The sequence below is a fragment of the Gossypium hirsutum genome, chromosome D11, assembly GCF_007990345.1.
Source record: "Gossypium hirsutum isolate 1008001.06 chromosome D11, Gossypium_hirsutum_v2.1, whole genome shotgun sequence".
Lineage (NCBI taxonomy): Eukaryota > Viridiplantae > Streptophyta > Magnoliopsida > Malvales > Malvaceae > Gossypium > Gossypium hirsutum.
This window is the reverse complement of record NC_053447.1, coordinates 24371617-24443705: the sequence shown is the minus strand read 5'-3', so window position 1 is coordinate 24443705 and position 72089 is coordinate 24371617. Positions and strand designations below refer to the sequence as shown.

At 32.5% G+C, this 72089-nt stretch overlaps 3 protein-coding genes across 7 annotated transcripts; 1 reads left to right on the top strand and 2 right to left on the bottom strand.

Moving 5' to 3' along the window:
- Positions 1-24740: 24740 nt before the first annotated feature.
- On the top strand, positions 24741-26815 carry LOC107913205 (3-oxoacyl-[acyl-carrier-protein] reductase FabG). Its single transcript, XM_016841717.2, has 5 exons — positions 24741-25407; positions 25491-25750; positions 25919-26012; positions 26116-26227; positions 26419-26815. The coding sequence occupies exons 1-5, from the start codon at positions 25272-25274 to the stop codon at positions 26609-26611; spliced, it is 795 nt and encodes a 264-aa protein (XP_016697206.2). The 5' UTR covers positions 24741-25271; the 3' UTR covers positions 26612-26815.
- Positions 26816-48141: 21326 nt separating this feature from the next.
- Positions 48142-53092, bottom strand: LOC107913204 (CDPK-related kinase 5). Of its 2 annotated transcripts, XM_041103920.1 has the most exons (12): positions 52201-53078; positions 51694-51824; positions 51541-51582; positions 51311-51419; positions 50922-51000; positions 50736-50831; positions 50535-50630; positions 50348-50460; positions 49734-49841; positions 49590-49652; positions 49331-49498; positions 48142-48706 (listed from the first exon to the last, which is right to left on the bottom strand). In XM_041103920.1, exons 1-12 carry the CDS (start codon positions 52828-52830, stop codon positions 48566-48568), a joined length of 1776 nt encoding a protein of 591 aa, XP_040959854.1. In that variant the 5' UTR covers positions 52831-53078; the 3' UTR covers positions 48142-48565. The 2 variants fall into 2 exon arrangements, with proteins under 2 accessions (XP_040959854.1, XP_016697205.2); XM_016841716.2 differs by having other exon boundaries at positions 50535-50831; positions 52201-53092.
- Positions 53093-65730: 12638 nt separating this feature from the next.
- LOC107913202 (phosphoglycerate mutase-like protein 4) lies at positions 65731-68609 on the bottom strand. Of its 4 annotated transcripts, none has more exons than XM_016841714.2 (8): positions 68359-68476; positions 68230-68235; positions 68057-68135; positions 67474-67524; positions 67266-67376; positions 66947-67078; positions 66446-66545; positions 65731-66197 (listed from the first exon to the last, which is right to left on the bottom strand). In XM_016841714.2, the coding sequence occupies exons 1-8, from the start codon at positions 68421-68423 to the stop codon at positions 65977-65979; spliced, it is 765 nt and encodes a 254-aa protein (XP_016697203.2). In that variant the 5' UTR covers positions 68424-68476; the 3' UTR covers positions 65731-65976. The 4 variants fall into 4 exon arrangements, with proteins under 4 accessions (XP_016697203.2, XP_016697204.2, XP_016697201.2 ...); XM_016841715.2 differs by having other exon boundaries at positions 66470-66545; XM_016841712.2 differs by having other exon boundaries at positions 68230-68609.
- Positions 68610-72089: the final 3480 nt, after the last annotated feature.

Here is a 72089-nt window from a genome sequence, read left to right as displayed (position 1 = left end):
TAAGAAATTGACCATGGCAATGAAGCAAAAAATTATCCTAGAACATTTTCATAAGCCATAAGTTGTAGAGAATCTAAATTGTGGTACAATGTCATAACAAAAAAAAAGATGAATTCCATTATATATAAGGACATATGGGATCTTGTTGAATTGACTCAAGGTGAAAATGCTATTGGATGTAAATGGGTCATTAAAACTAAAAGAGATTCTTCAGGCAATATTGATAAATATAAAGTAAGACTCATTGCTAAAGGATACACTCCAAAAGAAGGAATAAATTACACGAGGACCTTTTCTCCTATATTTATGAAAGATTCAATTTGTGTCATTATGGTGTTAAGTACCCATTTTGACTTGGAACTACATCAAATGGATATGAAAATGATGTTTCTTAATGAAGATCACGAGGATGAGGTTTATATGTAACAACTAGAAAGATTCTTCTCAAGTAATGGTGATTAATTGGTATGCAAGCTTAAGAAATCCATATATGGGTTGAGGCAAACCTTTTGCCAATGGTATTTAAAATTCCATGATATCATTTATTTATTCAATTTTATAAATAAATAAAAACATCATGGACCGACGCATATGCTAGAAGGTTAGTGGGAGTAAATTTTGTTTTCTTATTTTGTATGTGGATGACATTTTTCTTACTACCAAAGATAAGGGTTTGTTATATAAAGTGAAACAATTTCTCTCTAAGAATTTTGATATAACAGATATAACTGAGGCGCCTTATGTAATTAGCATTAAGATTCATAAACGTATGGTGAAAATAAACATATTGACACAAGTATTTGAGCATACGATAACGTTAAAGAGAATTAAATAGTATTTGAACACATTAGAACTAAATTAAGGATTATTGATCCTTTAAAAAAAGGCATACCATCAACAAGCTTTAATGATCTTGTAGCACGAATGGAACTTGGTCCCATCCTACGATTTCATCTTATAGAATATTATCATTAGAAATTTTTATTTATTTGGGCTTTGTTTTCTTTTTCTTTTTTTTTTGTGTGTACACATTTATGTTGAGAATAGCAATCATTATTGGATTCAAAATAAATATATGATTTATTCATAAATATGTATAATGGGCAATTAATTGTTGAAGAGGTAGAATGTATATTGATACATGGAAGATAATATTCATTTTTAGAGTACTTATCCTCATGATTCATGTGCTCTATTTCTTTTCTCAAAAATAAATTTAAAAGGATTTTAAGATTATTGCAATTATATACTATTTAGGTAAGAGAACATAAATTTCGTCCCTTAAAATGATTAGGTTTTTTGTGTGTTTACTTAAAATCTTAAAATTTCCTTATTGATTATGCGTTTAGCCAAGTCTTTAAAGTAAATATATATATTCACTTAATTTATGTCTTTAATTAAGGAATTTTGAGTGCATCAAGAGAGTTTAAGAACAACGACAAAGTAGTTTTTTGTCTTTAATAGGACATGTTTACATAACTATCAATACCCATTGATGCTACATAAGTTGCTTCAACAAATTATATATTAATATCTCATTTGAATTGAAAGAAGCATCATAAATTGTTTTGTAATTTATGTCTATTTTTAGTGCTTCAATTCAATAGAAAGGAACCGGTAAATATATTATTGTGAAAAGTTACTTTTGATGGAAAGTTTTTATCGCTATATATACGAAACTCTGTTAAATGTTTTTATGCTCAGCAACTTGTAAAATATACATTATTTAAAGCATATTTTATGTAAAAAATTACTTAGAGATATACAATGCTTAACAATATCAACCTCCATAACCTGGGAAAATTTCCTATGCCTCCTTCAATCAGCTTCCGCCTCATCAGGTGCTAGATTGAAGAATACAATCACTAGCCTATATGTCTTGGTCAATTGTTCCATTTACGTTGTTTTCCTTATGTTATTTTCCCCTTGTAAAAGTAGTATCTATCCAAAGGTTGGGACACCCAACTTTTGCACGATGAAGTTCTCTAAATGAATCAAGGATCTCATCTACTTCCAAAGAATGATTGAATGAAAATGAAAGAAAAGGGCCTTTCTTTGAGATATTTTCATGCAACTTTATTGTACACCAATCATTAGAGGCTTTTCTAAAAAAATAAACTCAACTTTGGCTGTGAAAGAGAAAAAAAAATACACCAGTTGACGTCGAGGCCAATGATGTCGTTGTATACTGCTAATCATCATAAAACCTTATTAACCATCCCGAGAATGAAGCTTTTTATCCGAAGCCACAAATTTAAGGCTCATTTAAGACTGAAGGGTTGCCTTCTATATACCAAATTTAGCCACAGATGACTAGTTTCTGATGGTAGGGTGACGGCTGAATACAAATACATTAATAGCATTTGAAAGGTGTATTTAAAGCTGCATTTGTCTTCATTAGAAAGCTCAATCCAAATTCGCCATCACTTTGGATTTGTTGGACAATAATGAGGAATACAACACCTCCAATAAAGCAGAATGTTGGTGGAATGGAATTTAATGAAATTGACCAGACGCTCTATCCCCCATTCTTTTATTGTTATTATTATTATTGTTTTTCTTCTTTTTCTTTCCTTTTTCTTCTTCAAGGGGGGAAAAAGCATCCAAGTTGGTTATTCGGTCATGAAAATGACCACTTAATTCCCATCTTTCGGTGGATTAATCTTTTCAATCATACGAGTATTCATAACCTGTTCGATTAAGCATGTCATCAACAATGATAAGCAATCAAACCCTAACGAAAACAAAAGAGAGCTGGGAAACATAACCCGTGTACTTAAGACTGCTTCATGATCTGTCGGGAAAGGATTGGAAGGTCTTCGTTTGAAAGAATATAATACTTTAAATGAGCTTCAGCTAAATGGATAGACTTAAAACTCATGGGCCATTGATGACCAAAGGTCCCTTACAGGACTCAAAAAGTTTGAGATAGGACTTACGTCCACTTGCTTCTGGTCCCATACTTAATGATTGAATTTGAGTATATATTGGAGGGAGTATAATATATATCTTTCCTTTTCACTTGTGCAACAACCATATATACAGTCTAGCTGGCATCCTTATCCAAGCATATGAACTACCTCACTACTTCGGGAAAGAAAAATAAAAAGGAGTGAAAGAAATTTCCTAGTGTGTACATAAAATATGTAGATTTTACAGGACGAGATTCTTCCATACATTATAGGAATCCTGGTCTCAAAAAAGAGTCATATATAAGGGGAAAGTTTCTGGTAGCTTCCTTTATTATTAAGATTTCGTTTAAATAGATTTTTATTATTAAATAATTTAACTTAGCTTTTATGCTGTTAAAAAATAAAATAATGTCAAATTTTAAGAAAGGTATCACTATACTAAACACTCCTTCAAATCTGTAACCTTCAATGACATATGCATTTAGCTTATTATAAATAATTATTTTTTTTATAATTTCATCACACTCAAAACTTGAATTTCGAACTTTAAACTTTAAAATCCGAAATCCTAAACTTAAACTCTTGAACCATACATGACTCCTTGAAACCTAAATCTCAAAATTCAAAAACCCTAATAAAAACTCTTATACTCATACCCCAAATCAGCCCTTTAAAATTCAAATCCCACAAGTCAAAAACTCAAACTCAAATTTATGAATATAGAGCTTAAAACTTTAAATATTAAAGTCTAAATTTTAATATTTTTAATGGTATTAACACTACACCAAAATAGGGTTTTAGAGGTGTTTTTAGCGGCATTTGGACAAAAAACGCCACAAAAAATCAAGCATTAGCGGCGAATTATGTAAAACGCTGCCAAAAAACAAGCATTAGCGGCGCTATTTGTAAAACACCGCTAAAAACAAGCATTAGCGGTGTTTTCAAATAACAAAAAATGAAAGCCGAACGACACCGTTTTCATATTTTTTGGGGCCCTTAGCGGCGCTTTTTAAAACACGCCACTAATGCTCCTGTCTTTAGCGGCGTTTTTGAATAATCGCCGCTAATGCTCCGATCTTTAGCGGCATTTTCTAAGATGCGCCGCTAATGCTCAGGTCTTTAGCGGCGTTTATTAGAAAGCGCCGCTAATGCTCCGGTTTTTAGCGGCGTTTCTTAAAAAGCACCGCTAAATACCTGAGCATTAGCGGCGCATCTTAGAAAACGCCGCTAAAGACCAGAGCATTAGCGGCGTTAGCGGCGTTTTGTAGCTAGCGCCGCTAATAATAAAATCTAAAACCAGTAATATTATCTCATTCTTTGATATATTCTCAAGTAATGTTTGAATTATATTTTTATATTATAAGTTGAAAATTTTGTATTTATTATATATTGGTAAAATTTACATTTAAATGATAATAAATAATATTGTTTAATACAAATTGTTTTTATTAAAGAGAAGTCCTAACTCCTAATTAACTATATATATTATTATTTTTCAATCCTAGTTTATTTAAAATACTTTATTAGAAAATTTTATTAAATTATGATTAAAATAAAATATCACACTACACCAAAAATTTATTAAATTTAAAATACTTAAATTGTTGTGTTGTAAAGAATAAAAAATAGAATAAAATTTTATAAGAACAATAGATTAATTTTGATAGTTAGACTAAATAAATCGATCAAAGAAAGTAATATATATAAAACAGTACCAAATATCGTGATAAATAATATTATATATATTGATAAATTTATAACCAAAAATAATTTTATATTTAGTTAATCAAACATGAACACAACAATGACTTAATAGTACCTACTCAAGATCAGTAAGAACTGAAAATGAATGAAAAGGGACAAATATTGAGGTTGTTACTTGGTCTAATACGTACCCCCTAGAAATTAATATTAGCTAAGTTTACATTTTAGTGTTAATGTGAGGTTAGTGTTTACGGCTTATAAGATAATGATCAAATTTACTGTTTTAGGGCTTGATGTTTATGGTTTATGGTTTAGGGTTAATGATTTGAATGTTACAATGCATGGTTTTTGCGTTTCGGAGTTGCATGAAGAATACGAGTTAGGGTTTAGGCTTTAATTTTAAAATTTACGGGTTTTAGGGATTAATAGCTTTGGGTTTTAGGGTTTAATTAATTACCTATCTAAAACAAAAGCAAAAAAAAATTATTTGTATTTTTTACTTCTTATTATGTCATTAATTAATTAGTATATAGGATTATAAGGGACAGGGTTATAGAATATATGCCACGATCGATATATATATATGTTATATATTATGAAACATATTAATATTGTGTTAGTTACTTACATTCGTTTGTTAGCTTAAAAATAGAGCATATATTGGGATCTAAATTAAAATTGTTATACATTATTAATTTGAATAATTTCAATAATTTATAAATTATAATGTTGATTATATTTAAATTATACATACTGTATAAAATTAAAATAATTTTATAAATTCAGATTAATGTATCAATTTAAAATAATGTCATAACAATTATCAAAATTAAAAATCTATTAAAAATCATTAAACTTATTTATAAATAAAGAGAAATAAAATAAATTGAATAATTGAATAATTAGCGGCGTTTTCACAGCGTTTTCTGTGAAAACGCCGCAAAAGATAGGCCTTTAGCGGCGCTTATACAGAAAATGCCACTATAGAACACGAAGTTGCGGCATTTATTGTAAACACGCCGTAAAAAGTTTAACCAAAACGACTTCGTTTTTTATACTGTTTATTGGTATTAGCGGCGTTTCTGGTACAAACGCCGCAAATGATAGTTATGTATTTTAGGGTATCGGGATTAATATTTAATTTTGTCGTATACGGTTTGGGATTTTAGGGTTCAATACATAATGTTTATTAATTTAGGATTACTGTTTTGAGTTCATGGTTTTGGGTTTAGGTTTACGGCTTGGGGATTGGGGTTTAGGGTTTGAGTTTACATGTTAGTTTTAATGTGAGGTTAGTGTTTACGGCTTATAAGATAATGATCAAATTTACTATTTTATGGCTTGATGTTTATGGTTTATGGTTTAACCTTATTGATTTGAATGTTACAATGCATGGTTTTTGCATTTCAGATTTACATGAAGAATATGAGTTAGGGTTTAAGCTTTAATTTTAAAATTTACGGGTTATAGGGATTAATAACTTTCGGTTTTAGGGTTTAATTACCTATCTAAAAAAAAAGAAAAATAAATAAATAAAATTATTTGTGTTTTTTACTTCTTATTATATCATTAATTAGTATATAGGATTATAAGGGACAGGGTTATAAAATATCTGCCACGATATATATATACATATCTATATATATATGTTATATTTTATGAAACATATTAATATTGTGTTAGTTACATTTGTTTGTTAGCTTAAAAATAGAGCATATATATATATATAAATTAAAATTGTTATACATTATTTGAATAAATTCAATAATTTATAAATTATAATGTTGATTATATTAAAATTATACATACTGCATAAAATTAAAATAATTTAATAAATTCATATTAATGTATCAATTTAGAATAATGTCATAACAATTATCAAAATTAAAAATCTATTAAAAAGCATTAAACTTATAAATAAAGACAAATAAAATAAATTTGGAATACATTATTTTAATAATTTCAATAATTTATAAATTTTAATGTTGCTAATATTTAATTTATTCGTACTATATAAAATTTAAAAAATTTAATAAATTTTATCAATTTAAAATAATGTATTAAGTCAGAAATATATTAAAAATAAAAATTATAAATAAAAAGAAATAAAATATTATAACAACTGAATTATTAGTGGCGTTTCTATGCAAAACGCCACAAGGATCCAATTAAAAATAAAAAAACGGCGTTGTTTCGTTGACAATTTAATTATCAATGGCGTTTTATCTCAAAACGCCGCAAAAGATATAAGATTAGTGGCATTTTCTTGTAAGCGCCACAAATATATTTAAATGAAACGGCATCGTTTTAATGATAGATCAGTTTTGGGGTATACCCCCGCTCCCAACCCCAATTCCATTTTTTCTGTTCTGAAATCCCTAAGTACTGAAATCCCTAACTCGTTTCAGTGTTTTTGCTATCTCCCATTTCTAAAAATCAATTCTTCCTCTCTTTCAAATTTCATTGTTTGGGTGTTTCCATTTCTTGCAAAACAACAAAATATCTGGTTCGTACATTCGGTAAACACACACAGTTGACGGAGAACGTCGAGGAGCATCATTGGAATCGGTGGTCGGGGGATTAAGTATTCAAGGTTCACTTTCCCCATTCTGCCTCCGTATACATTGGGTTTTCCCCTATTGTTAATTTTATTTTTGGTTTGTTATTGTTTGTTGATCCTGAAATTAAAAAAAGTGTATTCTCTGTTTATAGGGTTTTCGGTCTTCCTCTTCAATTTTTGTTCCTCGTCCTGAAGGTAATGTAATGCTTGGAATGTGAATTTATTTTGTGAATGGTTTCATTGGTTAGGAACTGATTTTATTTTGTTTGTGTTTAGGGTTTCATTCCATTCCATTTCATTGCTTCCTTTTCTGTTTTCTGCATCGTTCAGCAGGTACACAACTCATGCTTTCATTTCATTCCATTGCTTTCTTTACCAGTGTAAAGTGTTAAGGGTTTGGACTAAATGTTAAGATTTCACTGCTGTCGATGGAATCATCTGCTACTGTCTTTTTAGTGAATTTATTTTGATGTGTAGTTTAGGGTATAATTTATTAATTCATAACAATGTGCTGTTACAAGTATTTTTCATTGCTACTGTTTTAATTTGCACTATTTTGTTTTCTTTCTGTGTTCGTTTGAATGTTGTTTTATACAATATTTTATAATACATACATTGCCAATGACGCATTAGTTCAGTTGACAAAGGTAAAGACCTTGAACTGCAAAGATTCGAATTCAAGTTTTATTATTAACAATTTCTATGTATATATGAGTCTCAATCCCACCATTTTGACTTTTATCTATTATCGGATACATGTTTATACTTGTAAAACTTATAAAAAATTTTAATGATTACCAATAAGCTTTATGTTGATTATAATGACATCTGACATCTGACATCAGATCATAAACCTTTAGCTAGCTAATTAGGGTTCATTTATATATGATCTTCCTAATTTATTTCTCAAATCCAAATTAAATACTGAAGTTTTTTATTAAGAAAATAACATTATTTGTTTTTTTTTAATGATTTATTCGTAAGTGTACTATTTATGATTGTACATGTAACTTCTAAAAGATACAATATTAAATCTGCTCTAATTATTAGCTTAAATTTGATTGACTATAATCTTAATTACTAATTATTTTACATTAATTCTTTATGTTTGTCCAGTAGTGATGACTTTTTGACTGCTTACCACTATACATAAAGTTTCCAACTTTAATATGCAGTGTAAAGACTATGAATATAACCCTAGAAAACACAGCTATGTTAAATATGTTAATCAAAAGCTTTATAATTAGTCTTCAATTTAATCGAAAAGCTTGCGTAACATATTACTTCTGGCATAATAAACTTTTTGAATACATCATCATACATAAGCTAAGATGGAACATAATCAGCTCAAACAACACAAATCATTAGTATTAGTCTTTTCTTTTTCCACCACCAATTTGTTTTCATTTCTACTGTTTTCATTTCTACTTTTTCCTTTTATTAAAATTCTGGTGTGGTGTTTTTTGGGTACTAATTTAGTTGTGTTTTTTGTTTGGCAGCCGTCTGCTCTGATATTTGGGAAATTTGAGGTATTTATTCATATATTTCCATAGATTGTTTTATTTAAAAAAACACCTCCAAATGTTTAAATTTCGTATTTGGTTATATGTTTGCTTTTATAGTTTACTTATTATTTTCGAGTTTTCAAATGGGTTTTGATTAAGATTTTTATTTTTAAACATGTGGTATCGGTTTTACATGACCAATTTTTACGTTATATATTTGTATCTCAATTTACGCGTAATGCAGCCTATTACATAATTTAATAATTCTAAATCATAATTTTATTTTCTCCCCGTATTATGTACCCAAGCAAAAGCAATTACACAAATTGATCGATTAGTTTATTCGATTTAATGTGAATTATTTATGGGTTTACGATTTTATGACAATGAATTATCAATTTTACTTCTAATTTAATAAATTATCGCCGTTAGATGTGACTTGCATAATTTAATGTATGTGTTTAATTATCTTTTAAATACAATAAAGTCATCGATTAATTGATTGAATGTCAATGAATTACCCATTTATAATACATATATTACATAACTTATTAATATATATATTTTAAAATGATACATAACTTACATAACTTATTAATACATAACTTATATAATACATAACTTACATAATACGACATAATACATAAATATATATCATATGATAACTTACATAGTGAAATAATACTTATAAGTGAACAACTTACCCTTGTAATTTCTGCTGAAAATCAGACTTGCAAGAATTAAGAAATGGATCGGTCTTGGATGAATTTGTCAAGGGTAAGCAACGAATATAGAAATGGAGTACAAACTTTTTTGAATTTTGCATTTCAATATGCAAGCCAAGAGAACATGATTCTTTGCCCCTGTAACAAGTGTGTCAACATAAATTGGCATTATCGTGAAGTTGTATACGAGCATCTAATTGTTGATGGGTTTGTTTGGGGTTATAAAAAATGGTTTTTCCATAGAGAATGCCCGCTAAGTACTTCTTCTTCAACGATGGACGTATCTTATCCTGGTCCTGCTTACCATCAGTCCGTTGGAGGGGATGACATGGAAGGTATGTTGCGGGATGCATTTAATATGCACAGTCATGGTTTTCAGTCGTTCCCAGCTGACTTTGTAGCATCTGATGATTGTAATGTTGGTACAAATGTTTTTACCGAACCGGGAACAAGTGTACCTCATGAAGAGCCGAATGGAGAAGCGGCGAAGTTCTATGCGCTACTTAATAAGATGAACGAAGAACTATATGAGGGATTAAAATTCTCCAAAATGGCTTTCTGCGTTAGTCTTTTCCAGTTAAAATGTTTGGAAGTGTGGACCGGGAACTCTTTGACAATGCTGTTAGAGTTTTTGAGAGAAATGTTTCCATTTGCAAAAATTCCTCAGTCATGCAAAGACATGAAGAAAATGATAAAAGACTTAGGTCTTGGGTACAACAAAATCCATAGTTGCCCGAATGACTGCATGTTGTATTGGGGCGATCGGAGAAACCAACAGAGCTGTCATGTATGCAGCGAATCCCGTTGGATAAATACAAAACACAGAAGATGGGAACGACGATGAAAATGATACACAACCAAGAAAGAAGCCGGTCAAGATTTTACGGTATTTTCCGTTGATACCAAGGCTTCAAAGGCTTTTCATGTCATCGAAGACAGCAGAGTCAATGACGTGGCACCATGATGGACGAACCGATGATGGATTATTAAGGCATCCGGCAGATTCTTTAGCTTGGAAATCATTTGAAAATAAATTTCCAAGCTTTGCAAGCGATCCTAGGAGTGTGAGGCTTGGCCTAGCATCTGATGGATTTAATCCTTACAAGATCATGAGAACTACGTACAGTACTTGGCCAGTAGTGTTTGTTCTTTACAATCTGCCTCTGTGGATTTGCATGAAGCAATCTTCCCTTATCTTATCTATGATTATCCCTGGAGAGAAAGGGCCCGGGAATGATATCAAAATTTATTTACAACCACTTATTGAAGAGTTAAAAGAATTATGGGCTGGTGTCGAGACGTACGATGTGCTAAGAAAAGAGAACTTTAATTTACGTGCAGCTTTGATGTAGACCATTAATGACTTCCCCGCTTATGCCAATTTATCCGGTTGGAGTACCAAGGGTCGTTATGCGTGTCCTTGTTGTGCTGCACAAACATGTTCGCAATGGTTATACAATGGGAAGAAGTTCTCTTACATAGGGCATCGTCGATGGTTACCAGAAAATCATAGATTTAGATTTCAGAGTTCAGCATTTGACGGTACTGAAGAGTTCAGAGAAGCTCCTTTGCAGACAAGTGGATCTAAAATCTTGTTAATGTTGGAAGATATGAATTTCAGTTATGGGAAGATGAACCAATCGGCAAACACGCAAAGAAATAGAAGATCAAATGATGAAGTTGATGATGACTCCGATGAAGAGGATGATCCTAATGAGGCGGACTTGTGGCAAAAAAAAGTATTTTTTTTTAGTTGCCTTCTTGGCAGCACCACCTTTTACGACACAATCTTGATGTTATGCATATTGAGAAAAATGTCTGCGAGAATATTGTCAGTACAATTTTAAATGCTGACAGAAAATCAAAAGACAATCTTCAGAGTCGACTTGATTTAGTTCAGATGGGAATTCAACCTGATCTTCATCCGAATCCACTTCCAAATGGGAAATATCGGTTGTTGCCTTCTATTTTCTCAATGTCCAAGACGGAGAAAGAAGTGTTCTGTATGGTGTTAAAGGATATAAAGGTTCCAGATGCGTATGCATCAAATATATCTCGATGTGTTAGTGTTAAAGATCAAAGACTGTATTCTCTAAAATCACATGACTATCACATATTGATGAAAGATTTACTGCCAGTTGCTCTACGATGTTGTATGTCGAAGAATGTGACGTCTTGTATAATTGAACTATCCAATATAATGAAAGCCATTTGTGGAAAATTTTTGGATGTTCAAGAAATATAAAAGGTACAGGATCGAGCCGCTTTGACTTTATGCAACATGGAGAAAATCTTTCCACCTTCCTTCTTCACTATTATGGTTCACTTGATAATCCATCTCACGCATGAAGCAATTCTTGGCGGACCCGTTTTCTACCGATGGATGTATCCCATAGAAAGGTGTTATTTTATTTTTAAAATTTTCCTTCATTCACCTAAATGCCTTTAAGTACAACCTTTCATAATGTTGCATATCATGTTTAGGTTCCTATCCAAATTAAAGTCTTATTGCCGCAACAAGCATTATCCAGAAGGATCGATTGCTGAAGGCTACTTGGCAGAGGAATGTATGACCTTCTGTTCGCGATATTTGGAAGATGTTGAAACAAGGTTGAATAGACCAAATAGAAATTCTGGACTCACGGATCATAACTTGGCCGATACTTATTTGTTCCAAAGTTTTGGAGAACCAATCGGCAAAGCTGAAACTGTAGAATTAGATGATTTATCGTGGGTACAAGCACATCGATATGTTCTGTTTCACCACGAATCAATGGAACCTTTACGCAAGTAAGTTCTAGAAATTTGATAACTATTCATCAATTAAAAATTGTTTATCTTCTAACAAGATGAATATATTTTTAACATAGTAAGTACAAACAAATATTGAGATCTCGTTCGCGCTCCCAAAAAACACAACATCAAGATATCAATAAGTTGTTCACAGAATCTTTTCATGAATGGTTAAGCCAAACGGTATGCAATTGGAGCTTTCATCGACAGATAATAATAATTTTTTCTCATAACATTTTTAATTACTCAGTTTACTTTCCATACAATAGGTTTGGAGTGGGAAGAACGTCACCGACGAAGTTAAATGGCTTTCCCAAGGTCCAAATCGGATGGTTAAAAGATATAGTGCGTTCCTCATCAACGGATTCAGATTTCATACAAAATATCGTGAGAGATTGAGGAGAATGCAAAATTGTGGAATAGTTGTTAATTCCTCAATTACAAGTTATGCTAGTGCTAGGGACAACAATCCTGTCGAGGGAAATGTGGAATATTTCGGACTTCTTATTGACATAATTGAGTTGGATTACTACGGCAAATGGAAAGTTGTCTTATTTCGAGATGATTGGGATGATGTTAATACTGCTCGTGGAATCAAGCAAGATCAATTTGGTTTCACAATGGTGAGCTTCACTCGATTGATTCACACAAGACAACAATTGATTGATGAGCCGTATGTATTTCCTTCTCAAGTCAAACAAGTTTTTTACTCAAAAGATCCAACTGATGAGGGTTGGTACGTTGTACTACGTAACATCCCTAGAGACTTGTTTGACATGGGCAGTGGAAGCAGAGATGACATTGACGACAGAACACAAACTTTGCCATTTCCAGAACAGAACTTAAACGAAAACATCCCTAGTACTAGTACACAATTTCAATGGGTCCGCCAGGATACGGATGAAGATATTTACGAATTATAATGTAGTAAGTTTTTACGATTATTTAATTATATGTAATATCATAATATAAATATTGGTCTTTTATATATTTCAACTATTTTATATGTGCTATTATTGTTGTAATTGTATACTAAGTTTTCAACTAATTTATTTGTATTGCAGATAAAATGCCTAGAAGAAAAGTGCGAGAGCACCGCATTGTTCAAGGTACTCCAAACTCGGCGGAAACAAATAGCACTGAACAACAGACTGCTATTGGATCTTCGAATGTTCCGGTTACACCTGAGGAACCTATAGAAGTTCAAAGTAATTTAACATTTAATTTACATGTGTGTTGACTTATTGTTTTTTTTTTAAATTTATTATATTACAATACTTTTATTTTTCAGCTGAAACTGGTGGGACGCGAAGAGTTCGCAGACGTACGCTTTGAGGGATTTATACGAGCTAGATCCAGTCGAGCGTGTCCAAGTATCCAGTAATAGCTTTGGTCAGCCTGTTGGATCAGAAGCTCGCCTTTTAGCAGGATACATGGGCATTCTAGCACGGAATGCAAATATGTTGCCAATTAACTTCGAGTCATGGCATAAAGTGCCCGAGAGTAACAAGAACCAAGCTCTCGATAACATTAAGGTAACAAAACGTGTATGTCATTTATAATACTTGGGTTTAAGTTTCGTTTACATTTACTTTCTTAAGTTGTGTTTTTTGTAGGCGAGATTTGCTCTAGAGGTCTCCGATGCTTATGTAAAGAAGGCATTGGGAAAAAAAGATGGAGAGACCATAAGAGCACTTTAAAGAAAGACTATTTTAATACAAAAGCAACACTCGACTAGAAATTACAAAATGTCCTGCCGAGAATGCTGAGGTACCAGTGGGAAGAGGTCGTTAGATTTTGGACTTCGAAGAAAGAAGAGGTATGTGTAACTTGTAAAATATTGTAATTATTTTGGTGTATAGTATTTACCAATTAACATACTAATAATTTCATAACGTAAGATCATGAACGAGTTGGAAAAAGTAGTAGGCAGAAAAAAAATTCACTCACACAGTTGGGTCGAAAAGTTTTGTGTGTGTAGCTCAGGCCGAGGTATTTTGAATTTTTTAATACTGGCAGATATTTATTACTTTCTATCAAATAATATTTTTACTATTGTACTGTAGGAACCGTCGTCTGGTCAAAAAGTTGGACGCCTTCAACTTTTTGACATTACACATAGGAAGAAAGATGAAAACCCTATGACTCCTGAAGCTGCAGAAATTATGGTACATTTGCTTAATACAATTTGACTTGTTTTAATTATTTATAATGTTTATTTTCTAATAGTTTATTTCATTTCTTGTAATGCAAATATTGTTAAGTTATGTTGCATTTGTTTTTTTAATATATATTGCGTTCCTAACTATGTAATTTATTTTTTAGGAAAAACTAAAGGATAAAAAGGCGGAGTACGAAGCGATTGCTTCCAGTGATAGTTCTGTTCATATTGACGACATTGATAACTGGATTATCACTGAATTTTTGGATCCTGAAAGGTATGGTCGGGTTCGATTTCAAGGATCTTTTGTTAACGCATCCCAATATTTTGGAACCAGCTCGCAACAATACATGCCTTCGGGGAGTCAGGCTCAAGCTGAAGTTCAGAGGTTAAGAGACCAGATGGCTCAGATGCAAGCGACAACAAATGAGCAAATTACAAAACTTAAAGCGGAGGCAACATCGAGAGAAGCTGAGGTTCAAAAAAGATATGAAGAACTCCAGCTACAACTTAAAGCAGATGCAGCAGCAAGAGAAGCTGAGGTTCAACGAAAGTATGAAGAACTCTAGCAGCAGCTTAAAGTAGATGCGGCAGCGAGAGAAGCAGAGGCTGCAGCGAAGGAAACAGAGCAGCGTAAAAATTACGATGAACTCCAACAGCAGCTTCAGAGTATGATGACGATGTTTCAGCAGTTGAAACAGCCGCCGTCTTAGACTATCGTGTAAATATACTTCAATTTTGACTTTTAATTATCATTTTAACTTTTAACATTTTTATAAGAATAATACGAATTTTATTTTATTTATTGATATTTATTGATATTTATTATATATTATAGATTTATTGCTTTCGGTTGGTTTAGATTTGGTTTCTTCTGATTTGTTTTTACAAGAGGGATGAAAATATAAAAAAATTTCTTTTACAAATCTGCCAAAATTAGTGGCATTTTTAAAAAACGCCACTAAAGGTAATGGTCTTTAGTGGCGTTTGTGGGAAAAGCGCCACTAAAGATCATGGTCTTCAACGGCGTTTTCGAGAGAAGCGCCGCTAAATATCAGGGTTTTTAGCGGCGTTTGTTTGGTAAGCGTCGCTAAAGTCCATGACCTTTAGCGGCGTTTGTTTGGTAAGCGCCGCTAAAGACCATGACCTTTAGCGGCGTTTGTATGGTAAGCGCCGCTAAAGACCATGACCTTTAGCGGATTTTGTGGTGAAAGCATCGCTAAAGCTTTTGGTCTTTAGCGGCGTTTTTAGAAATAAACGCCGCTAAAGTTAGCGACGCAGTCATTAGCGGCGTTTTTTGCGGCGCTTCTCAAAGCGCCGCTAAAAGTATTTGCGGCGCTAAAAAGCGCCGCTAAATGCCTAAAAAAGCACCGCTAAAAGCCTGTTTTGGTGTAGTGTAACCTTTAGTATTTAACCAAATTAATACTTTTAAGACTTTTACGTTCTACAAATAAAATCCTTTAATTGAAATTGAACTATTACTTAAAATAAAATCATATCATTTCTTTAATGGTAAATATGTTAACTTTATTCTATTCTTTTTACTATTATATAGTTAAATTAATTAATTTAATAGTAAAAGGTTAATTTAAACCTGACGTACCGGATATTTTTTTATATATACTAATCGATGATCCATAAAAAGAAGTGATCGGTGGGGTTGTCGGCAGAAGAAAGATGGCCAAAGGCTAAAAGTTCACTCTTAGATCACTTTTCAGATTTCAACCTTTGCCTGCAATCGTCAACATTCAAGAAATGCTACACTTAAAAAATAAAAATAAAAATAAAACAACAAATAAAGTGCCTTTCAAATTAGAAAAAAATTAATACGGATATATGAATATTTAAAGTTAATAGAAAATGTTATAGAAAAATTAATAAAACAATAGTAATAAATAAAAGATGGATGAAAAATTCAGTGGGACAAAATCTTAGTTAAATGAAAAGAGTACAACATGTTTTAGACTCCTTCTAATGGCAACATCACATTATATTTTTGAGTCGACACATTCCAATCTTGTCTCGTAATCTTTCAAATGTTAAAGTTGGCAATGTCTTGGTAAAGAGATCTGTTAAATTATCACTAGAATGAATTTGTTGAACTTTTATGTCACGTTTCTTCTCAAGATCATGAGTGAAGAATAATTTTGGTGAAATATGTTTCATTCTGTCACCTTTGATGTAACCACCCTTCAATTAAGCTATACATGATGCATTATATTTGTATAAGATAGTTGGCATCTTTTCCTTTAAAGGCAAATTACATATCTTCTAAATATGTTGGGTTAATAACCTTAGTCAAACACACTCTCGGATTGCCTCATGCATTGCAATTATTTCAGCATGATTTGAAGAGGCAGTAGCTAATGTCTACTTTGTTGAACGTCATGACATGGCACTACCTCCACATGTAAATAAATATCCCATTTGAGATCAACCTTTATGTGGATCCGATAAATATCCAGCATCAGCATAGCCGACTAATAAGGACTTTGAATCATTTGAATAAAATAACCACATATCAATAGTCTCTCTGAGATATCTAAATACATGTTTAATTCCATTCCAATGTCTATGTGTTGGAGAAGAACTAAATCTTGCTAATAAGTTTACAGCAAAAGCTATACCAGGTCTTGTGTTGTTTGCAAGATGCATCAATGCCCCTACGACACTTAGATATGGTACTTCAGGATCAAGAAATTCTTCATCATTCTCGCAAAGACAAAATTGGTCTTTATTCACATCTAACGATCGTGCAACCATCGAGGTACTCATTGGATGTGCTTTATCCATGTAAATTTTCTTTAAGATCTTTTCCGTATAAGTTGACTGATAGACATGAATTTTATTTTTTAAATGCTCGATCTGCAGGCCAAGATAAAACTTTGTTTTCCCAATATCTTTCATCTGAAGTTATTTCTTTAAAAAATTTACTATATTTTGAATTTGTCCAGGAGTTCCAATAATATTTAGATCATCAACATAAATAGAAATTATCATAAAATTTTATCCAGACCTTTTTATAAAAACACATGGACAGATTGGATTGTTTTTATAACCTTCTTTTAACAAATATTCACTAAGACGATTATACCACATATATCTAGATTGTTTTAATCCATATAAACTTTTCTTTAATCTGATTGAGCAATTTTCCCGAGAAACTCTAATCCTTCTATGATTTTAAATCCTTCAGGGATTTTCATATAAATTTCACTATCAAGTGTACCATACAAATAGGCTATAACAACATCCATTCGACGCATGTCAAGTTTTTAACGTATTGCCAAGCTAATAAGGTATCTAAACGTGTTTGCATCCACCATAGGAGAATATGTCTCTTCGTAATCAATGTTGGGCCTTTGCGAAAATCATTGTGCTACAAGTCGTGTTTTATATGTTACGACTTCATTTTTCTCATTTCATTTTTGCACAAATATCCATTTATATCCTATCGGCTTTACATATTTAGGGGTTTAGACTATAGGTTCAAAAACCTCATGTTTAGAAAGTGAATTTAATTATGCTTGAATTGTGTTTTTCCATTTTGGCCAATCTTTTCTATTTCTACATTCCTCAATAGATTTAGGCTTAAGATCCTCATTTTCTTTTGACATTTCAATAGAAACATTATAAGCAAAATTATTGTCGACAACCATATTTTTCCGGTTCCATCTTTTTCCTGAAGTAACATAACTTATTGAGATCTCTTTGCTGACACCATTTTTAGGTACCTGAACCTCTTCTAAGGTTTTTTGATTAGTTATATCTTTGGTCTCTTCTTAGACACTTGCCTCCACAATATAATCATATTGAATATTTGTTCATTTCCTTTTACGAGAAGTTTTATCCTTGGAACCAACTGGTTTTCTATGCTTTAGGCGTAGATTACTTTCTTTTGCACTAACAGTTTGCCCTATTGGGGTATCAATTCATATTAGAGCATTTTCAACTGGTATGTGAGATTTTGTAGTTCTCTTTAGGTCAGTAAATGAATCTGGCAGTTGATTGGCAATGTTTTGCAAATGTGTGATCCTTTGAACTTCTTATTCATATTGACTTGTACGAGGATCTAATTGAGATAATGATGATCCATTCCATGTAATTTCTTTAACCAGATGTATTTTCTCTCCCTCTAATGTTGGGAATGTTGTTTCATCAAAATGACAATCAATAAATCGTGTAGTAAATAAATCTCCAGTTAATGGTTCAACATACTTAATTATAGAAGGAGATTCATAACCAACATATATTCCCAACCTTCTTTGAGGACCCATCTTTGTGCATTGTGGTGGAGCAATTAGAACATATACTACACATCCAAAAATTCTAAGATGAGAAATGTTTGGCTCCTGACCAAAATCCAATTGTAATTGGGAGTATTTATTATAACTTGTTGGCCTGAAGCGCATAAGTGCTGGTGCATGCAAAATATCATATCTCCAAGCTGTAATAGGGAGTTTTGTTCTCATAAGCAATGGCCTAGCTATTAGTTGGAAGCGTTTGATAAATGGTTCAGCTAAATCGTTTTGTGTGTGAACATGAGCTACAAGATGTTCAACTTTTATCCTAATTGACATACAATAATCATTAAAACCTTGGGATGTAAACTCACCAGCATTATCAAGACGAATAGTTTTGATTGCATAATCTAGAAATTATACTTTTAACCGAATTATTTGACCAAGTAGTCCCGCAAACGCCAAGTTGCGAATCGATAATAAACACACATGTGACCACCTACTAGATGTATCTATCAATATCATAGAATATTTGAATGGTCCACATGGAGGATGAATGAGCCTACATATATCACCTTGAATACGTTCTAGAAATGCGAGAGATTCAATCCCAACTTTAGTTGGTGATGATCTAATAATCAATTTTCCTTGAGAACAAGCAACATAAGACAAATCCTTGAATTCAAGAATCTTTTGGTTCTTTAATGGGTGTCCAATTGAATTCTCGATTATTCTTTGCATCATAATATATCCGGGATGGCCTAATCGGTCATGCCACCAAATAGTAAAAGTATGTGGTTCTACTTCAAGTTTGTAGTAACATGTGTCTTAATTGCACTAATATGTGTATAATGTAAACCTGATGAAAAAGCAAGTAGTCTTTCCAAAACATACTTCTTTCCACATTTAACATTTGTAATATATAGATATTCAATATTTTTCTCATTCATAGTCTCAATATGATATCCATTAAGACGAATATCTTTAAAACTCAATAAATTTCTTTGAAACTTAGTGGAATATAAAGCATCATCAATGACAAATTTTGGACCTTTAGGTAATAATATAATAGCTCTTCCGGAGCCTTCAATAAGTTTTGAACTACCCGATATTGTATTAACATGGGCATCACTTATTGTCAAATGAGAAAAATATTTTTTATCTTTAAGTATCGTATGTGTTGTAGCATTATCTACAAGACACATGTCTCCATTGATTTTTGGTCAAACAAAATTTTGTTGAATATTCATATTCTTCACAAAAATAAATAAAATATAATATGAGAAGCGTTGCAAATATTTATTAAATATATAAATTATTCTTTATGCAAGAAAATAAAGCATACTTAAAACAACATAAAAATGTCAAAATAACATAAACTTTTCTAATGATACTCAAATAAATCTGCCACATCTAAGTAAGTTATATTATTAAGGTCATGAAATTTATCACCGTCATAGGCATGGTCAGTTTTAGTATCATAGTGAATATTTTCATTTTTTTTGCCTCCATTTTATCATTTTGGGATATAAAATTTGTCTCCATATTCTTTCCCTTCTTTTTAATGGATGCTTGATAAAGTTTCACTAAATGCTTAAATGTACAACAGGCACGTAGCCAATGCCCCTTCATACCACATCGGTAGCATAAATTCTCAATAATCTTTGAAGGATTATTTTGACCACCTCTTTCTTATCCTTCATTGTTATTCTTTTTGTGGTGGTTATAAGTACTATTGTTATGACCACCATGATAACGATTACTAGTACATCCTCGACCATGTCCCCCATTATGTCCACGACCACGGTCACGACCGCGACCTCTATATTTTCCATTTTCATAATTATTGTGTACTGTTACATTCACTTCAAGAAATAGTGCAAAACCAGTGGGACGAATTCCATGATTTTTCGTTAACAACTCATTATTTTGTTCAGCCACCAAAAGGTATGAAATCAATTCAAAATATATTTTAAAACCTTTTTCACAGTATTGCTGCTGCAGGAGCTCATTAGTAGCATGAAAGGTTGAAAATATTTTCTCTAACAAGTCCTCATTAGTTATGTTTTATCCACATAATTTTAATTAAGAACTAATTTTGAAAAGTTCCAAATTGTATTCACTTACAGTCTTAAAATCTTGCAACCGTAAGTGCATCCAATTATAACGAGCGTATAACCGTTTTCTAATGGTCAAATCATTCGTTCAAATTATTCCACAACACAAAAGGGTCTTTCACAGTGAAGTATTCCACTTTTAATCCTTCATGTAGATGATGACGGATGAAAATCATTGCTTTTTCTTGTCTTGATTAGATGCTTCTTCATCTGCTAACATAGTATTTTCTAGACCTTTAGCATCTAGGTGAATTTTTGGATCTAACACCCATGACAAAAATTCTTGCCTAAGATGTCTAAAGTCACAAATTCAAGTTTGGCAAGATTTGACATTATAATCACTTGAATCAAAATAAAAAATTAGTAAAATAATAAGCATTCTCAAACGTAAATAATCCAATTACATATACCAAATTTGCGAAATAATAGTATGTATGTCAAATATTGGCATAGAGATGAATAGTCATAATAATAACTTCAAACAAATTGCATTACTTGAAATTTCTTTTAGTAAAAAAATATATATAATTATCATTATAACATTTGAGTTGTAAAAATAAATGTGTAAATGTTACCCAAAGCAAATATTTTATCTAGAAAATAAAATAAAATAATGATGAAAATATGTATACCATATAGTTTAACGGGAGTTATACGGGTAAATTACATAAAGTCGAATTGACATGAACTTCACTATTAACTTGTAGAAGCTCGTGAAGATAACGTGTTATAAAAAACTTAATAAAACAATAATAATAAGTAAAAGGTGGCTGAAAAATACGAGAGAATTTTAATTATTTAATTTTCACTTATATGTGCTATTTATAAGCTCCTTTACATTCAATTAATAAATGTATTACATTCAATCAATAAATGTGAATTAAGTTTTCTTAATTATTCCATTTAATCATCTCATGGTTATAAATAAAATAAAGAGTTTTATCTCATTACTTTAATAAATGTTTAAACGAGATATAAACATTCATTTAATGTATTTACAACATAAAATAAATTATTAACTATTAAAATTTACATAATAATATAACATTCTAAACACAATTATCATATAAAAAATAATATTCTTTTTGTCTCCATTTAAATATCGTAGATGACTTATATTTGGTCTATTTTTAAAAATTTTATATAAATATTTTTGATTAAATATATTTTACCAAATATATATATAAACTATTTCCCTTAAAGTTTTTAATATATTTTCCATATTTTTATCCAAAATAAATTTTAAAAATTAAAAAATTTTACCACCAAAATTCAAAATGAGACAAAACAAGTACAAAAATTGTGGGTTTTGGGAAATGATTTAAAAACTAAGAAAACTACATAATTAATGAGCGAATGCTGTTTGGGGTGTTGCAACTCTATAAATAACACATTAGAGAGATGTGTAAAACGTGAAATACAAGACCACACGGAGATTACTTACACAATTCAATAATTACGTACTTACATCTATTCATGCTCACATGAATTATTACACTACCTTTTTAAAAAATATATTTAGGGTAAGTTTAGATGGGCGGTACATTTATCTACAGTTAGTGTAAAAATGTGCGATGGCAATGACATTAAATACTATAATGATACTGTAACATGAGACAAAAAATCAATTAAATACACCGTACCATACCCTATTTCCCTTCCAAACTCACCCTTAATCAATCAAATTAAGATCTCTTTGATTATGACAGCGTTGATGGTTACGTATAAGATCCCCTTACACGAAGTAAAGCTTCCTCTCAAAGGCAATGAAGAGTCAAACGCACCAAACAAGAAAACTCCTCTTCAACCATATTCACACTACATGTATCTTCATGGAAGATCACCATCCTTTCTTTTTAAAATACTCCATTATTAACTAATCAACTTATCAAAGTTTGTACCGACTTGTCTAAATATTCATCCTTTAAATTACAATAATCCTCTATTTAAATTAGACATGTTTAAAGATTAGACTATTCGCTTAAACTCGAAAATTCGTTTCAAATTAGGGAAAGTTTAGATATAAAGTATTAAGCTCAAAAAATAAGCTCGTTTAAAATATGGACCAAGCTTGGGCTCCATTATTCAAAACCTAGTCTGACTCATTTTTAACTTTATAATATGTTATTTTTTATATAAAAAATTGTATATACTCTACTATAATGTAAATATTAAGAAATATATTAAATTTTTTATGTTTAAAAATTTAATAAAAGATAAATATAAATGGATAGTAAAAAATATATAATTATAAATATTAAATAAAATAATTATATTTTTAAAAATATAAAAAACAATATGAGCATATCTAAATGGGATTGGGTTGATGATTTACAAATACTAGCAAATTTGGACAAATTTTGAAACTCAAATTTTAATCTGGTTGAGCTTAAACAACTATATATAATATTGATGTTTTGCACAAACTTTTTCAAAACTTAACCCGACCTAACTAATAAACACCTCTATATTAAACAACTCAATCTTTTATCTTCCATAAAAACAATTAAACTTAATTAGGACTTTCATAATATCCATAATTTTAGAATAATCTCTACATTTACTGCAACAAAAAACTCATAAATTATTTATTATTTCAATTATCAACTAAAAGATTACCAATCAACAAGTACAAAAGAGTGGAATGGTTGGGGCATATTTCAGTAATAATGGTGGTATATATAAAAACAGTGGATGCCCAAGGCATCTCTCTTAAGATTCCTAAATGCAAAGCATAGAAAAAGGAACGTTTGCCATCTGCTAACAGGCTGTCAGAAAGACAACAACTACTTCCTCTTCATCATTATTTTCCTAATTTAGTAGTTAAGACAGATGCATGGGAAAGGCAAGTCTCAAGTGGCTCTTTGCCTTTTTGGGAAGCTGTAAAGACATACGGTGGAAAACCAAAGTACACCTTCGAAACATTCAGCCTCGTTTATCAGGTTTTCCTTTTTCAACTGCTTTTTTAATTCAATAAATCTCACCCAAAAAAAAAAAACCTGTTCCAAACATTGATTAAACATGTTATCTGACTTGCCTTGTCTACTTGTCTTATCATCATGCCCCCGTCTCTTGCATGATTGGAAGCCTTCATTTACTCAAAAGCAATTTCTTTCAACTACATTTTTTTTTAACTTTTTGTTTTGTAACGTGGTATCCAAGGTACACTTTCAAAGCTAGGTGACTATGGTGACTTCACACACACCACTGTGAAAATTGCATAGATTTTAATTTTTTCTTTAAACCCAAAAAGAAATTCCGAGAAACATAACTTGAAGAATGATTCGAAAATTTGAAGAGAATAAAGAAATTGTCCAAAATCTTTGACTTTTTAAACTTGGTGTCAACTTAAATTTTTTAAAAATTGATTAGATAAATTAATGTGAATAAGAATAGAATCAATGCTTGTTCTTATTGCACTTGGTAAGAGAAAGAGCAACTAGGTGTTTGAGTTTTCTTGTTTTTTCAAGTTACGAGCATTAAACTGATTAAATAATTTAATAAGCAATTCAAATTAAATTAATTAATTAATTAGAATAAATTTACTCAACTTCGATCAAAATTTTGGGTAGAACTTTCCATGTGCCAAAGTCATGGAAAAGCCCAATAGGACCGTCCAAGCACAATTTTTTCCTGGTTTTTTTTTTTTTGGGTGAACAAATATTCTAAATTCTGATGAAAAGATGAAAGCAAAGCAAAACTTAGTGATGCTATATTCCTTCATCAAAAGACGAATGGCAAGAACTTAGTGGCCAGAAATCAGGAGAATGGTGCACATGTGATGTCCCCATAGGTCCCATGATCCCAAACAAATTGCAAGAGGCAGTATAAAAAATCTTATGGATATTGTATCAGGACCAAGAAAAGCACAACGGGTCCTACACACCGTTACCATTTAAATATATAATTACCACATTCATTATTTTCGTGCTTTTATCACCCTCAATAAATGTCAAAAAAGGAACTAGAAATCGCAAGGAAACTATATTTGCAAAACGGGATTGGCCTTCCTATTAACCTGTTGGAGCTTGGAAGACCAAAAATTAGCACAGTGGATATGGGAGCTGGCATTCGCTACCCCTACACGCCCTGTTTACTATTAGGTAAAGGGCTTTAACTGGCTAACCCCTACACTCCTTAGACATATGGACCAATGAGAATTGATGTTAATATAACAAGGGCTACTTCCTTGAAAAGCTTGGAAAATGACATGTTACCAACCAAGCAAAGTTTTTCAGACATAGTCATCATGATTCTGGATTTAACCCACTAGAATTCATGCAGAGATTCATCAATTTCAATATATGATGATTGAGTGAGAGAAGAAATTAATGATAGTGGGGCTATATAAATGGGAGGCAAGCCTCATGTGACGGAAGTTTTAAGGCAAAGTGCCTCTCACTCACTAAGGACGCAAATGATTTTAGACAGCTGAAAGGAGCAGCGGCTTCTATACCACACTCCCATCTGCTGCTATTCCATTTTGCTTTCAACTAACCTCTCTTCATTCTACTGCTTATCTGTCTTCTTTTGGCTTCTTTGGTCCCCATAAGATGCGTAGCATGGTAAGCTCTACCTCTGCCAAAGGCATCGCCGCCATTGTAGGCGTCGGACCGAAGCTTGGGCGATCCATTGCCCGCAAGTTTGCTCATGAAGGATACACCGTTGCCATCCTGGCCAGGGACTTGGGTACTTCCTGTTTTTTTTCCCTCAAAATGTCTTTTTGTTTTACCCTTTTATTCATTATCACGTTTTTCTTATATGGTTTACAGGGAGATTGTCAAGATTTGCAGATGAGATAGCGAGGGAAGAGAAAGCGCAAGTGTTTGCAATCAGAATAGACTGCTCGGATCCTAGAAGCGTTAGGGAAGCATTTGAAGGGGTTCTCTCACTAGGATTTGTTGAGGTTCTGGTATATAATGCATACCAATCAGTTTCATGGCACCCCACAAACTTTACTGACATTAAAATCGATTCCTTTGAGAGATCTCTCGCTGTGTCCTCCATTGGTGCTTTCCTTTGCGTTCAAAAGGTACCCTCTTCTGACTTCCCCCACCCAGTCCTCCTCCAAATGGAAAATATCCCATCCATTTTTGTAACTAGCTTTGTTTCACTGGTTTTCATCAATTACCTTTTTTTCTCCCCTTTTTTTGGAGGAATTTACGCTTTTTGTTGTAATATGCTAATGAATGAATGAAAGGTACTCCCCGGGATGGTGGAAAGAGGAAAAGGAACCATTCTCTTCACTGGCTGCTCAGCTTCACTCAATGGCATTGCTGGTTTCTCTGAACTATGTAAATTTTCAAGTTTCACCCATTGAAGCTTATATACCAACCCCAAGTTTAAAATTACAAATGAGAATAATTCAGCAGTATACTTTGGTTTTAAATGAAACAGGCTGTGGAAAGTTTGCCCTAAGAGCATTATCCCAATGCCTGGCAAGAGAATTCCAGCCTCTCGGTGTTCATGTTGCCCATGTTATCATTGACGGAGTCATTGGTTCACCAAGGTAAAAGAAATTCACAAAAACAAAAGAATCTTGATCCAATGAATCGTATCCCATTTTCATGGACCAGAAGAAAGCTCCAATTACAGTAAAAGCACTGCAATGTCATATACTCGTATATAATTAAATATACATAAGAAAAAGTGTATGTAGTGGAATGAACAACAAAAGTATATAACGATGGAAAAATGCAGGGGGGCATCGGCATCGCAGAGAGGGTTGGTTGGGGAACAACAGCAAAGCGGCGGAGTAGGAGGGGAGGTCGGGGCGGTGATGATGATGGACCCAGACGCCTTGGCTCAAACCTACTGGCACTTGCACGTTCAAGACCGGACCGCTTGGACCCAGGAGATTGATCTCCGTCCCTCCATCACCACATTCTATTAGCCCTTCAATATCCCCTCTCTTTCTTTCTTTCACCATTTGCTCAACTTGCTCCCTTTGCCTTTCAATCATTTCCAAGTCTCTACTGCCCTTATCATATCATTCTATACTTTCCCTTTCTACACTTTATATTTGCTTTACAGATGTTTGTTGGGTTTTCAAGTCTCATTAAGATTTGCTATGTAAATTCACTCTAGGGTTCTTTTATCTTCTTCTCCTTCTTTTGTTTTGATTATGTATAAATATAAATATGTTTACAATTTCATCCTCTAAATTAATATCAGCGCTTTACTGTTACTTCTTAAAGAAAAATGCTTGAGGGACAATGCCAGAATTTCATTTTAAGTTAATTATTCTAGAATAATTAAAGTAAATTTGTTTTCTCAAAATCCATTAATTAATTATTAGAAGTGAAAAGGTCAAATACGGCATCCCAAACTTTGTAAACTATAATAACTAATTACATATACAAACAAACAAATAAAAAGAAAGATTTGAAGTTTGAGAATAGGAACCCAAGATTTCTACCTTTAGACGTAAGCAATTTTTATTACGAAACCCTGGAAATTCTTTGTCGGCTTTTGGGTAATAGTATTAATTAAGTGGAAGACAGGTCCCTCCACGTACCAAAGTTTGATAGGAGAGTTGCATGGATAAAATTACGACTTCGTGTTCTAATTTAGGACACACACCCTTTAATTTTTTTATAAAAAAAAAAACCTTTTTTCAGCTTTGAATCTCAAACTTTTGCCCAATTCATCAATAAAATGTGAAAAAGTAAATGTCCAAATGTGAAAAAGAAACTCTAATGGAAGAGAAGTCAAACACACGTTCGATTTTCTATTTAATGTCTTTTAAAATCGTGAACTTATTAAATTTAATAAAAAAACAATTTTATTCTTGTCTATTAATAAATATTATTAAATAAAATTAATCTATTAACAATAATTAAGGGCATTTGGACATCACAAAATAATGGGGTGAAAGTGTAATTATTAGAGTAATAATTACAAAAAATTATATGGTAGTACGCGATTATATAATTGATTTATTTTAATATTAATTATAAAATTTTATCAATAATACTTTAGAAAATTTTCTAAATAAGTGACAAAAATTGAAGTCAAATCATCATATGTGATGTTAGTCCAAGAAAGTAATCAATCATATGATTACTAATAAAAATAATAAGAAAAATAAACATAATATGTAATTTTATCTAATTCTTTTAGCATTTCATATTTGTTGAGCTATTCCCCTTACAACATTTAGCATATATCCCTTATCCTCATATGTTGGCCCTTGACCAATTTTTTCAACATTTGAATTTGTATCCTCATCTAATTCTTCCATGTATTCTTCAAAGTATAGAGCGTCTTAATTCCATCTACGACTGAAGTTATGAAATATCCAACATGCTAATACGACCTAACATTTTTTTAGACTATACTAAGGTGGTGGCATTAATATGAGATTATTTTTTTAACAACAAATGTCCTTTTAATCACATTTTGAAATTTTAAATAGTTCACAAACCATCTTTAGTGCTTCTATTTAGTTTCGTTCTCTTAAATAGCATCATACCTTACAATATAGCTCAAGAAAACTTTTTGTATTTGCATAACCAACATTTTCTACATAATATTTTTCTACAAAAATAATATGTAACAATTTAAATAAATTATAATTAAGAAAATAAAATAAAATAACAAAAAGGTGATGACGATGGCGAATTACAGTATGCAATTTTTAACCCATCTTGGAATGTCTCCCAAACAACATTTCATGTCACTCTTTGAATTTAAGATGCATACCAACTTTGTTGTTTGATTATAATAGCTTTTATAAACTTAATTTGCAATTAACTTGTGCAAGAGTGTCCAATAGCAAACCAACTTTATAACCCTATTATATAACCTTTCAATTACTATTATTCTACGCAAATTAGATCAAAATTAATATAACATTTATAAAAAAAAATTGTATAGTGTTGGATAGATTTTATAAGACTTATGCAAGGTGATTAAATACATGTCCATGCAAGAATAATATATAATCTATAATATAACATTGATAAACCTAATTTGCTATTAACTCAAAAATTATGTAAAATATTTGGATTTTATGTGTCCAATAGTAAAGCATTTCTATCCAATAATAAATACATAATTATATCTTTAAAAATAATATATATCCTAAGATTAAAATATATAATTATATCTTTTTTAAAATATATTATTTTATAAAAATAACTTTTGTAAATTTGCACAAAAATATTTTCCTATACATATATTAATTCTCAGCTCCTTAAGAATTTCTTATTTAAGTATAATGTATGGCTACTATAAATGTGTGCATTACAACATTATTCACCGACTAGTGTCACGAGCCAAAGTGCAAAGCCCGTGACCATGGCACAAAAAGCGCCCCATGGAGGTCTATCGATTAGATGGGGAACATTTAACCCACGAAACTGGCCCGATTCAGAGAGCTGTTGGAGAAGCCTGTCAGATTGAAGCCTGGTTGGCCCGATGATGAAGACATGGCAACTTAGGCTAATTTTAGTAACTAATCTGAGAAGATAGAGGGAATCATATCTTATAAAAGATTAGATTTGAATTGATATGGCATATCTTGTAAATCCCTAAAATAAAGGGATATGGCTAATCTCGCTCGTCGATGTAAACGTATCTTGACCGTCGGTTTTGGGGGAGCTCAACTATAAATAGAGAGCCTCCCCCTCAGTTGTACTCACTCCATTCATTGTTTCATTATTCTTTGTGAATAAGAGAATTGAGAGCATTTACTCAAACACTTTGCGAGCGTTTTTTCTGTTGTTCTTTGTTGTTCTTCTTTTGGCATAAATCGCTTCCGCTCTTCAATTTGGTGCCTTGGAAGAGTTCTTAAGGAATCCTCACTTGAGTTAAGGCTGACTTAGGCGAGTTTGGATGAACGGATCACCTAAGGCCGCACGAATCGCAAGAGAAAACTCTAACCCCGTGACATTAGCCCTACGGTGGTGAGTTTTTATTTCTACTAGCGAATAAAGACTGAGGTGATAAAAATGTAGTCTAACCTCACAGTGGTAGAATCCCACACATACCATTGAGGCATGGAGTGTGGAACATATACACCCGATGCCACCAATTATTATATAGATTTTTCTTTCTTATTTGTTTAATTAGATCAACTTTATGCCATTATTTTGTAATTAGATTTTATCTAATTTAAAATTTTAATTCAACTAATTTTATGTAATTTATTTTTAATTGCATTTTATGTAATTTATTTGTTTAATTGAATTAACTTTTATTTTATTCAACTCGTAATATTAAATATTATAAAAAATACTAAAAATTTATTAATATAGAGTTTAAATTATATAACTTTAAATTAAAAAATAGACCATCACATCAACATTCTAACCACTACACTAAAACAGCTAATCCTCGATTTAGCCAAGGATTATAGATTGAATAGGTTTGAGGGACACAATTTAACAAATATTTATCACATGTTTTTGTCTAGGTTTTAGGTTGTAAGGTAATGGGTCAGTGAGGTTTGGGTTTTGAGTAACAACAAATGACAAAAACTCACATAAAGAAACAAATCATTTTCTTATCTTGATTAGCACAAGTCATTAGCACCCTTTTATACAACATTGAGTAGTAACAATCATAACAGAGTAATGACTACCTAGCTAACAATCAATTGACTTCAACTAACTACTAACTGACTAACTAACTTGACAAACCAGCTAACTGCTAGTTATTATCTAACATCCTCCCTACTTTCTTTTTCAAAATCAGTAAGAGTTATAACACTTAATTGATCTCTAAAGCATTGAAAGCTCCTAGTAGACAAAGGCTTAGTAAGAATATCTGCAACCTAATCATTCCCTAGTACAAAGGTAACCTGTAGTTGACCACGTAACACTCTACCATGAACAAACTGCAAGTCAATCTCAATATGTTTGGCTCGAGCATGAATAAATGGATTTGCTACAAGTGAGACAACACTCACATTATCACACCAAATTATTGGCACTCCAGTGGACATAACTCCAGTTTCTGTAAGCAAATATTGAAACCAAGCAAGCTCAGAAGTGGCATTGGCTAGACTTCGATATTCTACCTCTATTGTAGAATGAGACACAACAGTCTACTTTTTAGAAGACCAACCAACAAGATTAGCTCCAAGATACACATAGTAACCAGATGTTGATTTCCTATCCTCCAATGAACTTGCCCAATCTGCATCAAAGAAGCCTGTCAAGGTAACTGCAAATGGTTGAAACTTCTTATAATAGCCCATTTTTCAATGGTGACGGAATAGTGGTTTCGGGACCACAAATTTCTGTCATGTAGACTCATAAATATTTTTTATAGAATATTTATGGAGTCATTAGAGTCGTATTAAAATTTGGTTAAGAAATTTTAGCGTTTCGATAACTAGTTAAAGAAAAAAGACTAAAGTGTAAAAGGTGCAAAACTTAGCAATTATTGCATTTAGATGATTTAATAGCCTAATTAATAAACAAGAAAGGATTTAAGTAGAAATTATGCCCTATATATTATGGCGGGACGGCAACTTGGTTGAAATTGATAAAATATTATATGATCAATGGCAATTTTGTAATTTAAACAAAATTAAAACAAAATTAAAGAATGAATAAAACAATTTCACTTTCATTTCTTCTTCAAATTGTCGAAAGCTATAGCTAGAGAGACGATCTTCGGTTTTCTTGATTTCTTTGCATGTAATTGAAATTCATACTCGTTTCTTGTAATTTGTATGTATTTAGATCGTTACAACTAGGTCTAGCTAGCCCGTACCTTCGTTTTTGAATCTGTAAAATATTTTAGAAGTGGCCATTGATAAATATTGAATGTTTTTTTTATTATAAACATGTGTTTGAAGCTTTGATTGTGTTATTTGGTAATTTTGTGAAGTGATTTTTGTTAGATTTTGATTTAAGGATTAAAATGTGAAAATGTCAAAATTTTAGGGTTTGATAGTAAATTTGATGTCTGTTTAAGGGCCTATTATAATCGAATAAAATTTTGACTTGATAAAAATGGTTAATTTGATTATTTTCGAGTTAATGGACTAAATTGCAAAAGTTATAAAAGTTAGGGGTAATTGTGTAATTTTGAAAAATAAAAGGGCATAAAATGTAAAGTGAATTGGAATGTGAAATGTAAGCTAATAATTGAGAAATTTTACATTTTAGATCAATACCCTGTTGATATACGTGGAAAAGGAAAAATCACAAATTAGTCTCTAAACTTCTGCAACTACTATAATTAAGTCCATGTAAGTTCGTACAGATTATAATTTAACATCTATATGAAATGTTTGATGATATAATATGATATAATAGATATATTTGATTATAAATGATGCAAAGTTATTGAAATTCAATATTTGGATCGAATTGAACTCGAAATAGAGTACAATTGAGATATGTCGTGTTATGGGGGATCGGAATGGAGATTGTTGTGGAGTGATATATATGCATTTTCCCGAGTAGGCCGAGGTTCAGCATTTGTTGCAAACTCTCGTGTTATATTCCCTGTTTTTGCGTGTTTTCGGTTGGACTAGCACTTAGGAGCAATTGGCGTGTTATTGGGTGAATTGGCTCTTATGAGCATCTGGCATGTTATCAAGTGGATTAGCTCTTATGAGCATCTAGTATATTTCGATTGGAATATCGATGTACTCATATCCATTAGTCGTTCATCAAATTGTAAATCTCTGTAATGTAACTTGTTTAGTTATTTTGATGATTATGACATGTATTTGAACTTTGAATTGAATTTTGCAATTCACCTGGTTGAGATTGTGGATGACAGGGAACACATATGGTTGTAATATTATTGAATGATTTGTTATACTTATTTTGGTAAGATTTATCGTTTTAGTACGTCGAACTTACTAAGCTTCAATGAGCTTACTTGTGTTATTTTCTATTCTTATAGATACTTTGAAGGTTGGATGATCGGATCGGCATTCCAGCCACACTATCTGTCCATTTTCGGTAGTTTTGGGGACGTTCATTTTGGATTATATGGTATCTAATAGGCTTGTATGTCATTATTATGGTTTTGATATGAATAATGTTAAAGTATGATCTTAAGTGTAAGTAGTTAACCTAATATGATATGGGAACTAAGAAAGATGTTTTAGTCCAAATATATATAGTATGTGTTAATGGAATGTTGTGATTGAGGTGTCTATGTTAGACATATTGGTTGAATGTTAAATGGTGTGATTTAACTATGTTAAGCATATTGGTTGAACGTTAGATGGTGTGATTTAACATACTTTGAATGATAGTTCTTTTTGTTATGAAATTGTATATATACTTGTGGTATCAATGAGGATACATTGGTTAGACACTTAGGATGGTTGATTTAGCATGTTTTGAGCTTGTTTAATGTCATTTTCAGTAGGTATTTTGGTTGGTAAATAGATTTCTTAAAGTCCAAGTAAGCTTGAAATGGTAAACTTGTTGTTTAAGGTTCATTTGGGTCCACACGGCATGAGACACGGGCGTGTGACTCAACCGTGTGAGACACATGGCCGTGTGTCATCTGATGATTTCTTTAGGGTGCACATTAGTGAGTTATATGGCCTAACACACGACCTGGCACACGGGCGTGTGGGGCAACTCAGAGAGTAACACAGCCTAGCACACGGGTGTGTAACACGACCGTGTGACCCTACTTAGAGAGTTAGAAGGGTGAGGACACGACCGTGTATCCCTAGTTCGATTGTTACACGGCCTAAGACACGGGCGTGTGTCTCAGCTGTGTGAGGCACATGACTTGGCCACACGGTCGTGTGACTCCTATGCATGTGTATGAATGGTTTATGATATGATTATAATATTGAATGATATAATGTTTTAATGTTTCTGATTGTTTAGTAATACTCTATAACCCTAATTTGGTGACGGAGACGAGTTAGGGGTGTTACACTTCAACCCAAAATCAGTAGTGCCTTTAACATATCTTAGTATCCTCTTTACTGTACACCAATGCTTATTATGAGGAGAGTGCTTATACTGACTGACCTTGTAGACAACAAAGGAAATTTCTGGTCGAGTTAAGCATAGATATGCAATCTTCCCACAACCTATCGATACAAAGTTCCATCTGACAACTTGGTTCTAGTGAGTGAAGATAATGTAGGCACACTAGCAATTAGAGTAACCATTGGCTTAGAATTGATCATGTTTTCCCGTTCCAAAAACTCATGAGCATATTTCTACTATGATACATGTATGCCACTCACTCCTCTGTTGTGCTTAAGACAAAGGAAATAATGAAGATCCCCAAGATCCGTAAGAGAAAATTACTAATGCAAGGCTTGAATAATAGCAGTTATATCTATTTTTTGGGCTCATGTGACAAGTATATCACCAACATACACAAGAAAAAACACATATCTAGCTGAGGTTTTCTTAAAAAAATAAAGAAGAATTAGCTCTACAACTTTGAAATCCCAATGCATCAGTCAAGAAGTTCTTAAGTGCATCAAACCAAGCACGGGGGGCTTGCTTAAGTCCATATGGTGATTTTTTTAGCTTACACACTAGAAGATTACCTTTAGAATCACAAACCTCAAACTCAGAAGGCTGCCTCATATACACTTCTTCAAGTAGCTTGCCATTTAAGAAGGTACTGTTCACATCTATTTGGCAAATTTTCCACTATGGAGACACTGCTACAGCAAGTACCATGTGAATAGTGTTGGCTTTAACAACAGGACTGAAGGTTTCATGGTAATCTGAACCAGCACTCTGAGAAAAACCTTGTGCCACCAATCGAGCTTTATTCCCAGCAACAGTCCCGTTTGGATTCCTCTTTATTTTAAACAGCCATTTACATCCTATTAAATTTCGATGCTCTAGAAAAGGTACCAACTCGCATGTACCATTCTTGATTAAAGCTCAGTACTTCTCATCAACAGTTTTTTACCAAGAATGGATCATCATGGCTTCATGAACACTCTTAGGTTCAATCATACTTAATTCAGCAACATAGATCTTAGGATTGAACACTCTCACCTTACTTCTTGTGACCATGGGATGTACATTACTAGGCAAAGATTCTGTAACATCAACAGGACCTTTAGTATGTTTAGGTTCAACATTTGCAACATGCTTAGGCAAGGACTAGACTCTATTGTCGAGAGTCTGATCTATATCATCAGGTTCCAGAGATTGAAGCCTCTCACTAGAGGGAAAAGAGCTACCAACCTCAACAGTAGATGAGTTGTTAATTATAACACTTAATGACTGAACAAGTAGAAGTAGAGGGGCTAGTGTCCAAGGTGACTCAATAGCTTGAACAGATTGAGATACTAACTTTTGAAAAGGAAACTCATCCTCAACAAACTTCACATGTTGTGATATGTAGACTCTTCCACGATGATCCGCACATTTATACATTTTGTAGTTGTCAGCATACCCCAAGAATACACAATGAGCTGACCTAAACTACAATTTATGTTGTTCTAAGGCATCAGGAAATGATAACATCTGCATCCAAACACTTTAAGAGATTGTAGATTTGGTTTTTTACCAAACAAACTCGTGATAGGAGTAAGTCCTCCTAGTGCTTTTGTAGGCAAAAAATTCATGAGATACACTACTATGACAAAGGCATCACTTCAGTATGACAAAGGAAGTGAGGCCTGAGCTAAAAGCACCAATCCAGTCTCAACAATTTGGCGATGTGTACGTTCTACCAATCAATTCTATTCAAAAGTGTGTGGACAAGAAAATCTATGTTGAATGCCAAAGCTTTAAAGGTGTGGAACAAAGCTCCTAAACTTACATCCACCATTTGTCTGAACTTGTTTAATTTTGTATCCCAGCAGCAACTCAACTTTTTTTTAAGTACAAAGAATGCAGACAAAGCATTAGACTTTTTAGTCAAGAAATAAATCCATGTATGACGAGCAAAAGCATCAACAAAGAAAATGTAATATTGTTTTCCATTTGAAAAGTAGGGCGCAAGACCCCAAAGATCAACAACAATTAACTCAATAGGTTCAGTATACATTGTTTAAAGCAAAGAGAATGGCAGCTTGTGAGATTTGCCTAACTTACAAGCACTACATAGTGACCTAGTTGAGTCTCTAGGAATAGGCAAATTACACGACCTCAAACATTGAACTACAACATCAGCCGAGGGATGTCCAAGCCTCCTATGCCACAATCCAAACTTAGTCATGTCAGGAGCACATGAGTCAATTCCAGTTACATGAGCAACCACCAAGCCCAGAGAGGGAGAAACTAGTTGTAACTGATATAAATCACCACATTCAGTGCCTTGCAGCAATGTAACAGCCTAATTTTTAGTGGTGTTGGAAACAGTGATTCGAGATCACTAAATCTGACCAGTGAGTTTTAAAATTTAATAAATAAATACATATGAGTCAAGTGTGATTATAGAAGAATTTTCGATTAGTGAATTTTGTGATTTAAAAAGAAATTAATAAGTAAATTGGGTTTGAAACGAGGTATCAAAACCTTAAAACTCATAAACCGATCCATAAATATTTTTATAAATATTTATAGAGTGTCATTGAGTTGGTAATAAAGTTTCGTTAGAAAATTCTAACGTTTGGATGGTCAATTAATTAAAAAGGACTAAATTGATAATAGTGCAAAATTTGCTAATTTATGATTAAATAGCTTAAGTGACTAATAAGGAGGAACTTAAAAGAAAATTAGGCCCAAATTATAAGGGCTAGATGGTTTGGGCAAGAAAATCAGCAAGAAAACAAGGAGAAACAAGGGCAAAATTGGAAATTTTTCAAATTAAACATATAAAATAAAGATAAAATTGAAAAATCTAGAGATTTCTTCATAATTCATCGGCAAAAATGCCATAGGAGGTCTGAAACAAGCTGGTTTCTCATATTTTTATACCATGTGAGTTCAATTCTTACTTTTTCATTGAAATTTTTATGTTTTGTGACTTTTACAACTAGGTCTAACTATTGAATTCATTACTTTTTGATTCCATGGGTGATTTTGTAAGTTACCATGAAGAATTTCTGGAATTTTATGATGAGTTATCATAGATTTTAAGCTTTAGTTTCATTAAATTATGATTTTATTAAGTGATTTTAGTAGAAAATAATTTTTAGGACCTAATAGTGAAAAAGCTAGGAATTGGGGTTTTGTACTGAAATTCTGAATATCAAAGGTTGTATAATAGCCTAAAATGATTAGATAAAGTGTTATTTGAGGAATAATTAGTTTAATTAAAGTGTTAATTGAGTAGGGACTAAATTGTAAAAATTATAAATTTTATGGTAAAAATGTAATTTCAAAAATTGAAGGGCATAAACTGTGAAGTGAATTAGTATTGAATTAGATGCTAATGAATGGAAAAATTTATATTATAGATCGAGAATTCGAAGATAAATGCAAAAATGAGAAAATATCAAACTAGTCCCTAAACTTTTCAACTCCTACAAATTGGCCCAGGTAAGTTCATATGGCTGAAATTTTATGATTAATTGTTAATGTGGGAATGACTTAATGTATTAATTCGTGTATTTTTGTTGAATTATGATTATTGTAAAAATGTGAAAATCAAATTGTAAGTTCAAATTAAGGGATACGTAGGATTAAGTACATACGTTCAGTAACCAGTGATAAATTAACGAATAAGTCCATGGTGGATCCATGGCAAAGTATGGAACATAGGTATGGTAATTCAGTAAAGAAATCCATACTGATTTTTGGAACATAGGTATGGTACTTCAATAATGAAAACCATATTGAGTTGTGAAAAGTAGGTATGGTATTTCAGTGAAGAAAATCATACTGAGTTATAACATTGTAATTCAAATAAATCGTGGCACCGGGCAAACGATGTACTCAAATTCGTAAGACAATCCTTAATTTGACAAGTATTTGTAAATGCAATTGAAGCTAAATGTTGGAATATAAGTTGATATCTGATATTGAGCTCGATTGAGTAAATTCATTGTTTGAGATTGTGGTTGGCAGGAAATGTTGTATTATACTTGTTTATTATAATTGTTAGTGAAATTTTGATTAGATTTTATTATGAGCTTATGAACTTACTAAGCTTTTTGTAAGCTTACTTGTGTGTGTTTGTTGTTTTTGTAGATTGACGTGAATATATGTTCGGAGGATCGGATCTCCATCAAGGATCACACTATCCAGATTTACTCCGGTAGATTTTGTTAAACAACTTTTTGATTTATATGGCATGTATGGGGTTGAAGTAATAAAGTAATAGTATGAACGATTAAGTATGCAAAGTAAATCTGAATGTGATGGTTGAGGCAGATATTGAAATATACATGTTTTAACTTGAAATGGTTGATTGCGTTTAAGTTCGGTTAATGCCTTGTACCCTGTTCCGGCGTCGGACATTGGTAAGGGGCGTTACAAGCAATGTCTGATGAGTGTGGAGGTCATTCACATAACCACAAGTGGGATTAAACTCAAAGTAAACATTATTATCCTTAGTAAACTTTGAGACAGAAAGTAAATTTTTATGTACCTGAGGCACATGAATAACATCATTAACTGCTAAAGAATTCAAGATAGAGCAACCAATTTGAGAAACAGAAAAAAGACCTACCATCACCAATTACAACTCTACCTGATCCATCATATGGTTGAGCTTACATCAGTTTGGATGCATCATTAGTCATATGTGCAGTAGCACCACTGTCAGGGTACCATGCCTAATCAACCACTATTCGAGGAGTAGCAACCATGGTGGCTAGATTTGCATCAAAATTAGGACCACTATACTCTGTATATGACACTCCAAGATCAGAAGAACCACATGACGTAGACGACGTAGGTTGAGGGGAACAAGCCTGCACAACACGACCTGAACTAGGCGCAACATAACAATATTGAGCCACTGCATGTTGAAAAGGCTCTTATAAACCATAGATCATAGAAGAGCAACATGTCCTACTTGATCATAGATCTGGCATTGAGGACGAGAGCCATGCCCAAATCTTCCTCGAGCATGACCCTTGCTAAAACCAGCTCTTATAAATCGAAAAGGCTGAGGTACTGATGGTTCAGAGAACGATTGCACAGGTACATGAGTTGTAGCTACCGGAGTCTGTGTAGCAATATTAGTAGTAATTGTCACTTGAGCAACGTGAGCATTCTGATGAGCCTCTGCATCCAACAAGGCAATGGCGATCTCTTGCAAATCAAATGGTGTCTGACTTTTGGTAATGATGGAGACCACATGGTCATACTCTGGTGGAAGTCCATTGAGAATAGCAGATTGTTGCTCTTCTTGAAAAACCTTTTGACCACATCCAACTAGACAATCACAAAGATGCTTTATATCAGCCAAGTAATCAGACATACTCATATCATTCTTGCGATAGTTATGGACTAAGGAACGATACCTCATGGCCTTTATTATCGATTGAATCCTAAAAATCCTATTCAACGCAGGCCACAACATAGATGCAGAAGGAGAATCACCAATTAATCTATTATATAAGGAGGGACTTACTGTGGATAAGAGCCACGCGGAAATTGCAACATCTTGCTGCTCATACTGAACAAATACAGGATTTTCAACTAACGATCCATCATCATCAGCAACTGTTGAAGAGGGAACAACCATTATACCATCGAGATAACGCTGAAGACAATGAGTCTTGACCACAAGCAGAACATGCTGCTTCTATGCTAAAAAGTTGTTATCATCAATCAAAGTAGCAACATTTTACGACGCGAAAGTAAAAGGATTCAGCTCTAATACCATAACAGCAAATGACAGAAACTCACATGAAGAAACAAATCATTTTCTCATCTTGATTAGCACAAGTCATTAGCATCCTTTTATACAACATTGAGTAGCAATTATCATAACAAAGTAATAACTACCTAGCTAACAACCAACTGACTTCAGCTAACTACTAATAGACCAACTGGCTTGACAAACCAACTAACTGCTAGTTGTTATCTAACATTGAGTTAGTAGATTTAAGTAAAGGATGGGTTTTCGGGTGCATTTATAAGCTAAACTGGCCAAGACCTCAACACTAGTGTTAAGGTCAAGGTAATGCCATTGTCCGAAAACATTGTGAAAAAACACACTTATGAGGTTCAGCTTAAATTATTCTTCTACCTTGACATTTATGGATGTTGAAATCATTTAATTAAAAAATAAACACACTTTTTTAAGATTTTGAGAGTTTGGTGAATTTTCCTATCAATTGCAATTGAGTAACAGTAAAAAGTGTAAAAACAAAGATGGACACAAAAATTGGTTACATAGTTCGAAAGAATTTCCTACGCCCGTGAGGCATTCCCTAAAGAGTAATCCACTGCCAATTTGTAGTACAAGATGCAATTTAAGTTCAACTAGCTCGCTCACCAAGTTACAACCTCATTTTTATAAATCAATTAGATCACTCTCCTCAATAAGACTTTCCTCTTGAAAACTTAATTACAAACTAAATACAAAAAACATTTAGTTCTCAAATTAATTGCACCAAAACAAGTTGTTAAAGATGAACAAGTGCTTTCTCATTGTTGCAGATAATAAAATAAACAAGCCTTCTTAAATACGCAACTTTGTGAGAATTTCAATTCCCTTAAATTATGCTCAAATAAGTCTTCAATAATTAATTAAATATATAGAGATCTTTTTAGAGTATAATTTTTTTAGAAAGAGAATCTCTTTAATTCACATTAAAAGTCTTCACAGGAATATTTTATTGACTAATATCAAACATGATCGAATCTATACCATGCAATTGGCATTAACAAAATTATTCTTGAAAATTAACATCTTGTTAAAATAAAATAAAAAAATCTCTTAACCATTGAAAACACTATTGTGGTAAAAAGTTAAAAATAATAATTTAATATAATTAAGGAAAGGTATTTATTAATGTTAATGATGGTTAGTGGCTACTAATTGGGATATTTAATTAGTGCGTCAAATCAAGTTGGTTAGAGAAGTCAGTTCTTTGGAGCAATAATTGGGTTTCTTTCTTTTTCGGTTGAAGTAAAAGCAAAAATTCGGCTTTAATCAATCAATAAATAAATAGGAAAAACAAAGTAAAGTGCAATTCTAAAGTACAAACTTAGTTGTCTTCATGTAGTAATTGTTGTTCGGAGTTTTGAGACTGTGATGATCAATTATTCATTTAACTATTTTTATTTTTATTATTTTATTTTAGAAAAAAAAGGTAAATTTTGTAATTTAATATCACGAATCAAAATAAAATGGTTAAGTTAATTTATTTGTGGACCTTTTAATTTATTTGTGGACCTTCTCATTGAAAATTTCACTTTAATTTAACTCATACCATACTCAACCATATTACATTTAAGTTGCGACAAACCTAAACCCATTTGTATACACCACATAATGATCGATTCTCTTACTTCAATCCGTTTTCATAGAAGCTTAAACTAAGAGTCTTTTTAAATATATATATTTGGTTTTAATATTTTAACAAATACATTTAAAGAAAATAAGTTTTAGATTGAATTTTAACATAGCAGAATGTAAATGGTAATATTGCACGGAAATTGATGCAAGACCTTCAACAATCACAAATACTAATACGCATGTAAAACCTTCATGGACATGAATTTTAAAGTGTAGACAGCACCTATGTTCTTTTTGGTACAACAATCCATCGAACATGTTGTATAACCTTGAAACGCATGTTTTTATATGAGCTCATTCATAAAGTACAGCAACACTTAATATCAACTAAAAAGAATTGGAATATGTCATACAAATACTTTCACTAACTCATCACATTCAAACATGCCTTAATCCTTTAATTAGTAGTTTAAAAAGATACAGCACAAGAGTTGGAATAAAAAGATTGCAATAAAATTCCATTCTTGAAATAAAATTTGCTTCATTAACATCCTTTATGTCAAAATCTTGAGAAAGTATATTTTTCACTTCCACAATAACTTTAAGTCATCACTTGCAAGTAAGATATCTTCAACATATAAAATTTTAAAAAATAATAATCAACTTCCACTAACCTTAAGGTAAAAGATAAGAATTGATGGTGTTTTCCTCGAAATACAAAGAAGTAACAATTTAACGTAATCTTAGATGTCATTGACATAGTCCTGTTTTAATCTATAATTTGGTTTATTAATTTTAAACTCCATGTTTTGCTTTTCAAGCACCACAAAATTCTTTATTGTTATATAAAACCTCCTAAACAAGATCTCCATTTAAGAAATTATTTTTGACATCCATAAAATAACTTAAAGATCAAAATAAGTTGATAATTTCATAATAATTCTAAAGAGGAAACTTAAGAAAAGTGTAATAGTCTGTTTTTTATTGGTGTCAAAAATAGTGATTTTAGGGCCACAAATTTGACGAGAAAGTTCGTAAATGTTATTATTTAATATTTATGAGTCAAATATGATTTTAAAAAGGGTTTTGATATGGTAATTTATGTTATATGGATGATTAATTAGGGTCAAGTGGTAAGACCCTAAAGTCAAGTGGTTTTAGAAATTGAGGTATCGGGACCTCGTTTCTATAAATCAAGCCGTAAATATTTTTATAAATGTTTACGGAGTGTTGTAAAGGTTGTATTAAAGTTTCGTTGAAAAATTTTAATATTTAGATAGTTAATTAATTAAAAAGAACTAAATAGTAAAAGTTGAAAAAGTCAATCACTATTAATTTAAAGGTATTATTTGAATAATTGATTACAATTTTATGGCCTTAATGGATAAATAAATCATCCTTAAAGTAGTGTTATGGTTTGATGCTTCAGATTCTTTTAATTTAATGGTTTATATGTTACTTAATTATTAAATTAAAGAATGAAAGGTTAATAAAATAAGAAAATATAAAAGTTTTCGTCTCCATTTGCTTGTTCTTCACCAAATACTCCATGGAAAGAAGAACCAAGGTTCGTCCATGCTTTAAATTATGCATGGTAAGCCATTTTTCACCTATTTTTAATATTTTTAATGTTTTTGAGATCATTGCAACTAGGTCCAGCTAGCCTATACCTTTGTTTTTGAAATTGTTGGAGATTTTGAATGTTGTAATTGATGAATCTTTGTGATTTTAGATGTTAAATGATGAATTTGAGGTATTAGTTGTTATTTATAAGTATTTTATTAAGTGATTTTGATGAATTTAATGATTAGAGATTAAAATTTTGAAATAGTAAAAATACAAGGATTAGATGTGAAATTGTTACAAATGTGGGCTTTACCGGATGCTAGTAACATACGATTGGTATGAATTTTCAATAAAATTAGTTTATTTGCAAATTAGGACATAAGGACTAAGTTGAATAAAAATGAAAAGTTGAGGGTAATTCTGTAAAAATGTCAAAAAGGACTAAATTGTATAAAATGGAGTGATTTTTATAACAAGTAAAAAATCAAGGAGAAGGAATAATTACCAAACAGCTCTTGTACTTTGTCATTTTTACAATTTAGCCAGGTAAGTTCGTATGAACTATAATCACTTAAATGTTGATTAAATTGAATGTTTAATGTGTTGTTCTAAACTAAATGAATCAATATATATATATATATGTTATGTGTTATCATGCAATTTATCATATAAAGAAATGATGAAAATCCAACGACGTTTCGACGACTATCGAGTCCTATTTGAACCTTAGGAATGTATCGGATACAAATGACATGTCATTAGGATTACCATGCTTCGGGTGCTGGTCCTGAATGTTCTACCGATAGCTGAGTTCCGGCATTTGTTGCGAATACTCGTCAGCTTGTGTGAGGGGCATCGTGTAGCTACATTTCGACCGTCAGCTTGTGTGAGCAGACCCATTTATGGCTCGAGTAAGCAATGATGTAAAGGAAAAAGACAAGGAATGCTTTCGACCATATGTTTAGCACACTTTGTGTGAGCTGTCCCGCGTATCTAATATTATTCTAAGTGGTTCAGTGGCCATGTAAAGGGAAGAAATGGTAAGTGTTCCAATCGATTATGTTATGAAATTATGGAAAGGTATGAAATGATATTGATCAAAGTATGTATAACTAAGTTTCATTGAAAGTATGATATGTTAAGGAAAAATGATGAACTTAAATAAATTAAGTTCATGTGTAATGTCTTACCTATGTTAAATTCATGTGAAATATGTTTGAATATGCTAACATGTGTTGTAGATGGTGCTTAGGCTTATGTCAAGCTTATGGTTGGATTATATCATGCTTAATCTTAATGATATACATTGAAATGGTAAGTTTCCAAATGGCAATATGCTTGTTCATGAAAAGGTAGTGTGAATCAAAAGAGGTATTCCTTAATGAAATGGTTTATCATGTGGTTGATTCCAAAAGAGTTATGTATAAATGCACTAACTTGTGTATTGATGATGATGTTTAGGCTTGTGTCAAGCTTGTGGTTATGGTTGATGTTTATGTTTATGTCTTGTATTTTGCAAATGAAACGAGTAAGAAAAGGTAATGAAATGGTAAGTTCATAATTGAGATGTAATGTGTTGATAAAATGATTGATGAGTTGAATGACGTACTTATATATGAGAAATTTACTTATGTTATTGATGAATTTACCTATGTCATAAATAAATGCACTAATTCATGAATTGATAATGTTATTTAAGCTTATGTTAAGTAAGTGGAAGGGAAAGTAAGTAAATGGAATGGTTCATAGTCTTATGAAAAGGTTAATGATTGTGTAATATGTCTTATAAAATCCTATTATGTTAGGAATGAAAAGTGCATGTGATGTTGATGAACTTACTCATTTGTGAGTTGATGGTCATATAGTTTTATAAATCATGTGACATTGGTTTAGGTTTATATTTATCCTATAAAGTTCATTATTGAAATGAAAGGTTCTGTTTAAGTTTATACGAGCTTACTAAGCATTCATTGCTTACGTAATTACTTTCCTTTACTTTACAGATTATCGGAAGCTCGATCAGTTTGGAAGATTGTCGGAGATCTATCACACTATCCAGTGATTATATTGGTAGATTTTCATATTTTGGTCAAGGTTATAATTGCATGTATAGGTGAACTTATGTATAAGGTTTAGTTGATGTATATGGCATGTAAAAGTTACCTTGAATTTGTAACACTTTTGATACTTTGATGCCTTGATGCTTGGTGTTATTATGGCTAAGTTGATGCATGATGGAATGACCAATTCGGTATATGATGATATGTTTATATTGTGGCCATGTTAGGTTATGCTTTAAGATGGTTATGAGCTATGTGTTTTGGTATGAATATGGTCAATTATGCTTATGGTTAGGTATATTTGATTGTTTGTGTTTGAGGTGCCTATATGGCATATTGGTTGGATGGTTAAATAGCCTATTGAATTGGTATTATTATGCATGATTTGGTTATGTTTTAAGGTCTTGGTTAAATGTACAAGTTGTTATGGTCTTGGTTAAATGTACAAGTTGTTTGTAGGTTCATGCTTGAATGGGTGAAAGAAATGACTTGATTTTAGCCACTTTCTTGTCCACACGACCTCAGACATGGGCGCGTGTCTCAGCCGTGTGTGACACACAACCATGCGACACGGTTTGTGTGTCCCCTGTAGGTTTTAAAGGTTACTTTTTCGAAAGTTACACGACCTGGCACACGGGCGTGTGGCTTAGCTATGTGACCCAAGTCAAAGAGTTACATAGGCACACGGGCACAGGCTGGGACACGGTCGTGTGTCCTTATTTCAAATGTTACACGGCCTGGCCACAAGGCCGTGTGACCCCTGCAATTTAAATTTTTCTAAATTTTTCCTCAATATTTCAAATGTTCCCGATTTAGTCCCAATTTGTTTCTAAAGTATTTTTAGGGCCTCAAGGGCTCAAATAAAAGACAATTTGCATGTGTATGAATGGATTATGCTGTGATTAATATAATGTTTGGAAATGTATGTTTTTAAGTTACATTTTTATAGTAATGCTCTGTAACCCTATTCCAGCGACGGATACGGGTTAGGGGTATTGCAAAAAGATTCTAGTGTAATCAATTCCTTTTCTCTAAGTATCTTCAAAATCCACTTTTTTATCCAATCCTTAATGTTACGGGGCTAGAACTTTAGTCTTGTAATTTGTACAGCCTTAGGCGATTTTTTGGGTTCAAATTCATCTAAGTCAACTTAACTCTCGTAAAATGAGAATTCTTGATAGAAATTCTTTAAGACACCGAAAATAAAGTGGAAGCAACTCAAAACGAATGGACAAAAAATGTCATAATAAAGCAACGCACACAAGGTGTGTAAGTAAATGCTCTCAATAGATTTCAATTACTATAAAGGATTACATCTGAGTGATAACAAATAAGAGGGAAGACTTCTATTTATAGTTGAGTTCCTCAAATCTAACGGTATAGATTGAGTTACATCGACAGTTGAGATTAAAGCCTATCTACAAGATAAAAGTCCTAAGTGATTTAAACTCTATATATTTTTGTCCCTTAGAATTTACAATAATTACTCTGATAACTCTAGTTTTACTGATGTGTTTCACTGGGCCACCAAGGCTTCAAGTATATGGGTTTCTTCATATGTTTTACGAGTCGAGACAGTTCAAGCAGGTCAAATGAGCCACATTTAATCAGTTTCCCTCTATGAAACGTTCTTTGCGCATTCGTCACGAGTTTTGATCCACAACCCATGACACAAGAATTAAGTTGTTGTAGATTGCTCTGCTCATGAAACCAAGGAGCAAACAATAGGTGTTGGTTGACATTATAGAAGGAGCAAGATTTGTCACCCCATTTCATTCTTCTATATGTATTTCAGCATGATAAGAGAGATCGCTTTTAAACTATTTTCATAGGAATACAACCATCAAATTTTGTTATTAGTCACTATACTATGTATAGGTTCTAGATTTAATTAATGTATTTTTCGAAATTTAAAATTTTAGTCTTGACTCAAACAGTAGCAAATAAATTTGTTAAGTCAAATATTATTCTTTATAAATTATGTATAAGTTGTTGATTTAGCTCTTATTCTCCAATTAGATCATTTTCAATTTTATACCATTCAAAATTTGAAATTTCAACATAACTCAAGCAATCGTTTTAAAATTCATTAACTAAAATGACGCGGCTATTCTATAAGTATTATGTGAAAATAGCAACCTAAAGGTAGTTTGGCCCATAATTGTTTCTGTTTTATTTGCATTGCTCCCTCTCATGCTATTATCGTTAGTCCCAATCCATGAGATATAATATAGAGTTACCAAGAAATCTCCTGAGAAAGGGTGCTTGCAAACTGTCTGCTCTTCCCATTATGGGGAAGGATTGGTCTTTCATTTCATGGCTTCAAGACTTCCTTGGTAGGGTACGTTACCCGCCTACCCAGGGCTCCATGATCTTCAGTTATTGTCCAAAATGCCTGCCGCTGGTCTGAATTTATGTTGCCTCAGAAAGGGACTGTTACCTTCATCATCATCCTTTATACAGTAGTAGCATTTCTGCCTCTCCACACCGTCCATGTAAATTGCAAGAATCTCCTGCCCAAGGTTGCACGTACATCAGGGCCTGTTCGTGACAATCTTTCTTACCAAAGTCTCCCTAATTAATTTGGCTAAATTGATAATTTGGCCCTCAAACAATACCACTTTTTTCCACTTAGCTATATATATTGTGTCAAAATAGTTTCTAAATTATTAATTTCATCTCCTTTTATCCATAGCCAATACGCACGTGGTGTTTCTTACAAGACATGCATTTTTTTTCAAATAAATTGAGACAAAATTGATAACTTAAATACAATTTTTTTATTAAAAAACCTTTTTAGTTACCTAAGTGGAAAAAAGATACAATTTGTGTTAGGATCGTTTCGATTAAGCAACGAACAAGTAAAAATAATAGAAGAAATTGAGAAGATGAACACACAAATTTAACGTGGAAAAACTCCTCTAAAGAGGATAAAAAATCACGGGCAAAGATAATTTTACTATAATGGCAAAAGAATGAAACGTACAAAAGATGGAGATAAAAACTAAATCCCGAAAACCCAAAAAAACAAATAACCCTCAAAACGTAAACACAAAATTCTCTGAATGTGTTATGAGTTCTAATCTAATGGGTGTCATATTTCTAAGATTGTAAAAGAGCCTATTTATAGGCTAAATTAGTAAGTCAAATAAACTATACTAATAAATGCTAAATATATTATACTAATAAATACTATATCTTCTAGAAAGAAAATATATTTTTATTTAAACTTGACTTGCAAGCAATCTCTTAGAATTTGGATCACACAACTCTAACAATTTTAATGTCAATTTATTAGTTAAACTGACTAACTTTAAAAGCATGGATTTCTTTCTTTAGAAGGGTGATAATGATAATTTTGTTCTATGGAAATCACTTTTACAATTGAACCCACCATGATTTTAGAAGATTTCACATTTTCACCGTCTACTCATCAACCTCTTGAATTATTTTTATGTTATTTTTTGTTGCCACTAAAATTTACCAATTGGAATCTTAATTTGAAGCAAAGGCAGACAGGTTTACAGGGAACAACTTTTCATTACAAAGTATAGAACACAAGCGAAGACGATGACGACAATGATGATAGAGAGGCAATCATGGTCTGATGAGGTTGGCGGAAATATGTCAGATTATAGTACTCTTGTAACCAGTTAAGAAATATTCTCAACTGCTACCAATGAACACATTTTCTTTAACTACAGCTTTACAGTTGAAAACATAAAATTCTTACACTTTTGTCCCATGTTAAATTGCAGATGCACCAGGTTCATGGCTTCAATCACGTGTTTTTTTTTTTTATAAAAGCTTCTGCCAGACAAATGAAATAGCCAAAACCAAACCACCAGGGCTGTCAATTGCGTGGCAACATTCCTTACACCAGTGTCATATTCAGGCTAAAACTAGATGCAATTCTTTGAGCTCTTGCAGATGTTTTACAACTTCTATTGAGCTTTTGCAAAGGTTCGGCTAGATACACCGTGCAATAATTTAATGAATCCAAGAAAACTTAGCTTCCCATCGGTATGCCGAATCCAGTCATGGAGGACAGCATGGACAGGCACGGATGGGCTCAGTCCGAGTTCCTGAAAAGTCATCATCAAAATGCTAGGGGATTAGTCCAGGTTTTTGTTGCTCCACAGCTTACAGCATCCCAGCACAGCAAAACGAAGAAAAAAGATCAACATAGAGACACGAATTTGCAGTAAAGATATCCTTTTAAAGTAATTATAAAAGCTAGTATCTTCATCCAATGTATGGGAAATAAGTAAGAAAGTTGTCAATAGCTGTATTTGATACAGTTTTTTTACTATAAATGATACAATAAGTTTAAAGATTGAAAATTAATTAGCAAAACCTTTTATTAAATTTATAGAAATCTAAACAAAAAGAAGCTACGATAAAACATCAATCGTAGGTGAAAACATTTTCCCCAAATAAAAGAGGTTTAAATGCCCAGTAAAGTGATATAAATACTCCTTAAATCGTTATTCTATTAGTAATAACACAATAAATCCAGAATTCCAGTGAAGGACCGGAACATCAATATCATAAATACGACTTTTATAAGTTTTCCATGCCTGTCAACATACCCTCATTATCTTTTATAGCATAATTTTAAAACTGGTAATGTTAGAAACTAAATAATCAACTAAATTGGAAGCATATGAAACACATTCCCAGGGCCAAGCAAGAGCAGATCAACATACCGAAGCTAACTCATCAATGACAATAGCTCTATTTCCATCCTTCTCAAAAAGCTCATAAGCACAACGAGCATGTTGTTCCCATCGATCAAGAGCCTCCAGCTGATGAACACTTAATGCAGCCGCACAGAATTCATCAAAGTCCATCCTTCTGTATTGAAGTGCACTTAGCTACAACATAAGGAAAAAAGCATACAAAAATAGAGATTCAGAAAACCTGAACATATTTATTGCCACAACAATTAACAGAGGAAGAACCTACGGATGCTAGAAATTCGGGGATGCGAGACTCCTTCATGGCATCTGTTGCATTTTTCATCAGGGCCTGACCAGGGCACACGGGCTTTTGATGATTAATCACAAGAGAACTGACAAAAAATTTCAGGACAACGGGAAAAACACTGACCACTTTAATATTTTCCAAGCTTATAGTTCCATTTTTGTTTGGTTCCAATAGTGCAAACTGCTCCTTCAAGTAAAATAGCTCATCCACAGTCAAAGTTTTAGACAGTGCCTGGAAAAATACCAACAAAAACAGAATTAAGCAAATTGAAAAATTCGGGGGCTATAAATCACATGCACAAAAAGGAAACTGAATTATGAAACCTATTAGGTTTAGGCTCAACAAGTGGAGGCTTCAAGAACAATATTAAAAAAGAAAAAAAAAACCCTCACTTCACAACTGGCACAAGCATTAACTGTTTTAGAGACTGCTAAAAAAATTTACAAGTCACACACTTTTTGTGACCTCAGATAAGTATTTAGCTCCAATACAAAACCCACTAGGGGGTTCATATCAATCCTCAAATTGGTAGTGGCATAAACCAACCCATGTTAACCACATAAAACAGCTTTCCAAAATTGGCCCCAGATTCACTTGAGTTGTTCTGACCAAAAATTTACCACAGTGCCTAAGATGCACTTTCTGAACACCGAAACACAGGTGTTTCCTACCAGTCTACAAACACACCAAGAACAAGATATACAGAATAGTGCTGAGACATATCACCATATACACACCCTTAATGCAGCTTTCCGAAGAGATGAAGAGCGCAGGTAAGCCTTCAAGAGTTTGAATATAAGTATATCCAAGGGTACTTTCACATCGTTATAATTTTTTATCCAGGGATGACCTGAGGTAAACAATTGTGAGTAAAATTTCAAGAACATAAGAATGATGAACTTGTGAGGTAGATGAGGCACTCACTCAAGGCTTGGGCTGCAGTCAGTCTTTTCCTTGGGTCCTTGTTCAGTAAGCGTTTCACAAAATCCCTTGCCTCAGAAGATAGAGCTGGCCAGGGTGCTTCATCAAAACTTGGATCAGCTTTTAGAACAGCCCGAAAAATCCCAGACTCTGTTCGGGCCCAAAATGGCCGACTACCACACAACAAAATATATGCAATCACACCTGTACTCCAGACGTCTGCTTCTGTACTGTAAGACCTATGTAGAACTTCTGGTGCTACATAGTATGCACTACCAACGATGTCATTAAGCCTTTCATCTGCAAATGGAAAAAAGACAAGAAACATATTAACAAATCAATCAAATGAATAAAACACATAAATTGACTAATGGAAATTTGAGTACAAACCTGGTTTCACAAAATCTGACAAGCCAAAATCTATGGCCTTCAATTGTGAATTTTCATCCTTTGATGTAAACAAGAAATTCTGATGCAGAAAATAGCTATACTTAGAACAAGCACATGGCCAAATCTTTTATAATCCAACTACTAAAACCTTCTGCAGCTAAGAAGAGAAAAATAGAATATAACAGAATGGAGTACAACCAAGAGAACAAGCAGCAGCCTTATGCTAGCCATAGGTGCTTGTTCACAAATGTTATTGCTTAACAGGATCTTTAACCCCAGTTATCCCCATGGAAAGCCCTTAAACGCACCTCAGAAATATTAGATTGGACCCCAAAACTGTGAAATATAACTCAAAAACCAATTTCAGAAAACCTGGAAATATATTTCACCTCAGGTTTAAGATCGCGGTGCACGACACCCTGCAGATGGCAAAAGGAAACTACATTAAGTATCTGAATCATCACATCTTTTGCATCATCCTCAGTGTATTTTCCACCCCTGCATGAATAGAATTAGACTTCATAAGTAATCAAATCCCAACTTTCATCCGTCCTCAATCTCCTACAATGTGTCAGTCGGTATAAAAGAACTCCACAGCACCTATTATTAGAAGAAATACCTTGAAAGAATTCTGTCCAAGAGTTCGCCTCCTTCACATAATCTGAGCGAAGTAATTGTAACTTATTAGATGCAATAAACCACATGTGACAGTCATAAAAAAAGAAACACACACAATTGTTAAATCCAATCATATTTTTCATCATATACTTACTCCATTACTATATATACATTATCGTGGTCCTCGTAGGCATCATAGAATTGTACTAGATTGTTATGTCCAGACAGAGCTCTCAATATCTTTACCTCCCTTCTAACATCCTCAATGGCGATCGCTGTAGTCATCTATCAACAAACAACAAGATCAACCATGAGAAAAAAACAAAAGGCGATCATCATGACATTTCAGTTTAAGGGCACAAAATGGCAACTACCCAGAAATAAAATTGCTCTGCTTTCATAAGGCACGATTTGAGACCAATACTAAACACGTTTGAGGAAATAATTAAGTATCAACAATTATAGGATAGGAATCGCTGCATTCGGAATTGAGCTCTATTACACTCTGTTAAAATTTTGAGTCAATTCAAAATTTATTTATTTTCGTTCCCGAGTGTATTAGTAATATAATCCACGACGGCTTCGACACCTTTAAACAAAAGGGGCAAAGTTCAAAAAGATAACAATAATGGTAATAACAAAACAAAAATTAAAAAGAAACCTTCGCTTTAGGTATCACTTTAACGGCAACTTGCTGCCCTTTAAGCTCTCCTTTCTTAAACTTCGCCGCACAAGTGTAACCGAAATGGCCTCTCCCTACCTCTTCTCCAAGCTCGTACTTGCTCCCAAAATGCTTCGAAAAGCCGAAGCTCTTATCCAGTCCAGCACCGGTGGCTCCCGCCGCACCATCACCGTCCGCCTCAGTTCCTTCCGGTATGGCGGACTCATTCGGCTTCACAGACCCGTGCCGTCGAGCAAGAACTGCCCTAATATGCTTGGCCGGAGAAGGCGGAGGGAACGGCTTCCTGAAAAACCGTTTCGGAGTGGAATTGGCCGAAGATCTCGCCGGAGACTTCTTGGAGAACAAGTAGTGAGCTGGACTAGGACTATAAAACGGAAAAAAGGGCGACTTCTTGCCTTCATTGTTGGAATTCGAACTTTCTTTTTCTTCTGTTCCTTTAGCTTGATCTAAGTTGTGGTTGCGGTTACCATTTACTACATCAGGCAAAGGCGAAGCTGGAACCGAGTTAGAGTTATGGTGGATATCTTTATTCCGGGGATGGATAGGAGTATTCCTTGAATCAGGAGGAAAAGAAGGGTTTGGGGATGGTTTGGAAGTGCAAAGACCCATAGCAGAGCAAGCCTATCTCTCTGTCTCTTTCCCCCAAACAGTGTAGGATTTTAAATCTCTCCCACAACCATTTGAATCTGCAAAAAGCCAAACTGAAAATTTAAAAAAAAAAAAGGAAAAAGAAATCTTCTTGAGTCTTTAGAAAACTGAAGCCTTTGTTTTTGTCTTTGGTGTTTGAAAGTATTTGTTGGAGAGGTAAAGGGATCTAGAGAAGATGATAAAAAGGAAACGACGATTAGTTCCCTTTTTTTTTCGTAAATGAGTTAATTAATTAATATTTGTAGTAGTTAAAATGTTAATTGAAAAAGATGGGTTAGCTAGCTTTTGTGTGGGGTGGTCCAAGGAGAGATTTTCCACGTGGCATAATCATAGGGCGGTTGTTAATTAATTTGGTTCGGTTCAGTTATGACATGCAGTAATAGATATATTTCGTGGGAGTTGTTTTTCCTTTGGTATTCATTATTTTAATGTTTTCCAAATTGTGTTTGATTTGGACCCCAAAAGTCAAAACCACGCCGTTTAACTACCTTTTTTTTGTTTCTTTCATGAATAAGAGAAGAGCCCTTTCTCCTACTCCTGTTGTTTGTCAGAGTAAAAATTTTGATTGAATTAAAGATGCATGGTTTTTGTATACATTCTCAAATTTTGTCTTTTTATCAAAATCATTTGACTTAAGATATAATTGTTAATGTTAAATTTTGGATACGTGTATCTTCATTTCTTTTTCCTTAATAATTTTATCAAACAGCTGTTGAAGTTGTGAATAAAAAAAAAAAGACAAATAGTGGTGCGAAAGGAATAAAATGTATATATGTTGTTGGTGTTAAGCTAGTTATATTATTAACCCATGTGCCTCACTAAATAGGGTCAAACGTACCTCTAAATTAACACAAAAAAAGAAGTTGGCATTGAATTGGTGCAGGCAATGGCAAAAGCAAATCCCAACAGTGCAGGCGGCTATGTCATGCAAATTAAGGCGCTGTCTGGTTTAGAGCCAATTTCACTTTTCTTTTCTTTTTTTATAAATGGAAATAGTTGTAAATTACAAATTTATAATTACTTGTTTTCGGGCAAATGACCAAAAAAAAGCCCTTTTTTTTAAAAATTTATTGAAATGGGCTGATTTTTTGATTATTTACCGGAATGGGCCATTTTCCGCGAAATCGCGTCCATGTCAGCGCGATGTCAGGGTACGCGCCAGGACATCGCGTCCACGTCAGCGCGATTTGCTTACGTGGACACAAATCGCGCCTACGAGGACGCGATTTGCTGACGTGGATGAACAGTTTATGTTTTTAAGCTTAGAAAACGTTGAAAGGCCATAACTTTTCGCTCGGTTGTCCGATTGAGACAATTTTTTTTATTTCGAATAACTTTTCGAGATCTACGCGCTGGCAAACCCCCAAAGGGGTTTGTCGCAGTTTTCATCGAAAAAGATCCTTTTTTGCCCCTAAATTTTGATTTTTTCGGTTTAAAATTAAAATTTGAAACATTCAAATCATTATTTTCCTTACTTATTTGAAGTAAACACCGGATCTTTTTTTTACAGAATTGTCTTATATCATCCTGTTATAGGTATAAGTCAGCTCATTCCACTTTTGAGAAGTTCCCTAAAATTTTCCATTTTATTCAATTTAGTCCCTAAAACCTAAATAGTCATATTTTCAAATCTAAGCTTCGTTTTTCAATTCAAATTCAATTTCATCCTTCCATAACATTCAAATATTCTTAAATACAAAAGTTTCATGCTAATTTTGAAATAATTACACTTTAGTCCCTATACTCGTAACTAACAAATTATACTTTACAAATTAGTCCCTATTCATCTCTAAGTAGTTTGTCAGCGCGTATATCTCGAAAAGTTATTCGAAATAAAAAAAATTGTCTCAATCGGACAACCGAGCGAAAAGTTATGGCCTTTCAAAGTTTTCCAAGCTAAAAAACATAAACTGTTCATGCCACGTCAGCAAATCGCGTCCTAGAGTGCGCTATTTATGTCCACGTCAGCAAATCGTGCTGACGTGGATGCGATTTCCTGGCGCGTACCCTGACATCGCATTGACGTGGCAGCGATTTCGCGGAAATGGCCCATTCCGGTAAATAATTAAAAATGTGGCCCATTTCGGTAAATTTTGAAAAAAAAGTGCTTTTTTGGTAAAATGGCCCTTGTTTTCATTATTTTTACTATTTTAGAACTGAAAGTATTGAAATTATTTTTTAAAAAAAACTTTAAATCAATTGTTTGTAAATAAAAATTCATATAAGTGTAAAGGGTAAATTATATTGATAGTTACCCAATTATGTTTAGAAAAATTTAATCGTTTGACTGTGAAAAGTTACAAAATAGTGACTTAATTATTCGATTTTTTCTTCTTTAGCATCCACGGTTAAATGGGTAAGGAAAGATAAATTTAGCCCTCAATGCACATTGTGTTAATTTAGTCATAATTTTAAATAATTTAACCCTCGATGTTTACACATTACCTAATTTTATCCTATTTTTACATGAAATTATAATTTAATACACAATATGTAAAAGTTGAGGTTTCATTTTTTTAGAATTAAGACTAAATTTGTACAACATATAAATGCCGAGGGTTAAAGTTGATATTGTACCAATTTTAAAATCTATCACATCAACTTCCAGTTAGTGACAAAAAAAAACCAAATAATTAAAAGATTATTTAATAACTTTTCATAATTAGATAACTATAAAAAAAAACTTATTAATAGTTGAGTGACTAGCATTATAATTTATCCAAACGTACAATATTCTTTCAATAGTTTTTAAATATTAAATATAATACTTGGTTTAACTCTATATAAATGTAAGCAATTTTTTATTTTATTTCTTATATTTCTATTGTAAGAAAATAACATGTTTTTGTTATTGGAAACAAAACTTTATTTTTATTTTTTTATATGAGTGTAGCATAACAATTTTTAGTCTTAATTTTTTGATACAATGCTTAAACTACCTATAGTCTTTTCCTAACCCTTAAATAAGAGTATAATGCGCTTCAATGTATTTAAACTCACGTCTTCTTGCACTGAGAACAACGTCAATACCAACTAAGTTCAAATTTAAACTGCTTTATTTTTATTTATTAAATGAGTTTTCAATCTTCATAAAAAAAATATATTTTTTAAAAAATAAAATAAAGAAAACCAAACGGATCCAATTACCTAATTTTCTAGTTAATCGTCTTTCGCAAATTCTCATTGTTTTATTAATTATTTAGTAAAAGATTGCACATTCAAATGTGGGTTTGAAAATAGGCAACCTTCACTCGTTTTTTCATTAAAAAAGTTTCTTATTAAAATTGATCTACTCAAGGGTCCCCAATCAATGAGACCCCTATTTTTAAAATTGATTTTCCTTTGCTTCTAAACTATTTGAATCTTCAAATAATACTAAATTCAACATTTTGTTGCCCACTTTCAATGCCATGATCATAATAATTTCATTATTTAGCTTCCCACTAAATTTTGTTCCTCCTTTATTTTCTTCCCTATATCTCCATGGATCACACTAATAATATATATAATTTTAGAGATTTTACAATATATAAATATATTTCAACCTGTATTAGAATAAATTTGGACAATACCCATATATAAATAAATTTAGAGAGAATTCATACATAATTTTTCTTTTTTTGTTTTTTCTTTTACAAATTAAAAGAGAGGATGTCATTGTCAAGATTTGAACTTTGAACTTTAAGGTGTAAACATAAAACTTTAACCACTTGCTCCTTTAGATTATTGACTCATAAATATTATTTACAGGTAAAAGTATTATGGGGCCCTTATACTAGGAGTTGGATTGCATTTTGCTCATTCTGCTCAAAAACTGGGTAAACTAGTAATTGTACGTTAGATTAAAAAACAAATTGTCCTTTTGTAAAAAAAAAATTCATTCATTTTTGTTGTTAAAAGTTGATCCTTGTACATTAACATGGGGTACATGTGGCATGTCACGTATCACCATCTGATTATTCTATCAACCTTGCCAGTTTTTAACAAAGCACATGGACTAATTTGTTCATTTTTTAGTAGAAGAGACAAAATGTAATCTGACTCTTAATATAGAGATTTCCGTGATACTTTTATCATTATTTACATATAACAAAACTTAATTAATCCAATTATGATATAACATTATACAGATAATATTTGCATGTGTGATTTGTGTGATGATAAAATTATTCAAAATGCTAGACTTTAGTATTGAATTCTGATAATTGTCTCTTGACAAATAAAAAATAATATATATGCAAAGAAGACAAAATATAGGTAAACAAATAAAAAATAATATATATGCAAAGAAGACAAAATATAGGTAAACTAACTTAGGATGATGATGCCTGCTAATCCTTTAAAACGGTTTCCCACCTTCCTCTCTCTTTCTTTTCATCTAATAAAATTAAATAATATATGATAGCAAGAAAAAGGAAAGGTAAAACATTTGTTTGATTTGGGTCATGTTGGTATCACTTTTTTGGGTGTCACACTTATATTGTATCTAAATCATGTCTTTTGTTGATGAATTTGATAATGAAAATTTGACCACATGAAAAAAGGATGGTGGAGGGAGGGGCATCATTGAATCCAATATTTTAGTGTGTTCAGGTCAAAAGGAGTGATGAGAAGATTTGAGGTCAAAATTTATGTAGGAAAAAATAAAGCTTAAGGAAGATGAACAATTGGGTCAATGAGTAGAAGGAAAGTAAAGTGGGTGATAATTACAGCTGCAATGCATTTTATGTGTTACAAGTCCCACAAATGATGCGCATGCCCATGTCCGGGAGATTCTCTCATTTTTAGTGGATATCTCCACTTACTTTTCCTTCATTAAACTACTACTTTTATAATATATCCCTTTTCTTTTTTAGCCAACCATTTTTTTTCACAACATTGTTAGGGATGCATACTTCAACTTCATTAACCGCTGTCTCATTTGCCTCTTTAATTGCTTCGAAATTTTCAAACCTTATTATACGAAAAACAAAAGCCCTATCAACATTTCTTTTAAAAAAATTATATTGATCTCAAATTTAAACGTAATTGTTATATCATTGTGTTGTACTTTACGTCGAAAATGGTTGTAAGAATGATCGTAAAGCAATAAAAAAGAAAATAAAAACACGCAGATTTTATGTGGAAAAATTTTATCGGAAAAAATTATGGGCAGAAGAGAAGAAATTTACTCATGTTGAAAACTAAGAATACAAGAGGTTTTCGGCTATGTACAATTTTTGTAATCAACGTCTAATAGAAGAAGTATAGTCCTATACAGATTCAACTTGGGTGGCAAGGTCCGTATCGCGGAGGCCCGAGGCCGTAGCCCACCACAGATCTCCAATTTTACCTCTCTATTTTATTTCTTTAACAAGTGAATTGCACCTCGAACTTTTCAGGTCGAATCAAACGGAATCCAGGTCATACAACTTTAACATTCTCCACATTGACACGAATTCTCAACGAACAAGTTCTCCACCTCTTCCACGAAACCCCTTAAAGGGTATTCTTCAACAATGAACACGGACCAAATCCAAGCAATGCTCAAACTTAGCTATAAGAAGTGACTTAGTCATCATATCTGCAAGATTATCATGAGTGCTAACTTTGCTTACAATAATATCATTATGAGCAATAATATCACGCACAATATGATACCGAACATCAATATCTTTCGTCCTTTCATGAAACACTATACTGATTTGAAGGTCTTTACTGAGTTCACTAAAGAGTCCTTTTAATCAAATGGCTTCTTTATAAGCTTCAGTAATCGTCATGTACTCAGCTTCAATATTAGACAAAGCAACTGCAGTCTGCAAAGCGACTTTCCAACTATGGCCCAACCCCCAGTAGTAAAGACGTACCCTGTGAGAGACATAACGACTTTCCAACTATGGCCCAACCACTAATAGTAAAGACGTAACCTGTGAGAGACATTCTTTTATCAAGGTCTCTAGCAAAATCAGAATCAACGTACCTAATGACTCTATCTCTAGTTCTTCTAAACTGTAAGCAGACATCAATAGTACCTCGTAAGTATATGAAAATCCACTAAACTGCTTTCTAGTATTCCTTACCAGGATTTGCCATGTATCTACTAACTGCATAAGATAAATCTGGACGTAAGCAAATCATAACACATGAAAGATCCCACTACACTAGAATACGAAACCCGTGACATGTAGTCAATCTCATCATCTGATTGCGAAGACAAAGCCGATGAAAGTCTAATGTGGGTTGCTAATGGAGTACTAACAGGCTTAGCACTCTGCATATCGAACCTGCAAATAACTTCCTCAACGTACCCTTTCTGACTTAGGTACAACTTACATGTTTTTCTATCTCTAAGAATCTACATCTTGAGTATCTTCTTTGCTGCTCCCAAATCTTTCATCTCAATTTTTTTTAAGCTGGCCTTTGACCTTTTTTATATCTCCTTTATCTTTGGTTGCTATCAACATGTTATCAACATAAAATAGTAGATATTTAGATGAACTATCACTACTCTTCTTAAAATAATCATAATTGTTAAAAGTGCTTCTTTTGAAATCGTGAGATAAATGAATCAAACCTCTTGTACCACTGCTTAGGTGACTGTTTCAGGCCATAAAGAGACTTTTTCAGCAAGCAAACATAGTCCTCCTTTCTTGAGACTATGAAACCCTCTGGTTGTTGCATGTAAATGTCTTCTTCAAGTTCTCCATGCAAGAATGTTGTGTTTACATCTAACTGCTCAAATTTCAAATTACGCATAACCATAATACCAAGCAAGGTTCGAATCGAACTATGCTTAACAACAGGAGAAAACACATTTAGGAAGTCTACACCTAGAATATGTTGTAACATTTTGCTACCAGTCTTGCTTTATACTTGGATTCTTCAACTTCTGGAGTCATTTCTTTCTTCTTGAACACCCATTTACAACGAATAACCTTTTTACCCTTAGAAGGCTTCACTAAGTTTCATGTACTATTCTTATGAAATGATTCCATATCTTATTGCATAACAATCATCCACTTGCTTGAATATTCACAACTAACTGCCTCGAAAGAAATAGATGACTCTTGATTTGCATATATATCTTCAACCACATTTAAAGCATAAGTAACTAAATCAACCTCAGCAAACCTCTATGGAGGTTTAATTTATCTTCTAAGTCTGTTCGTAGCAATATAATATTGTGGTGCTGGCTGTGGTAAAGAAACAACTCTACTCTAAGTTTCTGTACTAACCTGAGGAGTAAACTATGTTGTAGATCCTTAATTAATTTGAAGCTCCACCTACTCCACATGTGTGTTTAACCTTTGTTGGCCTTTATTGAAATAATTTTTAAGAGGTAAGTTATGCAGCATAGCAATCTCATAAAAAATAACATCTCTGCTAATTACAACTTTCCTAGTTTTAGGATACCATAACTTATACCCTTTAACACCGGCCTTATATCTAAGAAAAACACACTTAATAGATCTAGACTCTAATTTACCATTATCAACATTAGCATTAGCAGGACACCTAAAAATCTTCAAATTAGAATAATCAGTAGGAGTACCAAACCATACCTCTTGTGGAGTCTTTTCTCAATAGCAATGAACGAAGACCGTTAATCAATAAACATGTTATGAAGGTCGTTTCAACCCAAAATGACTTCGGTAAATAAGCATTTGACAACATGCATCGAAGTTTTTCCATTATTGTTCTATTCATCCGTTCTACAACGTCGTTTTGTTGTGGAGTAAGGTGAACTGTCAAGTGTCTCACGATTTTTTCTGATTTGCACAATTCATTAAACTCATCAAAACAAAATTCCAAGCTATTATCTGTACGAAGGTGTTCTATTTTTTTGTCTACTTCTCAATTATAGCCTTCCAATCTTTAAACGCAGGCAACACATCACTTTTCTACTTCAAAAAGAATGCCCAAACTTTTTTAGAAAAATCATCAATGATCGTCAACATATAATTAGCGCCACCCCTAGAAGGCACTTTAAATGGTCCCTAGAGATCTAAATGAATATAATCTAGCATTCCCTTCATGTTATGGATTCCTCTGGTGAATCAAAGTCTCTTTTGCTTCTCGAAATGCAATGTTCATAGAACTTCAGTTTGCTAATGCCTTGTCCATCAAGAAGTCCTTTTTTACTTAATTCTACCATGTTGTTCTCACTCATGTGTCCTATATGCATATGCTAAAATCTAGTAACATCATCATCTGATAAGGAAGAGGAAGCAACGGCTGCATCACCTGTAACTGTTAAACCCTGCAAAACATATAACTTGACAATATTTCTTAGCCTTTTCATCATGACGAGAGAACTATTGTTAATCTTTAGAACTCCACTTTCAATTATGTACTTGTACCCTTTTAAATTAAGAGTACTCAACGAAATTAAATTTCTCTTCATTTTTGGTACATTTCGTACATCACCAAATGTTTTGATAACTCTATCGAACATCTTAATTTTAATTGTGCCAATACATGCAATTCTACAAGAAGCATATTTCCCACAAAGAAAACACATTTAGACGTTGTTTCATATGTTGTAAATCAATCTTAGCTGATACACATATGAAAAGTGCAACCAGAATCAAAGATCCACTCCTCGCTTACTTTAGAGTTGCCAATAGAAGCAACTAGGAGTTCACCATCACTATAGTCTTCTACTACATCAACTTTACCAGATTTTTTCAATTGTTTTCCTTTTTGATTCGTTGCCTCCCTTTTAATCTTATTCTTCAACTTATAGCACTCAGTCTTAATGTGCCTTTTCTTTTTACTAAAATTACAAGTTTTAGCTTTGTTTGAATATTTCAATCAACCCTTAACTTTACTGCCGGGATTTCGTTCTTGTGTCATTCCACAATTATCACCAAAATTTCATTATTCTCTCCTACGAACAACGAGACCCTTTCTCTGAGAGTTGAATTCAACCACAAGATGTTTCATCTTGTCATACTTCATCAACTGTGAGAGATTTACGACTATACAAAATTGTATCTCTAAAGGTTGAAAAAAATAGGGCAACGAATAAAGCAAAATTAACCCTAAATCTTTTTTATTATAGTTAACCTCCATAGTCTCTAAATACGAGAAAATTTCTTTAAAGACAATCAAGTCTTCCACCAAAGACGAACTTTCTGCCAAACGATGAGAATAAAGACGTTACTTCATATGCAACTTACTAGTTAGGGTTTTCAACATGCATAGTTGCCCCAACTTCAACCATAGCGTAGCGACGATCTTCTCCTTCAACACGTCCTGTAGGATTTCATTCAGTAAATGCAGATGTAATTGCAATAGGCCTTTCGATCCTTAAGCTGCTTTTCTTCAAGCATCAATATCGAAAGCATCTTATCTAACCCTAGTAGAACATCGTTCAAATCCATTTGCACAAGAATTGTCTACATCTTTACTTGTCACAACGTGAATCTAATGTTGCGATCCAACAACGAAATATCATACTTCAATGTCGCCATTATCGTGATCGTGACAAGCAACCTGAATGTTCTGATACCGATTTGTTATAATATACGTCGATAATGGCAGTAGAAATGATCACAAATCAATAAGAAAGAAAATAAAAACACACAGATTTTACGTGAAAAACCTTTATCAAGAAAAACCATAGACAGATAATGAGATATTCACTAATATTGAAAAACAAGAAAACAAGAGGTTTTCAACTATGCACAATTTTTGTAATCAACATCTAATAGAAGAAGTCCTATATGGATTCAACTTGTGCGGCAATGTCCGTATCGCGGAGGCTCGAAGCCGTAGCTTACCAGAGATCCTTAATTTTCTCTTTGTTTTATTTTTTAACAAGTGAGTTGCACCACAAACTTTTCAGGCTGGATCAAACGGGATTTGGGTCACACAAGTTTAACACATTACAAGAGCAAGACACGTGGCAAAATATGAAAAAATTTACAAATGACTTCTCCTTGAGAATAATCCACATGCAACACTTCATTAGGAACCATCTGCGACGACCCTTTGCCCAAGATGGTCTGTAGGGATCCTCCATGTATCATGGTTGAACCAACTCAAAAGCAATTCACTGCATACCTCCATAAGGATCATTAAGGGACCATTCGATGTGTACCCTTCATGGGGACTACTGAAACACAACTACCTCATACAACATCACCAAGGAAAATGTTAAAGCAGGACCACACAATACACTATATGGCGATAATTAACCTATAACGGCCTTGCCACCTGGCCAACGACACAGTCATACCTACCCTTGTATTGTTGACCACATGGCATCATGGGACAAGAGGGTAACTTCTATATATACTCTGGAGCACAACAAACTAGGGATTTTCTCCTTCTTTCCAAGAAAAACCAAAGTGTAAGCCTAAGTCCCCTTCTCTTTTCTCCTCCTTATACACTTGAACTCCAGCTCTCCACCTGCAACAAGTGAATTGACACTCTTATCTCCATCAAATTCTCCTCATTATTTTCTTCCTTGTTGAAACACTAAATCCATAATAAGATTACTAATCTATATCATTTCATGTACCATTTTTGAAATTCAATCCCATTATACAAATTCAAGTTTGGTCAGATATTTCACAAGCTATTGATGCACTCTCATTAGGCTACTTTTGAAAGCTTGACAATGATAGTCAAATTTGGGTTTTTGAAGATAGGTAGAGTGCCTCAAGACCTATTGAGTTTTTAGATTCTAGTGAACCTCAGAAGTGGTCGGCTGTTTAGGTCAAAGACTTTATGGTCAACAACGATTTATCTTGGGATTGGGACGTGGTGTATAACATTTCTTTTTCGATATTGATGCACAGTCCATTTTACAAATGTTGATTTCTTTTGTTCCTCTGAAGGATGTTTTGGTTTGGGGACATGTTAACACTAGGATGTACATGACACATTATGAGTATAAGTAGTTTCTTATTAATGATTTGGATGCAAGTCATCATAGAGAGTTTTGACATTCTATTTGGAAAATTAGGACTCTTTTGAAGATTAAACTCTTTGAGTGGAGAGTTGGTCATGGAACCTTACCTACAACATCCAAGATTGCATCAACATTTTTGTCGAACATCCCACTTGCAAAAGATGTGGGAATGTTTCAAAGGATATCTTGCATGCTATTAGGGATAACTCTTATGCTAAGGAGGTCCCAATTATCAGGGTTTGCATGAGTCTTCTAGATGATCATTATACATGTTACATTAATTGGCTTGAAAGAGCTATGAGGATATTCATGGTTTCTCTAGCTTTATTGTATTACTTTGATAGATTTGAAATATGTATAATGAGTATGTTACACAACTTTGCTCGTGAGCCTATTTTACCTCAATGTCCACATCATATAAAGTAAGCTCCTTCTATTAAGCATCCTATCATGCTTAATGTGGATAGTGCTTACCTCATGAGTTATATAGTGATGGTGTGGTTGTGGTAGCCAACAACGTTACAGATGGCTTTGTTCTTGGGGGTGTTGCAAAACCAATTAGAAGAGTTTATTTTGCAAATCTAATAAAGGGTAAAATCTTCACTTTGACACTCAAGTTTGCTAAGAATAGATGCTACTCTAACATTATGATTGATGGCGAGTCCATTGATGTGGTTAGTGGTTAATAGTCATTATTCTTGTGATCATGACTTGTCCATACTTAACGTTCTTATTTTAAAGGCTTAATTCACGATTTGGCTCTTAAAGTATACTTGTTTTTCCACTTTGATACTTAAACTTTTTTTATCCTAGTTTGATACCTAAAGTACACTCACTTCCCAATTCGGTACCTAACGTATGCCTCCGTTATATTTTTTGTCCATTTTTTTACCGACATTAAAAAAATTTCTTATAGCCAATCACAACACGCTACGTGGTACCTTTATGTAAAAGAATATTTTCTTTTATTAAATATATATACATATTAAAAATATATAAAATGTATAAAAAATTTAAATATATATAATCTAGAAAAAATTATAATTTATTAAAAATTATAAAAAAAATTCACAAAAATACGATAATTGGAAAGAAATTAGTTGAAACTAATAATATTATTTTAAAAAGTAAAAAATTGTAAAAATTATTAAAAAAATTGTAAAAACTAATATTTTTAAGAAAGGTTTAAAATAATTTTTTTATAAAATTCTAAAATATATAATTCTAAAATTCTAAAAAATATATTTAAATTTCAAGTTTTTTTTGCAATTAATTGAAATTTAAATACAATGTTTATAACATTTTTCAATTTTTATATATTATTTTGACTTTTAAATTTATAATTATATATTTTAGAATTTTATAAAAAATATTTTTAAACTTTTTAAATATTTTTATATATATTATATATGATTTTTACATTTTTAATCAGTATAATATATAATACTAAAAAATTAAAAAAAAGGACATATGATGTATTCTAATAACGCTACGCAACTAGTCAACAATCAATCAATACTTTTTTAATATTTAAATATTTAATATTATAATTTTTTATTTTTAATTTAAATTTAATATTTTATTTTAAAAAAACTTAATTATCACATGACTTTTTCATTGGCCAAAACATGCCACATGGCACTTTTTAATTGGCCAAAGTTGCCTAACAATTTTTTTTAAACATCCATTACAAAATGAACCAAAAATAGAGAAAATTGATACTTTAGATACCAAATTGAGACAAAAAAAATTTGGATATCAAAATGGAAGAATGGATATACTTCAAGAGATTTAGGGCTAACTCGTGAATTAAGCCTATTGAGTTTTTTTTTTTTTCCTTTGAAAACCAATAATCATGTTGCGCACCGTTTAGCTAAACGGGCGCATGATTGTGATGAAACTGTTTACTTTGGTTTTGATTACCCAGAGGTATTACCTGACCTTGCAATAAGGGAGGATGCTTAATAGAAATGCCATACTACTTTCAAGAAAATGTTTGGTCAAAGACCCTAGACTTAGTATAGTTGATCCTATACTAGCATGCTATAGTTGGAAAACACACGCCTTTCAGATGGTAATTAAAATAAAAGTTGCCTCACTAATAAATGCTTATGCAGGAGCTGCTCCAAAATCTTATTAAGAAGAGACATAACCCATGCTGCTGCCTAAAACAATACTATGGCATATCAAGTATCAACTATAACAAACTAACCAGATGTTTTGTCCCCTCCGAAACCCGACTCCAGATATCCTGTTTGTTGGAGATGACTAACATCACCCCAGGATTTTATGGTCCATTCCTCATCACACAAGTGAAATATGTTTACAGATGTATTAAGCACCTTTCCTCCAGACTTCCCATTTGGGCAAGCACGCTTGTAGAGGGATCTAATGACACCACCATGGGAAACCACAACAACTCGCTCTCCTATCACAGAGAAAAGCATCAATTCAGATATTTGAACCCAAAATTAGTCCAGGTGATGTTATAAGGTAATAGAGGGCAATCTACAGGCAAATAAGAAAATAAAGTTGTTCAAAGATATATGGTTCAGATATTTACAGCAAAAACACCTGGTTATTATAGAATGCACTGAAGTTTCAAAGCGTATTAAAGATACACAAATAATAACAACACACTGTCCATAAACCATACACCTATGATTCAAGGGTTACCTTTTGACAAATGATCCGGCATACCTTTATGCTTGTTGCCAATTCTCTGCAATGAAGATGTGCAGCGCTGAAAGAGGTGGCCTAGGCTTTCTCCACCACCCTGAATATTAACTGAATCAGATTAGGCACCTAAACATAATATAAATCAAGGAAGGGAGAGGATGGTAGTCACAAAATCAAGAAAACAAAAAGTAGATTCAATTTGATCCATTCCAACCTTAGCGTGTTATTGAAAACTAAGGCCTTCTGTCTTGACCAGAAGTTGTGATGTTTAACTTGAGACTTATATGTTATAGATCCATGCTTCAAATGATGATTGTTACTTAAACATAATTCAGCAAATTATATTCAATATTATAAAAGCCAAAGCCAGAAATTGTCTCGCTAACATGTAGCTGATTTAAATAGAGAACATGTGCTAGTTTTAACAAAGCCAGAGCAACAACTTCCTTTCAAGATCCAGAAATGTTGTCGTTCAAGTTAAAATCAATCCCAACTTACTGGTATATCTTGATCTGTTCTGTGTGATAAAAAGGCCTTGTGAGCTTTAGGACTAAGTTTGGCTGCTTCACGAAATACAAGGCCTTGTAGTTCCCCTAAATTCCGCTCCCTTAGGTCTGGATCTGTTATAACCTGGTTTGCATCCAATGAAAAAGATTAAAAAAAAACTCGACATAGAATGCCAAACTCTTCCAAGCTATAGGCAACTTCTATTTCATGAAAAACTTGAAACACAGAATTCTAAACCACTGCCTTTACAATAGTAAAACATATATTTTAACATATCTAACTCCAATAGTCATTGCTTTGAGATTCATACCTCTAACCCACCACACTTAGCTGCAATTGTCTCAGCTGTCACAAGGGCTCGCTTTAAATCAGATGAATATACAGCGGATATCTTAGGCTCTTTTGATAAACGATCAGCCACCTACAAGTGAAAGGCAGGGGACAAAGAATGAGCTTACAGCATCAACATCAGTGAATATATGTCATGTGAGAAAAAAGATATATTGTAAGTAACATACTAAAGCTGCTTGCTGTTTCCCAGCTTCATTTAATTCCACATCCAGGTGCCCCTATCACAAGATAAATTAAACTAATCAGAGTAGAAATATACACTGATACATCAGACAGGGCATCCATTCAAAAAGAGGAAGGATCAACATGTATAAGAGGTAAACTAAAACGATTCAGCAACCTGATTATGTTCAGCATCTTGCATTCTATCATACGAATTTCATTATACAGATACCGATAATAAACTATCTGTGTTTTTTAAGTGCTAGATATCTTATACACTTCGTCTATCCATATAAAATATAACCGGGTTAAGCTCCAATGAAGCAGCTAAATACCTTTAATTTTCTTTCCTGCTTGATCAAATGCTGAAATCCCCAAATTATAGTACCACATAAAATGTGTAACATTTACTTCATATTCAGAATCTCAAAACAAAGTACCATTAATCAATTATGAATCGAACTTGCAAAACATGATTAAAATAAGTACATCAATTGGTTTTTATGTCTAATCCCAAATTCCAAAATATAACAAAAACGAATAAATATATTTCTAAACAAATTGTAATCTTTTTGGAGAAATCGAAACCTGAATTCTTCCATCAGCATTCCACTCGGTTTCTCCATGTCGCACCACCACAATCTCAGCATAAGATCCATCCATGCAGCTGTAAATGTAATTTAACATAAATTTATTAAACCCCCAAAAAGGAAGAGCTTCGTTTCTTTAGATCCCAATTTGAGAAGGATGAGTGAATTTACCTGGAGCTAGAGAAAGACATTGAAAGCGAGTGGGGCGGGTTGAGAAGGCGAGTTAAGGCAAAGCTTTGTTTGAGTAAGAGAGTTTTTATAGTTGCAGGAAATTTCACGCAAACTGCAATCTTAACTGACCTTGTCGAGAAACGTGGAGAATGAAGGCAACCAGGTGAAGCCCACTGGGTGCGCACTGCGCTCATCTTTCAAATCCCATTCTTTTGGGTTTTGCTACGAATGATATGACATCATTTTAAAGTTGATATAAACTCCGTACTTGTTGGTAAAAATAGATGAGAATTCAAAACGAAAATTCTTAACGGGGGCAAAAAGCCAAGAGAAAAGTCATAAGGATTTTTAATTAAGGTTTAGAGTTGAGGTTACAATGTTGGGTAAGATTTAGGATTTTATATTTAGAGTTTTAAGGGTTGATGATTTATGATTCTAGGTTTAGGAATAATTTTAGGGTTAAATATCAAAATTGCAGATGAATTTTGATTTTATTGATCAACTTTAATTTAGTGCATTTGTATACATCAAACTTTAATTCTGTTTCAATTTTTACATTTCACTAACTCCATTATTTATGTGCCACGATTTTTGTTAAATTATGTGGAAGTTACTAAATATTAAAAAATAAACAAATAAGTTTAAATTATTTCATCTAGACTAAAAATGAATAAACTTAAGGGTTAGTTTAGCAAAACTTTTGAGAAGTGCTGTAGAGAACTATTTTTGAAAAGTTTGATTCAATATTTGAGTATTTAGCATTATTGCCACAAAGTGCTTTTGAGAAATAAAATGTCTATTTTAAACATGTTATTATCAAGTAACAAATATGCATTTAAATAATGTTCAAATTAGTTAATATTATTATATTTTAGTAAGAATATAAAAAATTTATTATAACTTGTTAATATTTTAATATATGAAATATAAATTTTAAATATTTTTAAGCAATAAATATTAATTATTTATAAAATTTAATTAGAATATATAAACTATATTTTAAATATTTAAATATAACCATTAAATATTTGTAATTAGATATTAACACATTTTTATTATTTTAAAAAATATTTTTTATTTTTAATTAATGATTTTAACACATTTGTAACTAAGCACCAAGAAAAAAAGAAGAAGAGAAAGTACTATATTATTGGAGGGGTGAAAAAATAATTAAACACTAAAAATGCTTTTGAGAGAAGAAAAGCTAAAAATTTTAGCTTCTTCTATTCATAAGTGCTTTTCAAAAATGCTTCTGAAAAGCTAAAAATTTCAGCCAAAAACAACTTGTTTAGCACAGCTTTTCTTCCAAAAGTGATTTTTTTAAGCACTACTGAACAAGCTCTAAGAAAAGAGTTTCTTATTTCCCCCAACAAATCTATTCTTTTAATTTAGGTAGAAATAATTTAAATTTATTCATATTTTTATAAGATTTATTTTTATTTTTGGAGTTTATACATATAAATTTTGTCGAAACCTTTTTTATTTTTTGGAAAAAAACAAAAATTAGTTGTCGATGAAAATTTGGAGTCGCCACCAATCTTTTATTAAGGTCTGATTGGGTCACCTAAAAACGACTTTGGTCTATGAATTTTAGAAAAACGGGTCCGGGAGTCGATTACGTATGAGGAAGGATTAGCACCCTCATAATGCCCAAAAATTGGTACCTAGTTAATTAATTAATGTTTTAATGTCGAAAATTTGAAAAATATAATCCTTAGCAAAAACTTAAAAACGTTACGTATTAAGACCCTTATCATTTCAGAGAAAGAAAATGTCACACCCAATACGTTAGGGCACGACATTCTAATTTCCTCAAAAATGAATTAGGCCAGAATACTCGTGTAATAAAAATTTAAAAGAATATCCATTTATTCAAGATTTAAGAAATCGCGGCCCAATACGTTAGGGCACAATTCCTCCAAAATCCTAAACTTGGAATATTTCCTTTATTATTTTTAGAAAAAATCTTCATTTCGAGAAATCAATGCGTCACATCCAATATGTTAGGACACAACGTGTTGAATTCCTAATAATGAGTTCTTATTTTTTGATTAAAGAGAAATGCTCGATTGTTAGATTTAACGAAGAAAATGGGAACCCAATACGTTAGGGCTCAGTTTCCTTGAAAATCCTAAATACAAGCATTATCTCAATTTTGAAAAGTTTGAAATCAAGCAAAAAAATGATGTGATGCTATATTAAATATACAATGCAATAATAAATATTACAATGGCATAGAAATAATATGAATAAACAAAATCGATAACATGCAAAGTATCAAATAAATAAAAATATGAAAACATAAATCAACAAAAATAAATAAATAAAGAAAAGAGAGTGCTTAACATATGCATTGAAATTATGAGAAATAAAATACATGATTTACATATAAAATTTGAATTATAAAATTTATATAATACATTTATGAAAAATAAATAAATATACATATGTAAAATTTTTAAATATATGTGTTAAAGATATAAATATGCATTTAAGCATTTTCGAAAATATAAAGAAACATAGATATACACATGTTTTTATATAAAAGAATATTTGTTAGGAAAAAAAAGAAAAAAATAAATAAATGAAAAAATAATAATTACATTATTAGAATTAATTAATAATAAATAATAATAATACTAAATTGAACTAGAATTCAAAATTTTGGGGTAAATCCGCAAATAAATAGAGCCAAAAGGACTAAATCGAACACGCGAATTACATAGAGGGGCTGAAAGGTAAGTTTTCCCTTCTCCTCTAAAACGGCGTCGTTCTAGCAGGGCTAAATTGAATTTGAAAACAAATGAAAAGGGCTAATTTTTAAAAATGAATAAACCTAATTGTAAAGTATTAAAAAGGCGGAGGGGCTAAAAGCGTAATTTGCCCCTCCGTATAAAACACGCGGATCCTAAGGCTGGGTCAGGTCGGATTCGGATCAACCCGGGCCTTAAACGGCGCCGTTTTGGGAGGGCTATTTAAGCCAAAATTCGGTTAAAAAATTCATTTATCCCTTTCTTTAAAAAAATCCCTAAAAAAGCTCTCAACCTTCCCCCTTTCCTCCGGGCATCGGCTTAAGGCTTGGTCATCAGCCACAGCGCCGGCCGTCGATCTCTGGCGCTGGCACCGCCGTATGCGGTGGCCAAAAAAGGGAGAATCTCAGATCCGGTCTTCTCCGAAGCCCCTAAACATAAATTCGGGCTCAAAACCTTCAAAAGATTCGAAGAAACACCTTAAAAGCCCAAGAAACCTTTCGATTTTTTACCGTCTTTCCTCGGAGACGGTTCCTCGGCCGTTCACGGCGATCAGGGCTTAAAACCTAGGTTATTTCTTTCCTTTTTGTACTTATATTATTTATATGTATGTAAATGATAAAAATAAATACATATAACAGAAAAATAATATAGAACAACAAGGATCCACCTTTAATCGATTATGCTCTCTGTATTGCGAAAATAAAAGCCTCCGTTTTTATTTGATTTTTGAATCCCCTGTTACAATACATGAATGGCTCTTTTATAACCGAAGTATTAACAACATAAAGAAACAAATCTTTGATTTGATTTGCAAATATTCAATTTCTTTCCATATCTGTTTGTTTCTTCTTCTTTTTTTTTTAATGTGCAGATGAAGATTCGGGAAGACGGCTTGTGTGAAGGGTGCGAGACTTACGGCTGCGGCGCGCCCTAGGGTTCCATCTGCTCCCTAAGCTTTGATTTGGGCTAGGGTTTGATTCGGGCCTTTGTTTTGTTTAGACTTGGGCCATATAGGCCGATTGTAAATCGGGCCCTTTAAACCCGGACCAAAATAGGGTATTACAAATATAATATAATACATTACCAAATAACTTAAATTTAGAGTTT

Bases quoted from the DNA above. Each gene is read 5' to 3' on its own strand.
- LOC107913205 (XM_016841717.2), top strand. From the start codon at position 25,272: ATGCGTAGCATGGTAAGCTCTACCTCTGCCAAAGGCATCGCCGCCATT. The intron at 25,408-25,490 runs GTACTTCCTGTT...TATGGTTTACAG, and splicing joins CATCCTGGCCAGGGACTTGG to GGAGATTGTCAAGATTTGCA. The intron at 26,228-26,418 runs GTAAAAGAAATT...GGAAAAATGCAG, and splicing joins GGAGTCATTGGTTCACCAAG to GGGGGCATCGGCATCGCAGA.
- LOC107913202 (XM_016841712.2), bottom strand. From the start codon at position 68,423: ATGAGCGCAGTGCGCACCCAGTGGGCTTCACCTGGTTGCCTTCATTCT. The intron at 67,525-68,056 runs GTTTCGATTTCT...ATCTTGTGATAG, and splicing joins ATGCTGATGGAAGAATTCAG to GGGCACCTGGATGTGGAATT. The intron at 66,546-66,946 runs GTAAGTTGGGAT...GTTAATATTCAG, and splicing joins GAACAGATCAAGATATACCA to GGTGGTGGAGAAAGCCTAGG.
- LOC107913204 (XM_016841716.2), bottom strand. From the start codon at position 52,830: ATGGGTCTTTGCACTTCCAAACCATCCCCAAACCCTTCTTTTCCTCCT. The intron at 49,842-50,347 runs GTGTGTATATGG...GTATTTTTCCAG, and splicing joins TTCGGAAAGCTGCATTAAGG to GCACTGTCTAAAACTTTGAC. The intron at 49,653-49,733 runs GTCAGTGTTTTT...TGCCCTGGTCAG, and splicing joins GCTTGGAAAATATTAAAGTG to GCCCTGATGAAAAATGCAAC.